General features: G+C 43.5%; 2 protein-coding genes across 7 annotated transcripts in view; both read right to left on the reverse strand.

Moving 5' to 3' along the window:
- LOC125465239 (proline rich transmembrane protein 1B) overlaps window positions 1–1,577 on the reverse strand; it is a 25,586-nt gene extending 24,009 nt beyond the window's left edge. For all 3 annotated transcript variants that reach the window (XM_048558517.2, XM_048558518.2, XM_048558516.2), the window contains exon 1: window positions 1,224–1,577. In XM_048558517.2, the coding sequence (XP_048414474.1) occupies window positions 1,224–1,233 (10 nt within the window). In that variant the 5' untranslated portion in view covers window positions 1,234–1,577. The remainder of the gene's footprint in view (window positions 1–1,223) is intronic.
- Window positions 1,578–17,609: 16,032 nt separating this feature from the next.
- On the reverse strand, window positions 17,610–60,338 carry pomt1 (protein-O-mannosyltransferase 1). 4 transcript variants are annotated; one of them, XM_048559018.2, is made up of 20 exons: window positions 60,267–60,338; window positions 57,137–57,275; window positions 51,952–52,058; window positions 48,825–48,875; window positions 46,034–46,180; window positions 44,906–45,017; window positions 44,742–44,807; window positions 42,699–42,792; window positions 40,196–40,351; window positions 36,912–37,042; window positions 34,408–34,503; window positions 33,923–34,015; window positions 32,469–32,565; window positions 30,954–31,046; window positions 28,572–28,692; window positions 26,035–26,132; window positions 22,516–22,629; window positions 21,360–21,486; window positions 18,955–19,132; window positions 17,610–18,766 (listed from the first exon to the last, which is right to left on the reverse strand). In XM_048559018.2, the coding sequence occupies exons 2-20, from the start codon at window positions 57,256–57,258 to the stop codon at window positions 18,592–18,594; spliced, it is 2,178 nt and encodes a 725-aa protein (XP_048414975.1). In that variant the 5' UTR covers window positions 57,259–57,275; window positions 60,267–60,338; the 3' UTR covers window positions 17,610–18,591. The 4 variants fall into 4 exon arrangements, with proteins under 4 accessions (XP_048414975.1, XP_048414976.1, XP_048414977.1 ...); XM_048559019.1 differs by lacking the exon at window positions 60,267–60,338 and adding an exon at window positions 57,387–57,490; XM_048559020.2 differs by lacking the exon at window positions 46,034–46,180.
- Between the last annotated feature and the right edge of the window lie 610 nt (window positions 60,339–60,948).

Genomic DNA, 60,948 nt, shown 5'->3' on the forward strand with positions numbered 1-60,948 from the left:
CAGTCTTTGTAGGAACAGCCCATCGCACTGTGAGGGAGGGAATTGCAGAATTTTGACCCAGCAACACTGAAGGAACAGCGATACATTTACAAGTCAGGATGGTGAGTGACTTGCAAGGGGAGCTTGCAGGAGTGTGCTGTTCCCATGTATCCGCTGCTCTTGTCCTTCTGGATGACAGAGGTCATGGGATTTGGAAAGTATTAACAGAGGGACATAGTTCAGGACTTGGCCTTCCTCCCAGTTAAATAAAAAAAAATATTGTCATTTTGTGTTTGTGGTGTTAAATTGAAAGGACACAATAATTTGGTAGAGGGATTGCGTTTCGGAGCCATGAGGTTATGGTGAAGCTGTACAAAACTCTGGTGCGGCCGCACTTGGAGTATTGCGTACAGTTCTGGTCACCGCATTATAAGAAGGACGTGGAAGCTTTGGAAAGGGGGCAGAGGAGATTTACTAGGATGTTGCCTGGTATGGAGGGAAGGTCTTACGAGGAAAGGCTGAGGGACCTGAGGCTGTTTTCGTTAGAGAGAAGAAGGTTAAGAGGTGACCTAATAGAGACATACAAGATGATCAGAGGATTAGATAGGGTGGACAGTGAGAGCCTTTTTCCTCGGATGGTGATGGCGAGCACAAGGGGACATAGCTTTAAATTGAGGGGTGAAAGATATAGGACAGATGTCAGAGGTAGTTTCTTTACTCAGAGAGTACTAAGGGAATGGAACGCTTTGCCTGCAACGGTAGTAGACTTGCCAAGTTTAAGGGCATTTAAATGGACATTGGGTAAACATATGGATAATAATGGAACAGTGTAGGTTAGATGGGCTTCAGATTGGTTTCACAGGTCGGCGCAACATCGAGGGGCGAAGGTAGTGTTCTATGTTCGATATGTTCTATAATAACAGGCTGACCCAGTTCTAAGTTGATAGCTGAGTCTCATGCACTGTGAACCAGCAGGCTCACAATGAATGCCATTTGTCTACCTCTAAGTAATGATATCCTTGCTATAAATTCCTCTAGTCTTTATCTCATCCCAAGGGAAAAGCTATTGAAAGGACACTGAATGGCTTCACAACACTGTGAGGTACCAGATCAGTGTATATACCCAGTAATTAATACTTTACTGACTAAACCTGCCAATGAAAAATAAAGATGAAAAACGCCAAACAAACAGACATTTACAATGTTCCAGACATCCTGCAACAAAAGCAAAACAACTGAAATACCTGATTCCATTCTTGTCGCCGTGTTTTTTGCTCTCTGTGTCTCCCTCCCTGGGCAGGTTTAACGTTCCTTGTGACCAAAGCAAAGCAGAGGAAAAGCAAGAAGCTGCTGGTGCTCCCCGTGCGATGGGATTAATCAGTCACAGAATTACTGTTTGCAGAGCAGTGTGCAAACAGGTTCACTCACATATATATATATGTGTATGTGTGTGTGTATGTATGTTTAAAAAAACACCCAGGGCCAGCTCCCCGCAGAGGGGCCGAGGGAGGGCTGGAGGCTACAGGCTGGGGAAGGTGATGTCTGGTACTGGTCAGTGTTGCGGTGCCTCACCCTGGCACAAAGTCCCTCTCCAGACACACACACACACACAAGTTGAATTATTCAGAAGAGATAAGCTTGTTATCTAAACACAGAGAGTACATCCACCTTTGAGCCAATGGTTACCATTCCAAATGCACTCTTTCTTCTCTCTCCCGGGGTGTGATGCACTGCAAACTTTTACACCACTTTTGCTGGAATCTATACAATTCGAATGTCATTCGATGTCGATGAATAATTTAAAGGCTCCCGATCATGAACAGAAAAGCACTTGCTTCAGGCTCTGTTGTGCACTGTTGGTCACGGAAGAGTCAGTGCTTGCATTTCTATAGCGTCCTTCACAACCTGGAGAGTCTGAGCTTTAAGGTGTGAGGGCAGGAGAAGTGGGAAATCTCACAAACTTTAAGAAGCGGGCGGACGAGCACTCGAAATGTCATAACATATAAGGCTTTGGGCCAAGTACTGGAAAGTGGGGCTTTTCCTACATAGGTCGGTACAGCCTCAGCGGGCCAAAGGGTCACTTCCATGCTGCATGATTCTATGGCTCAGGAAATCCCAAAGTCCAAGACAGCCATTGTAGCATTTTTTTTTGCTGTTTGCAAATTGACTTTTATAATGAAGGACTCAAAGCAGTCAATTTGCACAGAGCAAGCCCCAGCAAACGAACATAAATATAGTTGAAAATCAGAATGGTGTGTATCTGGCAGGTGGCGGTAATTAGGCCATAAAATGTAGGAATGGAGGAGGCCATTTGGCCCATTGAGCTTGTTCCGTCATTTGATAAGATCACGGCTGATTTAATAAGCCCCAACACTACTTTCCTACACTGTCCCCATAATACTCGCTTTACTTACTATCTCAGCCTTGACTATAGTTAACGCCCCAGCTTCGACAGCCCTACGCAGTAAAGAATTCCACAGATTCACTTCCCTCCGAGAGCAAAAAGTTCCTCCTCATTTTGTCTTAAAAGTGTGATCCCCTTATTCTGAAATTGCGCCGCTGATCCAAGACTCTCCCACGAGGAAAACAACTTCTTGGCACTCACTCTGTCAAGGCCCCAAAGAATCTTGTATGTTTCGATAAGGTCATCCTTTATTCTTCCAAACTGCAATGCGTATAGGCCCAATCTGATCAACATCTCTTGATTTGGCAGTCCTTTCATACCTGGGGTCAACCCAGTGAACCTTCTCTGGACTGCCTCCTATGCCAAATATATCTTTCCTTACATAGGGGCCCAACACCATTCAGTGCTCCAGCTGTGGTCTGACTTATATAGTTTTAGAAAGACCTCCTTATTTTTATATTCCATTCCCTTGGAAATAAAGGCCAACTTTCCATTTGCCTTCCCTATGGCCTGCTGACCTTGGATATTAAGTTTTTGAGATTTTTGCATGAGAGCTCCAAGGTCCCTCTGTTCTCTAGCTTTCCGCAGTCCTTTTCTATTTCAACAGTTACTGAGTTCCTGCATTCTTCCTGCCAAAGTGCATAACCTCACATTTTCCTACACTATATTCCATCTGCCATGCCATCCTCACCCACTTGCCTTGCCACCAATTTATGACGTCATCTGCAAACTTGGCGATGGTAAATTCATTTTCCTCATCCAAGTCATTTACATTGTAAGTCATTATGGTGCTCGCACTGTTAACAGTTACTCCACTAGCTATCCTGGTGAGATGTGAAACTGTGTCCTGTGGGCATTAGTTTAGGACATAATATTATCACCAGCTAACTATTCAGTTCAGATGATGCTGCCTGGCCTGCTGTGTTCATCCAGCTCTACACCATGTTATCTCAAATATTCAATGCATGTTAATTTTCAAGAGAGCAGGGATAGCTTCGTTGGTGTGGGAGAGACAACAGCGAGAAGTGTAGGCCGAGGTAAGAAACAAAAGAAGGAAGAGGGTAGTTAATGGGTCCCAGAACAGTTGCTGTGCTGTAGCATAGAGGATAAATCAACAGATGATGAGGACATATAAAAAAGCAGTGCACTATTCATGGGTGGCTTTAATCTTCGTGTAGGTTGGGAAAATCAAATTGTCAGACATAGGCAAGAGGATGATCATAGAGTGTAGAAGCAATTTACCAGGATGTTGCCAGGTATGGAAGGTTTGAGTTATCGACAAAGGTTGGATAGGCTGGGGTAGTAGGAACTGCAGGTGCTGGAGACTGAAATTTTCTGAAGAAGGGTCTAGGCCCGAAACGTCAGCCTTCCTGCTCCTCTGATGCTGCTTGACCTGCTGTGTTCATCCAGCTCTACACCATGTTATCTCTGGAGAGGCTGGGCCTCTTTTCACTGGAGTATAGGAGGTTGAGAGGTAACCTTATAGGAGTTTATAAAATAATGAGAGGTTAATAGTAGTCTTTTCCCTAGGATAGGGGATTTCAAGACTAGGATGCACATTTTTAAGGTGAGAGGAGAGAGATTCATAAAAGACGAGGGGCAAATTTTATGCACAGAGGGTGGTTCGTGTGAGGAGTGAACTTCCAGAGGAAGTGACGGATGTGCCTACAATTACAGCGTTTAAAAGATATTTGGATAAGTACATGAATAGGAAAGGTTTGGAGGGATCAGGAGCAGGCAGGTGGGACTAGATTAGTTTGGGATTATGTCCGACATGGACAGTTTGAACCGAAGTTCCCATGCTGTACCACTCTGTGACAGTTTACAAGAATCATATTCTGTGGATGCAACCAGAGATCAGTCTATGTTGAATCTGATTTTGAATGTGTGATGCAGAAGCTTTGATAAAATAACTTAAGGGTGAAAGATCCCATAGGAAATAGTGACCATAATTTGCAAGAATTTAGTATTCAAGGGAATTTTCAGGCTTTTCTTTAAATGGTACCAGTAAAGATGGTATTGTTGGAGGGAGACTGGTGTAAATGACAGATGCACCCAGACCTTGGATAGAAACCCAGTGAAGCATGGATACTGGTTAGCCAAGGATGAAGAGAAGCGGATAATGGGGACCATAAGTGGGTGAAGATCGGTTGGCTGCGCTGGAGGAGGCCCACAGCAACGCCAGGGGTGTGGGGATGCCTAATGACATAGAAGGTGGTATTTGGGCCCTAAAATTATTGAACTCAAAAGTTTCTCCAGTGAATTCCAGCATCTGTAGTTCTTGGTTTAATTTCCCTTCGTCTGACTGGTTAGAGGACATGTTCGTCAGTGATTCGTCTACGCGGACTGATGTAAATGGGAGTGTGGAGATCAGGTGAAAGGTGTTAAGTAACTGCAATGTACGTAATCAGACCCATTTGATGTTAATTATCAATGAATGTTCCGCACTCTGCAATTTGCTCCAAAATGCGTTAGAAAGTGAGCCTTTAAACTAAATGAAATGTGGCAGTGTTAATGGCCAGTTGCAAAGAGCCTTAGGTCATCTTGCACCCACAGCACTTAGGGTCTTCGGGGATCTCCTGAATGGGAGCATCTCTCTATTCCCATCACATCAGTTAGTGGCATTTATGAAATTTGTCTCATTCGGGTGACGAGGCAGCACTTATCGAAATCATTCACTATTCTTTGGTGAACGTAAAATACCGTGGATGCTGGGAATCTGAGATTGAAAAATAAAGTGCTGGAAAAACTCAGCAGCTCTGGCAGTGTCTGTGGAGCAGTAACAGAGTTAAACATTTCAAGCCATTAGGCTCAGTAGTTAGCACTGCAGCCTCACTGCACCAGGGACCTGTGTTCAATTTACCCTTGGGCAACTGTCTTGGATTGAGTCAGTGATAATGGGAACTGCAGATGCTGGAGAATCCAAGATAATAAAATGTGAGGCTGGATGAACACAGCAGGCCCAGCAGCATCTCAGGAGCACAAAAGCTGACATTTCGGGCCTAGACCCTTCATCAGAGAGGGGTGATGAAGGGACTGATGAAGGGTCTAGGCCCGAAATGTCAGCTTTTGTGCTGCTGACATGATGCTGGGCCTGCTGTGTTCATCCAACCTCACATTTTATTGTCTTGGATTGAGGATTGGCTGTCTGACAGAAGGCAGAGAGTTGTGATAAAAGGCTCTTCTTCGGAATGGCAAACGGTGACGAGTGGTGTCCCGCAGGGTTCAGTGTTGGGGCCACAGCTGTTCACGTTGTATATTAATGATCTGGATGAAGGGACCGGGGACATTTTGGCGAAGTTTGCCCATGATACGAAGATAGGTGGACAGGCAGGTAGTACTGAAGAGGTGGGGAAGCTGCGGAAAGATTTATACAGTTTAGGAGAGTGGTCCAGGAAATGGCTGATGAAATTCAATGTGAGTAAATGTGAGGTTTTGCACTTTGGAAAAAAGAATACAGGCATGGACTATTTTCTAAACGGTGAGAATCTTTGCAAATCAGAAGTGCAAAGGGATTTGGGAGTGTTGGTCCAGGATTCTCTGAAGGTTCACTTGCAGGTAGAGTCTGTAATTAAGAAAGCAAATGTAATGTTGTCGTTTATCTCAAGAGGGTTGGAATGTAAAAGCAGCGACATGCTTCTGAGGCTTTATAAGGCTCCAGTTAGGCCCCATTTAGAATACTGTGTCCAATTTTGGGCCCCACACCTCAGGAAGGACATACTAGCCCTGGAGCGTGTCCAGCGGAGATTCACACGGATGATCCCTGGAATGGTAGGTTTAATGTATGATGAACGGCTAAGGATCCTGGGTTTGTACTCATTAGAGTTTAGAAGGTTGAGGGGAGATCTAATAGAAACTTACAAGATAATGTGTGGTTTAGAAGGGGTGGACACTAGGAAGTTGTTTCCATTAGGCAGGGAGACTAGGACCCATGGGCACAGCCTTAAAATTAGAGGGGGTAAATTTAAAACGGAAATGAGACAACATTTCTTCAGCCAGAGAGCGGTGGGCTTGTGGAATTCATTGCCGCAGAGTGCGGTAGAGGCCGGGACGTTGGATGCCTTCAAGGCAGAGATCGACAAATTCTTGATCTCAAAAGAAATCAAGGGCTACGGGGAGAGTGCAGGGAAGTGGTGTTGAAATGCCCATCAGCCATGATTTAAGTGACGGAGTGGACTTGATGGGCTGAATGGCCTTACTTCCACTCCTATGTCTTATGGTCTGTGTGGAGTTTGCACATTCTCTCTGTGGGTTTCCTCCAGGTGCTCTGGTTTCCTCCCACAGTCCAAAGATGTGCAGGTTAGAGTGGATTGGCCATGCTAAATTGTCCCATAGTGCTCAGGGATGTGTAGATTAGGTGGGTTATGGGTGGATGGGTTTGGGTGGGATGTTCTGTGGGTCAGTGTGGACTTGTTGGGCCAAAGGGCCTGTTTCCACGCTGTAGGGATTCTGTGATTGGTCAGCAGCTCCATACGTTCAGGTTCCACCAACAGACCAGGGGGGTGATGAGATAGTAAGAAGTGCAGATGCTGGAGAATCTGAGATAACAAGATGTGGGACTGGATAAACACAGCAGGCCAAGCAGCATCAGAAGGGCCTAGGCCCGAAATGTCAGCCTTCCTGCTCCTCTGAAGCTACTTGGCCTGCTGTAGCTCTACACCTTGTTATCTCAGACCAGGAGGGTGTGCCATAGCATGGCCAGACAGCCTTATTATCCATCTGAAAATCCTTCCAATTCTCTAATGGAGAGAGGAGCTGAAGTTTCCTGTTCAGCCAGACATTTGGGGTAGCATTGCCGAAAAAGCTCCCTGTGATAAAGGACTCCACACGCAAGTTTGTGCTGTTTAATGCTACCATTTCTTTTATTTAGCCCATCATGATACAGTGATTGACTGAGGATTTGTGTGCTGCAATGGTATGCCACCACCTCTGAGATAGGAGGCCAGATTTCAGTTCCACCTGTTCCTGAACAGTATTAATAACATCTCTGGACAGGTTGGTTAGGAAAATCTCAAGTGACTGACTGAACAACTAGTGCAATGTATCAAGTGCATTGTAGAAATGAGTTGCACTGAGATCTTATGAACCCAGAGGGATGTGACTCTTAGAAATTCAGACTCAGCTTTGGAAGAACTTCGGGAAAGTAGGGCCAATCTGAAATGAGGAATAAAGGGGGCTAAAAGGTGTCATGAAATATCTTTAGCAAACAAGGCTAAGGAAAATCCCAAAGCCTTTTATTCATACATAAGGAGTAAAAGGGTAACTAGAGAAAGGGTTGGCCCACTCAAAGACACAGGAGGAAGGTTATTCGAGGAGTCAGAGAAAATGAGTGAGATTCTTAATGAGTACTTTGTGTCGGTATTCACTTGGGAGAGGGACATGACAGATGTTGACATTAGGGATTAGATGTTTGATTACTCCAGGTCAAGTCGGCATAAGGGGCGGGGGGAAGTGTTGGGTATTCCAAAAGGCATTAGAGTGGGCAAGTCCCCAGGTCCGGATGGGATCTATACCAGGTTATCGAGGGAAGCAATAGAGGAAATAGCCGGGGCCTTAACAGATATCTTTGCAGCATCCGTGAGCACGGGTGAGGTCCTGGAGGACTGGAGAATTGCTACTGTTGTCCCCTTGTTTAAGAAGGGTAGCAAGGATAATCCAGGTAATTATAGACCAGTGAGCCTGACGTCAGTGGTAGGGAAGCTGCTGGAGAAGATACTGAGGGATAGGATCTATTCCCATTTGGAAGAAAATGGGCTTATTAGTGATAGACAACATGGTTTTGTGCAGGGATGGTCTGTCTTACCAACTTAATAGAATTCTTTGAGGAAGTGACAAAGTTGATTGATGAGGGAAGGGCTGTGGATGTCATATACATGGACTTCAGTAAGGTGTTTGATAAGGTTCCCCATGGTAGGCTGATGGAGAAAGTGAAGTCGCATGGGGTCCAGGGTGTACTAGCTAGATGGATAGAGAACTGGCTGGGCAACAGGAGACAGAGAGCTGTAGTGGAAGGGAGTTTCTCAAAATGGAGAACTGGGATCCCTGTGGAACACCAGGGTCAATGTCGGGACTGCTGTTGTTGGTGATATACATAAATGGCCTGGAGGAAGGTGTAGGTGGTCTGATCAGCAAGTTTGCAGATGACACTAAGATTGGTGGAGTAGCAGATAGTGAAGGGGACTGTTGGAGAATGCAGCAGGATATAGATAGATTGGAGAGTTGGGCAGAGAAACGGCAGATGGAGTTCATTCCAGGCAAATGTGAGGTGATGCATTTTGGAAGATCCAATTCAAGAATGAACTATATGGTAAATGGAAAGGGTCTGTGGAAAATTGATGTACAGAGAGATCTGGGTGTTCAGGTCCAATGTGCCCTGAAGGTGGCAACGCAGGTCAATAGAGTGGTCAAAAAGGCATACAGCATGCTTTCCTTCATTGGACGGGGTATTGAGTACAAGAGTTGGCAGGTCATGTTACTATTGTATAGGACTTTGGTTTGCCCACATTTAGAGTACTGTGTAGAGTTCTGGTCGCCACAATACCAAAAGGATGTGGATGATTTGGAGAGGTTCACCAGGATGTTGCCTGGTATGGAGTACACTAGCTATGAAGAGAGGTTGAGTAGATTATGATTATTTATATTAGAAAGACAGAGATTGAGGGGGGACCTGATTGATGTCTACAAAATCATGGGAGGTACAGACAGGGTGGATAGCAAGAAGCTTTTTCCCCAGAGTGGGGGACTCAATTACTAGGGGTCATGAGTTCAAGGCGAGGGGGAAAAGTTCTTTACACAGAGGGTGGTGGATGCCTGCAACGCGTTGCCAGCGGAGGTGGTCGAGGTAGACACGATCGCAACATTTAAGATATATCTAGACAGACACATGAATGGGCAGGGAGCAGAGGGATGCAGACCCTTGGAGAATAGGTGACCGGTTTAAGACAGAAGCTCTGGATCGGCGCAGGCTTGGAGGGCCTGTTCCTGGGCTGTAATTTTCTTTGTTCTTTGTTTGATGCGATTTTTAAAAAAAAATCATGCTTTTTTGAGATTTAACCAAATAGTTGCTTCAGTAGAGAATCGTCAACAGCCACTCTGTTTTTTTTTTGCATCTGTGTGCCCAGCTACTGCTAACTCTCTTCAGACAAGTTGTTCTTTCTCAAGGGTGACCACTTAGTTCCAAACAAACACCTTTTCCTTGGGCTAACTGCTGCTTCAGGACCAATCATTAACTCCTGGCTCAGTTGTTCCTTGGTAACATGAACATTGTGAAGCGGTTGCTGTGGGAAAACTGCTGATTACTCCCAGCTGGCACTGACCAACGTCATTTAATTCTAACTGTTTTCTGTACATTAGCCAGGGTTTTATTCGAGCTGACATTGCAGTAACTCACCCTGGCTCCTCTCTCAGCACCTTCCAAATTCACCACCTTCAACATCTAAATACGGTGGCTCAGTGGTTCGCACTGCTGCCACACAGCGCCAGGGACCCAGGTTCGATTCCACCCTCGGGCAACCGTCTGTGCGGAGTTTGCACATTCTCCTTGTGTCTGTGTGGGTTTCCTCCCACAGTCCAAAGCTGTGCAGGTTAGGGTGGATTGGCCGTGCTAAATTGTTCATAGTGTTCAGGGATGTGTAGATTCGGGGGAAGCTCTGAGGGTCGGTGTGGACTTGCAGGGCTGGAGGGCCTGTTTCCACACCGTAGAGATTCTACAGGAACACCCCTATCGCAAGTTTCCCACCAAATCCCACCACACCCCGATTTCAAAAGAATTATATCACTGATCCTTCACTGTTACTGGGTCAAAATCCTGGAATTCTATCTACAGCTCACAGACTTCAAAGTAGCAGCTCACCACCACCTTCCCAAGGGGCTGTTAGGAGATGAGCAATAAATGCTGGGCCCAGTCAGTGACACCCACATCCCATGAGCGAATAAGTACAAAACAAATTATTGCTGGGATACGATGCTTGTTGCTGGGGTGAGGGATAGGCACATGACAACAACAACCTCACAATGAGGTGAAACATCTCTCAGCATTCACATTGCAAAGTCCATTAATAATCCTAAACTAAAACAGAAATTGCTGGAAAAGCTCAGCAGGTCTGACAGCATCCGTGGAGAGAAATGGGAAGGGTCACTCAACCTGAGACGTTAAGTCCGATTTCTCTCCACAGGTGCTGCCAGACCTGCTGAGCTTTTGCAGCAACTTCTATTTTTTGTTTCCGATTTCCAGAATCTGCAGTTTTACTTAAGAATCCTTTATGTCTCAATGAGGTCACCTCTCATTCTTGTAGACTTCAGTGAATGGAGTACTGACCTATTTAACCGTTGCTCATTTGACAATGCTTCCATACTCCACACACAACGTGTGGTAAAGTCAACATCCTTCCATCCACTTCATGGTCAAAGCTGCCCTTGATCTATTCCTTGACAGATGGCTGTCTTGTTTAGAGAAACTCAGAATACTGGCCAGCCAGGAGCTACGCATCATCAAACTTTCTGCATGTGGTATACGTTGCTGTGACCATGTGAAATTTGGCATTCTTGCACTTGTCCTGATGAGTGCAAGACAACATGTTTCGACAATCTGCCTCAATATGCAGTGGATGACTCAGTTAACCATCTTTTCGTTCCCTCCATTTCCAATACCCTTATGATAAATAAGCAAATGTTTTCAAAGGGAAGGGAAAACGACTTTTCTTTTGTTTTTTTTGACTGTTTGATTTTTCATTGTTGTGTAGCACTATAAGTGTCGATGAGTTTAAACAGGAGGCTCCAGAGAGTAGGCAAACCAAGATGCAGTTACTCAGAGATAACGGGAACTGCAGATGCTGGAGAATCCAACATAATAAAGTGTGTGAGAGATAATGGGAACTGCAGATGGTGGAGAATTCCAAGATAATAAAACGTGAGGCTGGACGAACACAGCAGGCCAAGCAGCATCTCAGGAGCACAAAAGCTGACGTTTCGGGCCTAGACCCTTCATCAGAGAGGGGGATGGGGAGAGGGAACTGGAATAAATAGGGAGAGAGGGGGAGGCGGACCGAAGATGGAGAGAAAAGAAGATAGGTGGGGAGGTAGGGAGGGGATAGGTCAGTCCAGGGAAGACGGACAGGTCAAGGAGGTGGGATGAGGTTAGTAGGTAGATGGGGGTGCAGCTTGGGGTGGGAGGAAGGGATGGGTGAGAGAAAGAACCGGTTAGGGAGGCAGAGACAGGTTGGGCTGGTTTTGGGATGCAGTGGGGGGAGGAGATGAACTGGGCTGGTTTTGGGATGCGGTGGGGGAAGGGGAGATTTTGAAGCTGGTGAAGTCCACATTGATACCATTGGGCTGCAGGGTTCCCAAGCGGAATGAGTTGCTGTTCCTGCAACCTTCGGGTGGCATCACTGTGGCACTGCAGGAGGCCCATGATGGACATGTCATCTAAAGGATGGGAGGGGGAGTTGAAACGGTTCACGACTGGGAGGTGCAGCCCAATGGTATCAATGTGGACTTCACCAGCTTCAAAATCTTCCCTCCCCCCACTGCATCCCAAAACCAGCCCAGCCTGTCTCTGCCTCCCTAACCTGTTCTTTCTCTCACCCATCCCTTCCTCCCACCTCAAGCCGCATCGCCATTTCCTACCTACTAACCTCATCCCACCTCCTTGACCTGTCTTCCTTCCCCGGACTGACCTATCCCCTCCCTACCTCCCCACCTATCTTCTTCTCTCTCCATCTTCGGTCCGCCTCCCCCTCTCTCCCTATTTATTCCAGAACCCTCACCCCATCCCCCTCTCTGATGAAGGGTCTAGGCCCGAAACGTCAGCTTTTGTGCAGTTATTCATCTGTATTGACTGCAGATAGTGAAGGAAAGCTCAAAGTGATTCACTCAAAAGTGTCCAAAATTCAGTTCACAGGACCACCTCATCTCCTAAATATTAAGTGACTCACCTGGTAATAAAATTAAGCAATTGATCAATGATAAGAAGCCTAGATTCTGGATCCTGTACCAGTATTTGATGGAATAACTTGCAAAGCACATCTAGGCACGCAGTGAGCAGATGAGTCAGAGCTGTCATTCCGCATAATTCAGGTCAAATCTCAGATACCAATTAAATACCCAATACCTTTCATTGTCATTAATGAAGACAACATACTTCATGAATTAACATCACTGTCACTGCAATAAAACCCTGGAACATCCTTACGCCCCAAAGGACAGCGAGGATTCAGGAAGGTAGTTCTCCAACATCTTCTCCTGGGTAATTAGGGATATGCAGTAAACACGGATCTAACCAGCAATGGCCACATCCCAATTAAAAAATTAAAAGAAACACTGACCAGTTGACGCTACAGTGCATTGGGGGACACACATACAAGCAGAATACTGCAGGGGGAGCCAGAAATATATAAGAACTGGAAAACCTCAACAGGTCTGGCAGTGTTTGTGGAAAAGGAAACACAGTTAACAATGCATAGAATCCCCACAGTGGGGAAGCAGGCCATTCAGTCCATCAGGTGCACATTGATCCTCTAAACAGCATCCCATCCAAACCCACCTTATTCCTGTAATCCCACATTTCCCATGGTTAACCCACTTAACCAGCACATCCCTGGGCACTACGGGACAATTTCCCATGGCCAATCCACCCCAAACTGCACATCTTTGGACTATGGGAGGAAACTCACGCAGGCTCGGAGAGAATGTGCAAACTCCACTCAGACAGTTGAGTGAGGCTGGAAGCAAACCCAGGTCCCTGGCGCTGTGAGGCAGCGCTAACTGGTGTTAACCAAAGAATCACTGGGCCACCCTGAATTTCAGGTCAATTCACTGGAACGGAGGGATGACAGAAAATGCAAGTATCTTTAAGACACTAGAAGGAGAGGAAACAGGGAGAATGAAAACGAACAAAACCAAATACTGCACAGGCTGATGATCTGAAATGAAAACAGAAACTCAGCAAGTCTGGCAGCATCACTGACAAGATTGCAACAAAGAAAACAAAACTATCAATTTATGTAAGTTACTGTTGTTGTGAAGTCAGGTAGGGTATTTGTGGATTGGGTGCCAGGATGTTAAAATTGGGTGTGTGTAAAAGGCTGGGTGGGGGGAGGGAAGCATTGCGTGGTCCCTTTAAAAGACTGCGTTTTGTTTTTATGCTTGGAGATGTGTGAGCAGCTTGAAAGTTTGCAAGTTGCAAGAGCACCTGAATTGAAACATTACACAAAGGCTATACGGTTAGCAGGGCAAGCACCAAGACAACAGGTTTTTGAATTTAGCCAATCAATCTGAACCAGGCACTTAGATACCAATAACCTATCAAATTTGAATCTGACGGTTTTGACAGTATGGGACCAATTCTATTGTAAAGAAATGTCATCAGGGGTATAAAAGAAGGGGGCAGTTGGAAAGTCAGCACAGCTAACTGCCATCTGCTAGCAATAACACTCTTACAGAAAGCACCATCTATTCACAATGGTGCCACGACACTCCTAGCTAAACTTCCTGACAGAAGAATCGACAGAGAAGAAACAGAACATTCCAGAAGATGTAACCTGGATATAATTTCGAGAGGCTAAATTCTATTGTTTTGTTATATAAGTGGCACTTGTATTTATTGGAACAGCACACCATTAGAATCTTGCGTTATTTGGGAACAGTTGGCAATTAGAATGGATTTGTTCAGTTGTTGATAGTTTAGGTAATTTGCCCACCATTAGAGTCAGTCAAATAAATTGTTACTTGTTGATTGTAAAGTGAGTGTCAGGGATTTATTTGATTTAATCACGAGATAGTGCTGAAAGTCAGGTTACAGCCCCTTTTAACAGATTACAGGGGGAGGTTCTCCTGTTGGGCGTTTCGGTTTTAGTTCTGGCGGGGGGGGAGGTCAACCTCCACTTTACAATTCTGTTGACATTTCAGAGTCATTCCCTATGTATAGCATAGTCGCTGTTGCCGAACTTTCAATATTACAACTACTAGTGATTCCAAACATTCAGACGTGTTCTCCAACTTCCTTGTCTTGGCTGCCTAACTTCACGGTCCATCTCCATGTCAAATTTCAGTGAAAGTGGCCACCAACGGTTCAGTATAGGAATTGCAGCCCTCCAATGCCTCACCTCCCACTCCAACAACATGTCTGTAACCTCCTCCCGCTCTACAATTCTCCATGTCTGTACTCATCCAATTCTGCCATTTGCTTATTGAGTTCAATCGCTCCACTATTGGTGGCAACAATCCAACTGCTGATACCCCATGCAGTCTGGAGTTCTCTCCCTGAAGCTCTCTTTTCTACCCCCTTCGCACCAGTGACCGGGAGACCAATCTCTAAAAGATGCAGAAAGATGCGGGGAAAATCTGTCAACACTTCATGAAGGCAGAATTTATGGCCAACACAAAAATTTGTAGCGTGGTAATTAATGAGGAGAGCCATAAATTGCAGGGGGATGTTAATGGACTGATCAGTTGGGCAGAGAAGTGGCGAATTCAACCCAGAAAAGTGTGAAGAATGCACTTATAGAGGGCTATCAAGGCAAAGGATTACAACGTACATGGCTGTGCCCTGGAAAGTACGTAAGATCAGAAGAGCCTTGATGTGCAGATCCACTGAGTCCTGAAGGTAGCAGGGCAGGCAGATAGGGTGGGTAAGGATGCAAATGGAATATCTGCCTTATTAGCTGAGGCACAGAGTGCTGGAGCTTTAAGTAACAGCGATACAAAACCCTGGTTCGGCCACATCTGGAGTATTGCGTTGAGTTCTGGTCACCTCATTTCAGCAAAGATGTGGAACTGTTGGAAAAAGGTGCAGAGGAGATTTATCAGGATGTTGCCTAGAATTGAGAGAAGGTCTTGAGAAAAGGTTGAGAGAGCTAGGATTTTTCTTTTTAGGACAAAGGATGAGAGGTGACTTGACAGAGGCGTACAAAATGATCAGAGGTACAGATAGAGTGGACAGCCAGAGATTTTTTCCTAGGGTGGAGGTAGCTATTACGACGGGACATAGTTTTAAAGTGAGTGGAGGTAGATATAGGGGAGAGGTAGGTTCTTTACTCAGAGCGGTTAGGGCGTGGAGTCGGCCTCATTGGGGCGTTTAAATGGCTATTAGATAAGCACATGGACAATAATATAACATAGGGGTGGAGGTTAGATAGCCATTAGGTTTAGGGTAAAAGCTTGGCACAACATTGTGGGCTGAAGGGCCAGTTCTGAGCCGTACTGTTCTATGTTCAATGCTCTAAACACTGGTTAGAGCACAAGTAGAGCACTGTGTGCCGTTATGGTCACTGCATTATGGAAAGGATGTGACTGCACGAGGGAAAGTGCAAAGGGCTAGTGAGTCTGGATATGAGGCCAGGTTGGAGAGGCTGGGGTTGCTTTCCTTGGAGCAGTGCAGGTTGAGTGGGGACTTGACAGACGTATAAAATTATAAGGAGCACAGATAGGGTGGGTAGGAAGGAACGTTTTCAAAAGCAGAGGGGTCAATAACCATGGGATAGATGGCTAAGAGGAGTGTTCAGGAGAATCATTTTTACTTAGAGGGTGGCTGGAGTCTGGAACTTGCTGCCTAAATAGGGGTTGAGTCAGAAACTCCACAGTACTTAGATACTCACTTGCATTGCTATAGCATCCAGGCCTATGGGCCAAGAACTGGGCAATGAGATTAGTGGTCAAATATTTGTTTACCAGTACACACATGATATGCTGAATGGTCTCCTTCTGTGCTGTAAATGTCTATGAGTCTAACTGTAAGATTTCTATTATGTTGCCACTTTTGAAACTGTTTTATCTCAAACCCTAAATTACAAGTAAACATGACTGCTACTCGGACTCTGATCAAGGAGGTATGTTTCTGAAGGAGTGTTCTCTGGGGCAAAAAGGATGCAGTGAGCAAAATTCAGAAAACAATTTTACCACAACAGTCACTGTGAATTTCAGGAAAATAGTCAATTTTAAATCAATATCTGATCACTTAAATGAGTAACTAGTTAAAAAAAAGACCAATAGAAAGTGCCAACCAGCACAGCTAACAAAATAAAGCTTTCCTGTGTTTTTGTATAAGAGGGAGAACTAGAGAAGATGCAGAATAAAGTGAAGGGAAGAGAGACAGGGAGAGAAAGGAGAGCAAGAGTGAGAGAGAGCACAAGAGACAGAGAAAGGACGGGGGGGTCAGAGGGAAGAGAGCAGGAGAGTGTGGGAGAGGAGGGGTGAAGAGAAAGACTAAGTACTGACTATCAGGGAGGGGGTTGGAGACCGGAGCTAAGCTAAGGAGTTGGATTCAGCAAATGGTGACCTTAGTTTGGCCAAATGCTTGAATTGGACTTAGTGAAACACACCTGAAAGTGGGTCACCTTCACCAGGGGTCTTCCTCCTCTCCCAGCATGTCTTATGGATAAGGTTTCTGTAGGGTGGAGGGTGGGAGGGTGTCTGGCTGAATTCTACCTAATCAATATCCCAGTCACTTGTTACACTCCCACACATCTCCCACTCCCCCGGCCACATACTCTTGGCCCACCTGCCTCTCACCAAACATCTAACGGCCATTCGGCCCAACCCTCAGCTACTTTCCCTGATGGGCCTGACAGTATTCACATTCCTCCCCAAAACAGTATCTTTCTGAAAGCCTCCCACAGTTTTCATGCAGCTGTCTCCCCAGCCCAGGTCCAGGCCTCAGGCAGAATGAAACCACTTCAGCTGTGCTGCTCAGTTCTTCGCCAACGCTATTCTGTTTCTCGCCAGCATCCGCTGCTAATTAGGTTCATTGGTGGGGAACTTATCAGAAACCTCTGACTGGAGATGCAGTTCCTGTAAAAACTTTCCAACTACAATTACCCATTTTTGGAATTACAGCTCAGCTCAGGACCCCTGAGCCAGTGCTTGCTTCAGGGAGACACTGCTCCTGGGTGGGCTGTATCAAAGCAAATAATAATGCATCCAAAAATTCTGGTATTTTGTTTTCACGTAAAGTGGAACTTAAGAGGCAAGGATGAAGTGAGCTGCTTTCTGTCAACTTAACATTACCTTTCCTTAGCTTGGCCATGTGATTTCTACTGGATTTGTAGAGCTGCTGGATGATAAAGGCAATACTTAGATTATGTTCATCTTAGACTAAATGTTTACTTTTTGATGGATGCTGAAGAGCTCACACCCATTTTTGTACAATACTGAGAGCTCCAATCTTTTCACTATATTTATTTATTCATGCCCAACCTCCAAGGACTGACTCAACATTCAAGGTTCATTAATCTTTACGCAACTCAGATTTTACTGTAACTGATCACATGCATGTTAAACAGAACTTTAATGGGCAGTCATAGTGAGTACAGTACAAAGACACAATCTATACGCATATTTAACAGTGATACGCAAGACATTTCACGTACACTATCTGTATTCCTGATTTTATTGCCTTCTGTGTAAACCTCTAATTAGAGCAAAGCAAGGCTAGGTTTGAAATTCTACACACTGGTTGCAATCGCATGTGGAACGGTCACTGCAAACCCGAAGTTCAAACTTAGTTCATTGGTCCAGTACAATAAAAAAAAACTCAATAAAGGCAATCAACTAATTCACAGAAACGTGGGTTGCAGTTTCTTTGGAACAGGATTGAAAGTAGTGTACACGTATTTTCAGATCAATGAATTGGATGGACCATGAATGCCAGTCTTAAAGAGGTTCCTTTGTGCTGAGGCAAGAATGGCAGTAGCAGTGTTAAACTCTCATTGAGAGCTCTTCTGCCATAAGGCACTAAAGCTAACACAACAAGGAGCTGCCAAAACTGATCACAATTTGGTTGTTAGAAGTAACTATAATACTTAAATGTCGTAACAATCTGGCTCATACTATAATGATATATACACTAGAATACTGTAATATCTTCAGGTATTAATATTTGCCTTACAAAACAGGAACAGGCATCTGCAGTCCTGGACATTCCTTTGTGCCCAGTATTAGCATTAGGCACCACAAGGTAAACACACATTACTATGTCTGATGCACAGTAGAGCTCTCCATACTTCATGGTAAAGCAGTATCCCATCTGCATCAGAAGGCTACTTCACAGCACCAATACAAGCAAATTATTAACTGTCAACAATCTTTCCTATTTGCCTGATGACAAAATTATCATAAGTTTATGTAAACTGTAATCTTTTAAAGTGCCTAGATTTCAAAGTTAGAGCTCAAACCTATCTTACAGTGAGTTTGCTGTCTTTTGCTTCAGATCGATGCTACCGCCTGCGTATGAGAATATCCCAGTTGTCTTTCCAGCGCAAGCCAGTTAACTCAGCTGCTGAAAGAGCTGGACACCCATAGGTGAGGGGACTAAAAGTCTGATACACCAAGTAGACGGAGGAGATCCATGCTAGGACCACGGCATTGAAGGTGTTTCTAGAGATAGAAGATCTGAAATTGGAACAGAAGTAGTTCAGTATTTTGTACAAGTTAATGCTAGATTAGATTCACAGATGTGCAGAAATGAAAAGATCTGTCTTGCTGCTAAGTAGTTCATTGAAAATGCAATGAACTCTTGGGAAGATACAGTTCACAGGATTAGTATACTTTTCTTCAGAATAGTTGTGCACTGTATATACCTGAGGATGTGATTGTGGATGTGCTCAAGAACGATGGGCAATAAAAGGATTTTGAAGGTGAGGCCAGGCAGGTAATGATACAGAAAGAGCGTTTTCTCCATCAAGAAAAATGGCACATAATTAACAGTCCATCCTCCAACACAGATGGCCCCAGCCAGAACGAAATGCTCCCAGGAATCTATTAGAGACAATAGGAACATTCAAATTATAACAGCAGTAGTAAGATACTAGGCACATCATATATTGAGTAGTTATTTATGAGATGATACTAATACTTTATCAATTGGAACCAGTACCAGTAAATCAAAACTTGGACGTTTCAACACAAATAGTTTTGAACAAGCTTCCTATGTAGGATACATATGAAATGCATTCAAACTACTTAAATGGAAATATGTAAGTAGTAAAAATAAGTGCCCTTTGAAAGATTGCTTGGTTGCATTCGGCACTCTCTTGCTTGTCCCACAAACTCCATTAAATAAACATTGTGATGGGAGAACACATGCATAATGTCTTCTTTCATCTGTGCACAAACGGTCAGTAGTCAAGTCAAGAAGCATCTACTATAAAATGATAAAGTCATAGAATCCTTACAGTGTGGAAATAGGCCCTTCAGCCCAATCAGTCCACACCAAACCTCAGAGTATTCCACCCAGACCCACCCCCTTGTGTAGCCCACCTACTCTACACATCCCCGAACGCTACAGGCAATTTAGCACGGCCAATCCTCCTAACTGGCACATTTTCGGACTGTGGGAGGAAACCCACATAGACACGGGGAGAATGGGCAAACTCCACACAATCAGTCCCGAGGCTGGAATCGAACTCAGGTCCCTGGCGCTGTGAGGCAGCGGTGCTAACCACTGAGCCACCGTGCCACCCCTGAATCATTACAGCTCACAACTCATTGCCCAAAGACCTAGACATTGACCTACACATACATCACAATTGTTGTAGATCGAACTGACAAGTTAACTGTAGCCTCCACTGGCATAGTCATACTGTAAAAACTACAGGGCAAAAACCAAAACAAGAAAATTCAGAGAATTTCAATATATGTCTGGAAATACAACAGCCCATCTGCTTTAGAGGTTGAAAAAAACAAGAAAAGGATGCTAATGCTCCTTAGTAACAAATTATTACACACAGGCTATTAAGAGTCAACCAAAGTGTGGAGGTAGAGTGACATGAGTCAGACTGAATGCTCCTGAGATGCTGCTTGGCCTGCTGTGTTCATCCAGCTCCACACTTTGTTATCTCAGATTGAATAGAGATGCTTAATTCCCTTCAGTCAGAGACATTTGTTTTAACTTCGAAACACCAGCATTCAGTTGCTTATTTCAGATTCAATGAACACACTTTTCCAACTTGCAATGGTGGCTTTAGAACTCAGGATCATTCAGTTGTTCATACAAAGTGACTGTTCTAAGCCAAACTAACGAAATGTTTTATACATTGAGGCAGATTGGTGCATGCAGTCCATTGTTTTTCAGTTGGGATACTGGAGCTACTCTAAAACAGGCACTTTCCTTGTCCTGCAACAAAATGGCTTAACAAAGCTGTAATTTTTTTTTCTTTATTCAATCATGGGATGGGGGCATCGCTGGCCAGGCAGCATTTATTGCACATCCCTAATTGTCCAGAGGACAATTACGACTCAACCACATTGCTGTGGGTCTGGAGTCACATGTAGGCCAGACCAGGTAAGGATGGCGGTTTCCTTCCCTAAAGGACACCAGTGAGCCAGATGGGTTTTTCCAACAATCAACAATGGATTCATGGTCATCATTAGACTTAGTTCCAGATATTTAGTGAATTCAAATTCTACCATCTGCCATGGCAGGATTTGAACTCAGGTCCCCAAAACATTATCTGGGTCTCTGGATTAACTGTCCAGTGATAATACCACTAGGCCATCGTGACAACTAAAATCCTAATAGGCATAACCAACAACGTGGCTGCTTCCCAGTCAGGCCGTACTGCAGTGTGCCAGACAACAGGCTCCCAAAGAGATGGTAAAGTGAGGCCCCATGTGCCACCACAAGTGGATTGCAAGCCACTGTTCAAAAGAACAAAGGGTCTCCCTCATGACCTGACCACCACTTATTCCTCAACATCACAAAACAGGTCACCTTCTGAGCATTATTGTTACTTGTGGGCCCTTGCTTGGCGAAAATTGGTTGTTGCCTCACTTACATTCTCACAGTGGCTATACTTCAAATGTACTTTGCAGCTGAAATGCAATTTTGGGATTTTTCTGAGGTCATGCAAAGTGCTGTGCAAGTTCTTTCATACTTACATGTTTGTAAGACCGATTGTATGCATCAAGTGTTGGAACAGCTAAAACATGTTTTGCATTTAATCTTAAATACACGTAATAAGAAACTGTTAACTGAGCCAGTTACCTTCTGAGATAGTGTAGATTCTCCTATGCTGCCTCAGCAGATGCCAGAGGAAAAGCACCAGATAAACAAGAAGTCCAGCAGTTGCAGATGACCACGTTATAATATTCCCAATCAGCTGGATTTGTGCCTGTGGAGCAAGTTTCAACATTCAAAAGGGAAAGAAGCCCTAACATTTCAACATAATGAGACTTTCCATGCCCCTGAAATTGTAGTTGATTTTTTTTTAAAGAGTAGAGTAAAAAGATATTTGCTGAATTATAATCTATTAATTCAAATCAAAGATACTTCCTAGATAACAAAGTGTAGGGCTGGATGAGCACAGCAGGCCAAGCAGCATCTTAGGAGCACAAAAGCTGACATTTCGGTAGGCCCGAAACGTCAGCTTTTGTGCTCCTAAGATGCTGCTTGGCCTGCTGTGTTCATCCAGCCCCATGCTTTGTTATCTTGGATTCTCCAGCATCTGCAGTTCCCACTATCTCAGATCACAAAGATACTTCCTGTTCTGTTGTATTTTAATCACTTCATTCCAACTAGCAGATAACAATTTTTTTCTTTTTTGCAAAGCAAAAGATGTAAAGTTAACTGGAGCGGATGAAACTGGACATCCAGTGATTTGGTATAAACGTGCCCTGGTCTAGCTATGGCAGGACTTGATTCTGCCATTTTCCTGCTGGTAAACTCCAGAGGTCAGTTAAATTATTAAGGAAATTACTAAGTGTAAACAAAGGCGCCTAGCCAATGGAATTCCTGATTATTGCCACCCTGCTGCTCACTGGACACACAGGAATACTGTCACACTTCACACACTACCAGAGTCCAAATTTCCTACCTTTTTGAGGTAGTTACGGGATGACATTGATGGCAGCGCATTGTTCTTCTCTATCTAGACATGGCATGCAATGTGAGCAGAACAACAATTTGCATCCACTTCAGTAGCAAATTCTCAAAGATTTCTTTTTGCTTCGAGTTTGAACCTGCTCTCCCAATATAAAGTGCTCACCAACAAGTCTGCACTGGTGTTCTACACCAGAATTCAGCAATTCTTCTCTTAACAGCAGAACTGGTAGGCAAATCCCAAAAAGTACAAATGAGAGTTGAAACATCAACTGCACATTTTTATAGCAATAACATAAATATTGCTAAATTTGATCATTACATTGGTGCTAGGATGGAGCCAATAGGCAATATTGGTGTCCATGTTTATCCATTCCAGAGGGGTCGAGCTGTACTTGTGTTCAGTCTCTTCACTCTTCAACATCATCATCTTCAGCTGAAGAAAACACAAGAAGCTCACATTACACTGAAGGTACAGCACAGAAATAAAGCGGTCTTTGCCCAAATTTATGCTTCACGTGAAGCTGTCCCACCCCTCTTCATCTCACTCAGTCAGTTTATCCGTCTCAATCTTTTCATCTTTACATTTTTATCGACTTCCCTTAAATAAATTCTTCACTGTTCACCTCAACCACATGCTGTGCTTGCAAGCTCCACGATCTAACTACTCCCTGGGTAAAGAAGTTTCTCCTGAATTCGCTGATGGATTCATGAACGTATACATTTTATTATCTTGTCAGGTCTTCCTTCATAACATCAACAAGTCTTTGAATTCAGTATAACTTTTTCAAGTTCTTTAACATTTGTATTTTCCTTTTTACCTTCTTCATCAAGGGACAACTGAGGGACAGGCAACCTACATAAAATCACCTGCCAATGGCTCCAGGGAAAGCTGCAAGAGCATTAGGGATGATTCACTCTCCCTGTGGGAAGGTAGCCATTATAGACTGTTAGCTGTGGCTCACTGCACAATACATTCACCTCTGCATCAGGGTTGGGGGTTCAAGCCTGATTCTACAGATGTGACCACAAAACCTAGACTGACAGTTAAGCGCAGTACTGAGGGAGGCAATGAATTTTGAATGAGGTGTGAAACAAACACCCTTTATCCCCCACTTAGGGCAGGCACTTTACTAAAGAACAGCAGGTAGGTTCTCTTCAGAGCATGGTTCAACATATATATCTCATCCAATATAATTAAGACAAATTATTTAGCCATTATAACATTGCTATTTATGGGAGTTTTCAGTGTGCAATTAGGTGCTGGTTGTCCTACAGTACCACAGTGGCTACATTTCAAAGTTCTCCAGGACTCCCTGGGAGTGTGATAGGTGTTATATTAATACAAGTCTTTATTTTTTTTCATACCGAGATTGCAAGGTTGGATTACAAACACACCAAGGGAATCAAATAAATGAACCTGTGATTTAGCAAATTACAAATAAGAACATTAGAGTTCCAATTCCCTTCGGAACCTGTATATTTTGTTGAGCTTATCATTTGCAGAAGATAGTTTACAAAAAAACTCTACATTTCAGAGCTTGTACGCATTCTGCATTTACGAAAGCAATGGTGAGGGATAACTGACTCACTGAGCTAAAACGTTACATTCCCTTCTGATGATCATTTTATTTAAACTCAATAATTCAAAGGTAGCAGTGCAGCCTTGTTTGGTCTGCAAATGCAGTTAACGTTTTTGAGCACATACCCTTTAGTAAATTGCTTGAGTTATTCTTGCCTGAAAGCAGCACCCAATGCTTCACTGGCTTTTACATTCTTTTTCTATTAATGAAAGCCCAGGGATAAACTGAGGTTTCTCAGCTGACTATTAGCCTGTTGGGGGTTCAGCATTTGTAGCGCAAGGTGGCTGAAAACAGAAAGAAAGGCAGTGGAATATGAACAATTTCAGCTGACACCAGTTCATTCTAGTCTCTGACGTACCAGGTCTCACCTTACCCCACAAATCCGAGTCGAAGCCTATCCAAAATGTTTCCAAGTCTCCTTCCTGCTCAGTGCTTTAAATATGAATTCCATCCCCTTCCTGATCAAGGTCTCAGCAGTATCAAAGAGAGATACAATCAGCAAACATTGGTTGCAAGGTTTCTAGTCTTTGCTACCTGAAAGGCACCCGCTGCCTTGAAGTGGGAATAGAACAATTTCAGACTGGGACTGAAACTGAAGGTGCTTGTATCTTGAAGGAACCTCAATTTTCTCTCATGCAAGAGGTGGCATCGAGCAGAAAGGAGGATTTGAAGCCACATTTGGCGCTCAAATCATGTGGATACCTCTGAAGCACAATGAGTTGGAAAAATGATTTTCAAAAGCACTTTAAGGACACTGCTTGAACATCAAGCCTTAATTGTTGACCTCATCTTAGTATGTATTAGCCAGAATCCTGAAATCCTTGCTTATCTCCTGGGTTCAAATTTTAAGTGGCATTTCATAGAATCCCTTCAGTGTGGAAGAGGCCATTCAGTCCAACAAGTCAACACCAACTCCTGAGGAGCATCCCAACCAGATCCATCCCCCTTCCCTATCTCTGTAATCCGTGCATTTCCCATGGCTAACGCATCCAATCTACATATCTCTGTAGAAACCGGAGCACCCGGAGGAAACCCACGCAGACACGGGGAGAACATGTAATCACCATACAGACAGTTGCCCAAGGCTAGAATTGCACCAGAGGCAGCTGGCACTGTGAGAACCACCGAGCTACCATGCTCCCTTATTTAAATAGTAATGAATCAATATTGGGAGATAAGGAAATGGGAAACAGAAGTTCCTTGCAACAAATCCCTCTGTTAAATGGCAGGGCAATGACAGTCCTTGCTCAACAAGGTCAGGTCAACCCAGGGCGACGTTGGGGCCTCAGTACACTTCTGAAGTGCCCCCTCTACAGACTGAGTGACAGGTCACTCACTTTAAACTGAACAAATGAAAAGGTGGTCACTTGTCTTCAGGAATTTACATTCATAAACCAAAATAAATTGGAAGATCTGAGCAAGGAGAGCATAAGTATGCTTTTGTAATAATCATGTTTGAGATAGAAGGAAGTAGGAGGAAAAAAGTATCAGGGACACCTATAACGCCCTTGACTAGTACTTGGCAAGTATTGGTGAGAAGTAGATAAGAAGTAATCTAATGCTAGTCAAATACAGACAATTTCTGGTTGCATGATGCAACTAAGTGGGAATAGAAGGATAATCCAAAATTAATTGCAGAGACTAAAGATCTATCATTCAAAGGTACAGTCCAAGTACTACTTTAAACTCTTATATAATTACATCTGAAAAAAAATGTCACCAGGTTTGGACTGCCTACTTATTAAAAGACTCGATTATACTTATTCAGGTGTCTGTTTTATATCTGAGGTAGAGCACTTGCCTCTGCATTAAGAAGCTCATGGGTTCAAGTTCCATTCCAGAGTCTGGAGCTCTTAATCTCAACTGACACTTTTGCATACCACAGAGGGAATGCTGTAGAGCCAGAGATGCCGTTTTTCTGGAGGTTTGCTAAACTGAGACCCTGCTGCTATCTTGGACAAACATGAAAGATCCAACAACACTCCACAGAGAACAGTAGAAGAGTAAATCCCAGTGTTTGTTAATATTTATCTCCAAAGCTTATCACTGTAATACAGTACCGTGACCACAGTTGTTTGTGTAATTCTACTGTGCACAAACTGGCTGCATTTCCTAAGCAAGAATGATTACATTCATGAGTACTTCATTGTTTGGAAAGCACTTTGGGACATCCTGAAGTTATGAAAGGTACAATTTATTTTCTGCATTCTACCTAACACATAACCAAGTGAACTTCATAACATTGATGACGCCATTACTTGTAATTCCAGGAATTTAGCCATAAAGCTGATATTCTTGCTGACATCCATCTGTGCTGGAGTCTGAAGTTCTAGCTCTCTCTCCTTTTGCTCCTCACCTCAGGGGGAAAAAAAGACATAATTAGTTTTTAAAACGGCACCATTGTGGAATGTAAAAGTATGCAGAAATGCCAGAAGCTTTCAGTGGAAAATCCCTTTCCATTTGAGAAGGGTAGGTCGTGCCTCACAAACCTTATTGAGTTCTTTGAGAAGGTGACCAAACAGGTAGATGAGAGTAAACCAGTTGATGTGGTGTATATGGATTTCAGCAAGGCGTTCGATAAGGTTCCCCACAGTAGGCTATTGTACAAAATGCGGAGGAATGGAATTGTGGGAGATATAGCAGTTTGGATTGGAAATTGGCTTGCTGAAAGAAGACAAAGGGTGGTAGTTGATGGGAAATGTTCATCCTGGAGGCCAGTTACTAGTGGTGTACCACAAGGGTCGGTGTTGGGTCCACCGCTGTTTGTCATTTTTTATAAATGACCTGGATGAGGGCGTAGAAGGATGGGTTAGTAAATTTGCAGATGACACGAAGGTCGGTGGAGTTGTGGATAGTGATGAAGGATGCTGTAGGTTGCAGAGAGACATAGATAAGCTGCAGAGCTGGGCTGAGAGGTGGCAAATGGAGTTTAATGCAGACAAATGTGAGGTGATGCACTTTGGTAGGAGTAACTGGAAGGCAAAGTACTGGGCTAATGGTAAGATTCTTAGTAGCGTAGATGAGCAGAGAGATCTCAGTGTCCATGTACACAGATCCTTGAAAGTTGCCACCCAGGTTGACAGGGCTGTTAAGAAGGCATACAGTGTTTTAGCTTTTATTAATAGAGGGATCGAGTTCCGGAACCAAGAGGTTATGCTGCAGCTGTACAAAACTCTGGTGCGGCCGCACTTGGAGTATTGCGTACAGTTCTGGTCACTGCATTATAAGAAGGATGTGGAAGCTTTGGAAAGGGTGCAGAGGAGATTTACTAGGATGTTGCCCGGTATGGAGGGAAGGTTTTACGAGGAAAGGCTGAGGGACTTGAGGCTGTTTTCATGAGAGAGAAGAAGGTTGAGAGGTGACTTAATTGAAACATATAAAATAATCAGAGGGTTAGATAGGGTGGATAGGGAGAGCCTTTTTCCTAGGATGGTGACGGTGAGCACGAGGGGGCATAGCTTTAAATTGAGGGGTGAAAGATATAGGACAGATGTCAGAGGTAGTTTCTTTACTCAGAGAGCAGTAAAGGAATGGAACGCTTTGCCTGCAACGGTTGTAGATTCGCCAACTTTAGGTACATTTAAGTCGTCATTGGATGACCATATGGACGTACATGGAATAGTGTAGGTTAGATGGGCTTGAGATCGGTATGACAGGTCGGCGCAACATCGAGGGCCGAAGGGCTTGTACTGTGCTGTAACGTTCTATGTCCATTTCAAAGCTCATATTCCCAACTGTTACAGATCAACATATTTCACTTCTATCACTTTTGTTGACTAATATTTTAGAAAATAGTACATTTTAGTCATTACAGGGCAATCAAATTTTCAAACAGCATCACAAAAAGTGAAAATGTATTTTGCATTTTGATTTATTTTTCAGAAATCTGAAGACTGGCTTTCCAATAAGCCACTCTAAATTTTAACAGACTAGCGTTTGTAGAAAACTACGTCTTGGGTATCAGTCTGTTTGTTTATACATGGGATCCATGTGCCTTTCAGATCCACTGACCTGGTTGAAAGGCAGTAGTGAGATGGGGAGAAAACAGAAACAAAAGGGACACTTCCTAGCTTCAAAAAGGCTTTTATGGCTTTGCTATGAATTAATTTCCTGCTGCTGTATGGATTTGTCTACACCTTCAGGAAATGGTAAGGATGTAGGGAGGATTTAAGGGAATGGTGCCTCCAAGGCACAATTGGTCTTAGAAGTCAAAATTCCTCTTGTTTACAAGGGCCTAACTTCTTAACAAATTTATGCAAACACCAAATCTTACTCATTTCAACAACAGCTTACATGTCATTATACAGGAATATTGAAAATAGGAGCAATAGTAGGCTATTGGGCCCTTCAAGCCTGCTCCACCTTCAATATGATCATGGCTAATCTATTTATACAGCACCAGCAACATGGCTAAAAGTCCGATAGGGGAGTGGTCAAACAACATTTCTCACTGAACCACATGAGGGAACATTTGGGCAGACAAAAGCTTGGCCAAAAAGATAGCATTCAAATCTGCTGAAAGGAGGAAATCCAGACATTAGGGCTCAAGAAGCTGATAGCATAGTGATTAATGCAACAGTGATTAAAACTGGGAATGCCCACTGAGCTAGAATGAAAAAAAATGTCATCTCAGAGGACTGTGGACTTGAACAGCCTACAGAGGTAGAGAAGGTTTGACCACACAGGCATTAGGAAACAAGGATGGGAATTTTAATATCCCTACCTCTGACAACTTGGACTCCTTTTCATACCCTCAACGTCAAGTCTGTTTTTAACAGTCAACAAACAGCCTTACTTTTCCCATAACGGTGTTCCTCCACATTCCATGCCATGTTCTGGTGATAAACCTGGGAGCTTTTATCTCCAACGATCTCCAGCTGACGATACCCCCAATCCGGCAAAGCTGCACCACTAAGCTACAAGGGAAATTTTGCAATAAAAATTACCGGACTGAGAAATTTGAAAGTGGGGAATAGTTTAAAATAACACTGATCATAAAAATATCAATAATTTTTTATGAGAAGCTGAAAGGTAAATAAAGGCAGTGCCTTCCCAAATTAACCCAACAGCATTTGGGCTTTTAACAGATATCAGAGATGTCAGCTTTCTTCATCCCTTTAAAGGAGAAATACACTATTAATTAAAACTTAGAGGTGAACCTTTAAACACTTGGTTTCCTAATGCAAAACCTGGAGCTTCACTCCAAACTCAATGTTGCTATACTGAGCTTATACAGGCATTATAAGCTTATAGTGAGCTTATAAAAGCATTTAAACCACGTAGAGAAATATCAACTTTCTCTACCACAATTCATCTGACTCCCCAATGCTGCAGTCAAGGTAATGAAGCTAGAGTGGAGGGTATGAAGAAGGAGCCAACTGAACACCCCACCCCCTTTCTCCCCCACCCTGAACCCTATGATACCAACCTGAAATAACACCATTCTTCAACATTAATGGACCAATTAACACAGATGTGCAGCCTCATTTTAAAGAGCAGCAATATTTACATTCTAAGTCTGATCAATCCTTGAGATTCTGAAATTCTTTTACCATTTCCATCAAGTAACATAAAACATTTCATCTCTAACTAACAGAAACGCCTGCCAATGTAGTTAATTCAGCCACATTAGGGGCATTTAAACAGTCCTTGGATAAGCATATGGATGATGATGGGATAGTGTAGGGGGATGGGCTCAGATTAGTTCACAGGTCGGCGCAACATTGAGGACCGAAGGGCCTGTTCTGCACTGTATTGTTCTATGTTCTAAACCTTGCTACATATATTCTACACATGATAACTACCATTTGTTCACCAAAAATGATGTGAATTAATCAATGCAACTAACAGAAAGTTGAGATCTTGCCATCAAATGCCTGAATTATAGATAATTTGAATCATGGACCATTAAATGAACAGTAGTATCTATGCCAATTGAAAATCTCTATATGCCCAGTGGTAGGTAGCCTTTAAATATGTTCAGAAGACACCAGGGAGCACTGAATGCAGCAGATCAGAAGTATTTTTAAAAACTGGACCATTTTTATAAAGTTAAAAGATATTATAAAGTCATGTGGTGAATAAGAAGACTTAGAAATTACAACTGTAAAGCAATAATTACAATCGCATTGTTAGGTTAGATTCCCTACAGTGTGGAAACAGGCCGTTCAGCCCAACAAGTCCACACCGCCCTTGGGAGCATCCCACCCAGGCCCATCCCCCTGTAACCCACAAACCTTTGAACACTACGGGCAATTTAGCATGGCCATTCCACATAACCCGCACATCTTTGGACTGTGGGAGGAAACCCACGCAGATACGGGGAGAATGCACAAACTCCGCACAGAGAGTTGCCTGAGGTTGGAATCGAACCCGGGTCCCTGGCGCTGTGAGGCTGCAGTGCTAACCACTGAGCCACCGTGCCACCCTGATACCAGATAATACCAGAAGTAAATCTTCAACAACTAGCCATTCTCATTCTAGTCAGTTCATTTTCCCAAACTATCTCAGATATTTTAAAAAAAGTTTGCTTCCTAATGTAATGAAATGTGTGAAGATTAATGTATATATTCACGTTAAGGTCAAAGGAACTGACAGAAATTTAGTCTGAACATCAAGTATTTGCTACAAGAACAGTACATGGTCAGAAAATACATCCACTACGAGAGGACAAAGGAAGCATACATTCAGAAAATAAGGTGTGAAGCTGGTTGAACACAACAGGCCAAGCAGCATCTCAGGAGCACAAAAGCTGACGTTTCGGGCCTAGACCCTTCATCAGAGCTCTGAAGAAGGGTCTAGCCCCGAAACGTCAGCTTTTGTGCTCCTGAGATGCTGCTTGGCCTGCTGTGTTCATCCAGCTTCACACTTTATTATCTTGGATTCTCCAGCATCTGCAGTTCCCATTATCTCTCATATATTCAGAAATAGATTTTTCAGGCTCATCAAGCAAATGACACAAGGGTGCAGATGTGCTAAACGCATCTGTATGAGGGCTATGAATGTTCTGAATCCTCTGGACACTCAACTCCTGGGAACATAATACAAGTTGCAGGAGCTCTGGATTAAATCTGTACTTGTGTGCAGACCCTGGTAATACATTTTAAACTGGTAAGAGTACATGTACTTTAAAAGCTACAAGGGACATGGAACATTAACAGCCCAAGTATCTCTCCACCTTTAATACTGCAGATGTGTTCACGTGCACAAGTTTCACTTCTGATAAAATGGTTTTCCACACTTCATTCTTAGTGTCACGATTAACAATTTCCTAAAACAAAAAAACACACAATAGGAAACACAGATTAGTAAACTCTAGCCTCGAGGTTATCGTGGTGATGGTGGCAGAAGTAAAAAACATGCGATATACAGAGAATAGCATTTAACATCCACTGCTATATCTTTCAGCGTGCTTAGAAAGCTGGCATCTCAGCAAGACTAAATAAATGATGCAACTGAAACTAATGATACCGGATCACAGTAACCAGCTTTAAACACAACACCATGTATTAGTCCTTGGGGAAATTAGTCACTGATTGCATGACCTGCAGGAAGACTAAATTTTGATGTCGTGTATGACTTACATTACAAAACTAGAAATTAAAGTGGGACCACTGGCATTTCATTAATTGTCAAAATGTTGTCAAGTTGACTTTAATAACTGTGGTGCTGGAGACTGTACAACAGAAATCTAACACCAAAACGCTATATTTTTTAAATTCAATCTCCCGGATCCTAATAATACCACGAAGACCTGATGCTCACTCTATCCTTTTTTCTGAATTATGACACCATTTACAGCACACCAGTAGGCCAATCAGCCCCACAAATATATGCTTACACTTAATGAGCCTCCTCTCAGCACATAACCCCATCCTCCTATTCTTTTCTTTCTCGTGTATTTATTAAGTTTACTCTTAAATGCATCAATTCTAGCTGTGTCAACCACTCCCTGTTGTAACAAGTTCCACATCGTAACTATTCGCTGATTAAAGAAGTTTCTGCTGTATTTCCAATTGGAATTATTAATGAATATTTTGTACTTACGGTCTCTAGTTTGGGTCTTCTCTACAAAAAAAATGATTTTCTCTCCACTTACCCGAGCATATCCTTTCATGACATTAAAGAGCTTGATCAAGCCTCCAGTCGGACTTACTTTTCATGGCCACCTCATTTCCTAAATCTTATCAGCTCTTCTCTTTTTAACGTTGCCACAAAACCAGAAGACTGTATACCTCCTAGCTCATTAGGGAGAGGGGGCTGGTAGGGGCTTATTCTGAAGGTTACCAAGCCTTGGGAGAGGGAAGAGTTAAGAATGGTAAACTCAGCTGATACGGAAATTGAATCCGTGCTGTTGGCATCACTCTGCATTGCCATCCAGCCAGCTGAGCTGACTGATCCCTTCTCTTTTACAGCATTGCTCAAAACCCTGCCTTTTCATCAATCATTGGTTATTTGTTTCATTATTTTGTGTGGCACGGTATCACTTGTTTTTTTGATAGTACTTTGGGGCATTTTACTGCGTTAAATGTGCTGTTATGAATGCAAGTTACTGCCATTGTTTTTAGGCACTGTACACTAACATTTCGGCAGTAGCCCTGAGGCCACTTTTTAAAATATCTGCAGGGGCCGTCCCTCACAAAGATTTGAAAAACACTAATCTAATATTTGACAAACTCCACTCAGTACTTACCACTTTCCACAGGTTCTGTGATGGCATCGAGATATTGTAATCAATGTAACAGGATATCTCCTGCCAATGAGGACTCATGGGAGCTGCAACATCATGCCTGAAGGCAACACAATGAATTGTCAAAAACAAATGCACTGATTATTATTTAACTTTCATTTTAAAGCAATATGAATTGAGGCGATTTAAAGGCTCAGTTGTTATCGCGACATTTCATAGCACAGTGTAGTTGATTCTAAAATAACACATGCATGAGATGCATTTTTAGCATCTTATTGTACAGTTCAATTAAGCTAATTCAGCTCTGGATTTAGGGATGAACACAGCCAAGCAAATGCAGTGCTGAAAAATATGAATGAAATATGAATATTAAAACTGACAGCTGCAAACTCCTTTTTACGTGTCACTTAAAGAAGATTCTTACAGTGATACAACAATTTCTCAACAACGAGTGCAGGAGTTTTATCCTCATATTCAGCCTAATTTACACACATATTGTGTCACCATAGTCTAACTATACCACAGGGCTACTTGCTCGTTAATGAGAGATGATCGGTGGTGGTTTACCCTGAGGCCGACCACACCTCAGGCAAAGGGTCAGATTGAAAAGGAGAGTTTTCATGGTAACCTCAACCAGAGATGGGAATTGTTATCTCACTGCTTCACAAACCAACTGTCCAGCCTACTCAGCTAAATGTGAAATCCCAATGCAACTGTATGACACAAATGATGGGGGTTACATAACAAATTAAATGGGGAACAAACAAAATAGAAATGATCAGGGATAGAAAATCGGCAGAGCTACAGGAGAAGAGCAGGGCAATGGGACAAATTGGAGAGGTCCTTTAAAGAGCTAGAACTGCCTTGATGAGCTAAAGGGCCATCATCAGTGATACAGCTATCTCCACCAAGTCTGACACATGCTTCACCAGAGACACCAAAGGAGAGACCCAACATCGGTTCTGTTTATCTGGTGAAGAGTCTATGTGCTGCTAAAAAGAAATGGGGAGTTGTTTTCTCCCACAAAATGGGTCTTTGAGTTTTAGATGCCAGAAATTAATGGCTGTGATTTCAAGCTCACTTCTGTTACAGGTCAGAGACGTGAAGAAATTTAGGTAAAGCATAACCTTAGCATACCATCATCTTGTTAAAAGAATTATGCTGAAACACAGCAAGTCCAACATCATCTAGAGGGGTGAAAGATGTTTTGGGGTTTATGTGTTTCTAACAGTTTCTACATTTACTTCAAACTTCCAGCTTTTGACTTGACTGGCTAAATATTCTGAATTAAGGTCCAATTTATACAAGAGGGCATAAGGTTTTCTGTTTAGAATTCATACTTGGGAACGAACAAACTCCATCATTCCACTGTCAAAACTGATCAACACAGTGTACAAACACAAGATAACGGGAAGTGCAAAATAACGCTAAGGTAATAGCAAGTGCTTTAAACATACGTGTTGAGGTAACGTGCTGTCATCCCATGGACAAGCTGCACAATATCACCGTGGCGAACTGGGCGAGGGGGGTTGCTGACAACAAGCTCTTGTCTGAAACAAGAAAACAGTCACATTATACAGTCCACACATTTTGGGTTAAATAATAGTAGGTTAAAGACCCCTCGAGAAGAATGCAGGATCAGGTTTAACTCCAGCCCCATCAACTCCCAACATTCAACTAGTGTGGGCCATTACGTGGGGTCCCTGCCTAGGGCTAATCTTGCACTGAGAAAAGTGAAACAGCCCTTCTGTTGCACACAATCATAGCTCCTGACCCATTTTCCTTTCATTCTCTGGATTGCAACTAATCCTCATGGCAGCAAATATGCAGCACCATCATATGATTCACCATCCAATCTCCAAACACAAGCAGAAGTTGCCATTTTGGAAAAATGTCTAAATCTCCTTAAACGCTGTCCATTTCCCAATCTGTTACCACATACTTGCCAGGGTCTTTTACAATCCACCAGTTGTTCACATCTTTAAAAGGATAGCAGGTTACCTGCTGCTGGTGGGAGCTACCTCTGCCACTGTCATACCTGCAAAAAAAAGTTACAGTTGAAGAATAGCACTTTTGACAGTGCAGCACTCCCAACAGTGCAGTATTCCCTTGTTATTGTACTGAAATGCTTTAAAGCCTCAGGTTAATCTTACATTCTTTGGGAAGGTGATATGGAAGACTGCACTATCTAATGGACAGGGTAAACACAATGGATCCAATCAGCTATTCCTGTTCTTCATTTCACATGCACCCAAAATGATGATGCCTGTAGCATTACCCACATTGAATCCTGTTCTCCCAAAACCTCTGTGCCTGTTGTGTCCTCTGTGTCTAGACCCTAAGGCCAGAGCGGAGGCCGGCGAGGGGGGGAAACGGAGACCCGGAGCAGAGGCTGGCGAGAGGGGGAAACGGAGACCCGGAGCAGAGGCTGGCGAGAGGGGGAATGGAGACCCGGAGCAGAGGCTGGCGAGAGGGGGAATGGAGACCTGGAGCAGAGGCTGGCGAGAGGGGGAATGGAGACCCGGAGCAGAGGCTGGCGAGAGGGGGAATGGAGACCCGGAGCAGAGGACGGTGAGGGGGGGGGAACAGAGACCCTGAGCGGAGGCTGGCGAGGGGGAATGAGGTCCTGGAGAAACTTTAGAGATAGTAAGAACTGCAAATGCTGGAGTCAGAGATAACAAGAGTGTGGAGCTGGAGGAACACCGGCACCTGGATTTTTTCCCTCCCAAACCCAATCTGCCTTCCATAGGGACCGCTCTCTCCACAACTGCCTCGTCTGCCCCACACTCCCCAACCAGCCCCACCACCTCCGGCACCTTTCCCTGCAACTGCAGGAAGTGCTACACCTGCCCCTACACCTCCCAACAAGGCACCATAAACACCTTTCACATTAGACAGATGTTCATTTGCACATCTGCTAATGTGGTTTACAGCATCCGCTGCTCCCAACGTGGCCTCCTCTACATTGGTGAGACCAAGCGGAAGCTCGGAGTACCTGCGCTCTGTTCACAACAAACGACAACTTCCAGCTGCGAACCACTTCAACTCCCTCCCCCACTCCCTGGGTGACATGTCCATCCTGGGCCTCCTCCAGTGTCTCAATGCCACCCAGAAACTGGAGGAGCAGCACCTTGTATTCCACCTTGGGACCCTACAACCCAATGGTCTCAATGCGGACTTTACCAATTTCAAAATCTCCCCAGACCTGCCTCATTCCATGACCAACCCTCCCCCTCATCCCCACCTCCTTGACCTGACACAACCTGTCTATCTTCTCGCTTCTATCTGCGCCTCCCACTTCATTGACCAATCCCCACCTCTCCCGACCTGCACTCACCTCTCACCATCCCACCTGCCTTCCCCAGCCTCACCCCTCATCTCAACTTATTTCTGAGCTCCCTACCCCCTCCCCCGTTTCTGCAGAAGAGTCCCGACCTGTAATGTCAGCTCTCCTGCCCCTCTGGTGCTGCTTGGCCTGCTGTGTTCCTTCAGCTCCACAGTGTGTTATATCAGAGAAACTTTACCATGGAACAGCTGAGAGTGAGCGTGGAGTGGAATGAAGGCTTGGAGCGGAACGGGGACAGTTGTTGGAATGGGGTGCGGGCAGTCAGACCATGTGGAAGCCTCTGCACTCAGCTACTGCAATGTATTGTTTATCTGTCATTGTAGTCATATTAACCAATTACTATTCTTTTCACGAGGACACATTCCTGTAAAGTAATACAACTAGGTGCTTGTACTTTAGATGGTGCCATAAGAGGCAACATTGTAAAACTTTTCACTGTACCCCATACATCTGTACTTGAATATTTGTGACGATAAAAGATGTTCTCAATTCTATTCTAAGTCCTGGATAACCCTGCACTAAACCTCTCTATCTTTATGTTTTGTCAAACCTCCTTTGTGCTCAATTTTGTTTGGTAACACTCTTACAAATCACATTGGAATGTTTTATTATATGAAATATTATTTAGAAATGAAATTGTGTCATTATAATTGTGGTCAAAAATATAACATTGCTGACAAGGTTCACAGCATATCGATGACAGGTTCCAGCTCTGCGCTGTTGCAGTAATTGTACATACAAACCACTGGGTACTATTTGTCCTAGAGTCTATAAGACCTTCCAAACCTGCAACTCCCCAGTGAACATAAGTGCACAGTGCACCCAGAAGCCATAAATATAATGACTTTTAAAACTTTGTTCATGGGTATGGGGCGTGTCTGGCTGGGTTCTCCCTAATTGCCCTGGAGAAGGTGGTAGTGAGCTGCCTTGTTGAACTGCTGCTGGCCTTGGTACATAAGAACAGCCAGAGTACTGATAGGGAGGAAAGTCCAGGATTAACCCAGCAACTATAAAGGAATGGCCAATATAGTGTAAAGTCAGGGTGATGCGTGGCTTGGAATGGAACATACAGATGGTTAATGTGTCACACGAATCTCTACCTGATGGGGTACATGTTCTTGTGGGAATGCAGCCAGCAGGGAACAGGTTTGCTCCAAACATTCCGCAGAGTAATCTGGGAACCATATGCTATTTCAAGAGGTTGACCTTGGGTGATCCTTGCAAGTCCACCCTATAAAGGAAATCAAGTACAATTTTCTCATCTACTTGGGAAATGACATTTGAATAAAACATATACTTGATTAATACTTATGCTCGTGAAGGTAAGGAATATCAACTATTTGGTGCAGATTGTTTCTGCATTCCTCCCTACCACAGTCTGGCCCAACCCTAACACTAACCCTATCGCAGGCCCAAGTTCTCTACTGGCATTCTTCTTTCCTGAAACTGCTTATAGTTCTACAGTTGATCTCAGATTCCTCACTACTGTGGTCCTTCTCATGCTAACCTTGATCAGGAACACTGGCAAACTGTTCAAACAAAGGCCTTTGGAACTCATCTCTTGTATAGGAGTTACCAACATGGCTTGGCATCAACTGCAGGAACTCGTCTCCCTCCTCCAGTAGGAGGAGGCAGTGAAGCCACCATCTATGGTGTTCTGACTTCTGGCTGACCAGAACTACTTATGGAAGATAATTATGAAAGATAAAGTAATGCCATTAACTAAATCACAGTAAGGTATCCTGTAGCTGAACAGAATCATTGACATATCAGTTCCCAATTGCACTATGGAAGGAGGTGGCCATTCTGCCCATTGTGTTTATGGTGGCTGAAAATTGAGCTATCCAGCTTAATCCACTTTCCAGCTCCTAGGCTCACAGTATGTTATAACACTTCATGTACATATCAAAATGTATCAAACAAAAATGTATTAAAGGTTTTTGCATCTACCTTTCGTGCAACAACCTCCAGATGCCACTATCCTTGGGGTGAAAAGATCTCTCAACTAGCCTTTCTACCAATTATTTGAAATTTAGACCTGCTTCCTTTTTTGGGGGTGGGGATGTTAATGTTTCCACTGTACTCCATTCAGTTCTCCCATAATTTTAGACATCTGAATTAAATGTCCCCTCAGCCTCCGCTGTCTAAAGGAAAACAACCCCAGTCTACCCTATTCTTCTGTCACAACTACCATGATCCATTCCTGCAAGATCCTCATGAATCTCCTCTGTACTCTCTTCATTGTAAAGACATCCTTCCTATAATGTGGTGACCAGAACTGTATATAAAACTCTGCAATGAAACAAGCATTTTATACAGTTCTACCATAACTTCCCTGATCTTATATTTTATGCCTTTGACAAATACGGAAAGCATAAAATAAAATGCTGCAATTATAACCTGGAACTCTTTCTGAGTTTCATTAGTCAACAAGAAAATTGGAAAAATGTTTGAGTTTAACCTTCCTTTTAGCATTGGGATCAACTAATCTTTGGTGTTGCTCAGTGCTTAATCAGACCTGATAATGTGAGTGCATCCTAGAGCTAAAGTGAACTGTGAATGTAAGGAGATGTACAGCTGGATGAACACAGCAGGCCAAGCAGCATCAGAGGAGTAGAAAGGCTGACTTTTCGGGCCTAGACTCTTCTTCAGAATTTGTGAAGGAGAGTCTAGGCCCGAAATGCCAGCCTTCCTGCTCCTCTGATGCTGCTTGGCCTGCTGTGTTCATCCAGCTCTACACCTGGTATCTCAGATTTTCCAGCATCTGCAGTTCCTGCTATCTCTGTGAATGTAAGGACACTTGAAAAATTCTTCAAGCAATCTGATCAATGTTTTTTTATCCTGTGAATTTCAAATCCTGCCAAGATTGAGTTTTGGAACCATTTTGCTTACATGGCATTCATCAATGAGAATGAAACACACAAGGCCAGTTTGATAAACAGAATTAACTGAACATTTTCTCATGAAATAGGAAAAAACATGCTCAGGATCATTAGTGGTGTCACGTCAGCCCACAATAACATTTCAAACTCACATGAATTCCCTTCTTTTCCTCCGGCCCCTATTACTGCTTCCAATCACCTGTGCTCTTCACTTCCTTTTAGTTATAGAGTTACACAGTATGGAAACAGACCCTTCGGTCCAATTCACCCACATCGACCAGACATTCCAATCTGACCTAATCCCATTTGCCTGCCAGCATTTGGCCCATAAGTCTCTAAACCCTTCCTATTCACGCACCCACCTGATGCCTTTTAAACATTCTAGTTGTGCCTGGTTTCACCACTTCCTCTGGCAGCTCGTCCCATACACGCACCACCCTCGGCATGAAAATGTTGTACCCTCAACAGCTTTTTAAATCTTTCCCTTCTCACCTTAAACCCGCGTCCTGTAGCTTTGGAATCCCCTACCCTGGAGAAAAGACCTTGGCTCTTCACCCTGTCCATGCCCCTCATGATTTTATAAACCATTTTAAGTCATCCTTCAGTCTCTGACGCTCCGGGGAAAATGGCTCCAGCCTATTCAGCCTCTCCCTGTAGCTCAAACCCTCCAGTCCCAACAACATCCTTGTATATCTTTTCTGGGCCCTCTCAAGTTTAACATCCTTCCTGCAGCAGGGAGACCAGAACTGAGCGCAGTATTCCAAAAGTGGTCTAACCAATGTCGGGACAGCTGCAACATGACATCCCAAATTCTATACTCAAAATGTTATGAACAATGAAGGGAAACGTGCCAAAGGCCGCCTTCATCACCCTGTCTACCTGTGATTCCACTTTCAAGGAACAATGCCCCTGCACCTGTAGGTCTCTTTTCTCAATAACACTCCCCAGGGCCCTATGATTAACTATGTAAGTTCTGCCCTACCAAAATGCAATATCTTACATTTATCTCAATTAAACTCCATCCAGTCTGGGTTCAGTGTTGTTGGGGGAAATTCTCCCTGTAAGTGCATGCATGGCTGCTCAGTAGCTGTGAAACTCTGCACACACTATCATCCTTCACTGTACACTTCCACTCTGGTTGAAATTTAACAGCTCAGACTACTCAGAAGTCTATGCAAAAGCAACAAAAATTAAAGGGATCACTGACGAAGGGGAATAGGTGGCAAAATGGAGTAATCAAATCAGTTGTGATTTTATCCAATCGAGGAGCACGTTCAAAGACCAAGTGGCCTATGTCTGTTCCTAATTCAGGAGGAGTCCATTCAGCTCATTGCTCTGCCATTCAATTAGATCATGTTGTTTATCCACTAATCCTACTATCCAGTGTTTGTAAACATGAATGCATGTTTTTTTTTAAGCTTCTCTTTCTGCTCCTTACCAGAAGCTTTAATGAAAATGTCAACTGATGCTCCGATACTGCTGCTCAGCATGTATGCTCTTACCTCCAGACTGGCTTGGAACGTACTTGTCATTATTTGATCATGTGGTCCAGAGCGGTATAACAAAGTTAGGTGGACGTAGAAGAATCCCAGATACAGGATTACTGGGAGGACTAACAGTGCACACACCCTCGCCAGCACATGGCAGAGTACTGTGACCTGCAAGTGGATTTTGAGGAAATTACGAAGCTTTAAATCTGATGACCATCCAAACCCCATCACAAAAATTAAGACAATTGTTGAAGTCAAATTACAAATAATGCAATCGGCTAGCCAGTTTTCTCAAATCTACAATGCAAAGACAGCAAACCTGCAGTTCCATTTTTAGGCTCACAGCCCTGCTTTAACTGCTCAATTCTAATTCTGGCGATAAGTAGACAACATTTATTAAAAGATATAACTGAGGGCTTGGAACACTTTTGGCTGGTTAAAATAAAACGGACACATCACGGGAATGGGAAGAATTCCATGACAGACTTATGAGAACAGTGGGTATTGGTTACAATATTGTAGAGTCTGAAAACACATTTGAACCCTGTCAATCAATGCAATCCCTCTGAACAGTGGACTGTCACAGTGGTAATATCATGAGATCGCAGTAATATTTAATCCTTTACCTCCATACTACACTTTAGTGGCTAGTTTGAATGAGTCTCAAAAAACAAACTCGCTCAACTCTTCTTCAGAAATCTGGAGACTCTTCTCCAGAAGCGAGGGGCAACTACAGTTGTAATCAGTATCTTAAGGAGACTTTTATCATCTGGAGGCCAAGATTTACAAGCAGTTACAACAGCCGTGTAATATGGATGCAGCTACAATTCTGAAGTAGCGCAGCATTTCCACTACAGGATGAGTAATCCAGAGGCCTGAGCTAAAAGATCTGGAGCCAGGAGTTTTAAATCCCACCACAACAGCTGAGGAGTTTAAATTGAGTTAAAATTAAAAAAAAATCTGGAATAAAAAGCTCCGCATCAGTAATTGAGACCATGAAACAGGTTGTTGTGAAAATCCATTGGTTTACTAATATTGTTCGGGGAAACCTGCTAATTTTATCCAGTCTGGCTGATGTGGCTCTAGACTTACAGCAATGTGGTTGACTCATAACTGCAGACTTAACCAGACACACAGTTGCCTAGGTAATAAAATGTGAGGCTAGGTGAACACAGCAGGCCCAGCAGCATCTCAGGAGCACAAAAGCTGACGTTTCGGGCCTAGACCCTTCATCAGAGAGGGGGACGGGGTGAGGGTTCTGGAATAAATAGGAAGAGAGGGGGAGGCGGACCAAAGATGGGGAGAAAAGAAGATAGGTGGAGAGGAGAGTATAGGTGCGGAGGTAGGGAGGGGATAGGTCAGTCCAGGGAAGACGGACAGGTCAAGGAGGTAGGATGAGGTTAGTAGGTAGGAGATGGAGGTGCGGCTTGTGGTGGGAGGAAGGGATGGGTGAGAGGAAGAACAGGTTAGGGAGGCAGAGACAGGCTCGGCTGGTTTTGGGATCCAGTGGGTGGAGGGGAAGAGCTGGGCTGGTTGTGTGGTGCAGTGGGGGGAGGGGACAAACTGGGCTGGTTTAGGGATGTGGTGGGGGAAAGGGGAGATTTTGAAGTTCGAGAAGTCCACATTGATACCATTGGGCTGCAGGGTTCCCAAGCGGAATATGAGTTGCTGTTCCTGCAACCTTCGGGTGGCATCATTGTGGCACTGCAGGAGGCCCATGATGGACACGTCATCTAAAAATTGGACAATTGCCTACGGATGGACAATAAAAGCCGGCCTTGACAATAAAGCCCACATCCTGTGGATGAGTTGGAGAGAATTGCTGAATGTGTCATTTAGATTACTTGTCTTTGGGGTGTACATACGCACTGACTTTAAATAATGGCCCCAGTCAGCAGCAAACACTACAACCGTTGTCCAGTTTCCCTGCAGGGTCTGTTGCTAGGGTAAATTAGTCAGAAATCTGTCACAGGATTGCAAAACAACCGTTCGTTACATTGCTTGCATGTGTTTCCAACTGTGGGAGGAACCAATTTGCAACCAAGTGCTCATTTGCAGAGAAACAAACATCTTTTCAGACAAGAGCACAAACAGCACTAACGTGCTCACATGGCTGTTTGTGGGACTACACGGTGCGTAAATTGGTTGCCGTATTTGAGCAGTGACAATGCAAAAGAGATGTATTTTGTTGTCTGTTAAGCACTTTGGGGCTTCCGGTAATTATGGAAGGAATTGCAACATTCTTTGCTTTCAACCTTTTAATCCCCGACAGGACATGCCTGCTGACAGCAATCAGACTCTGTGGCCTCAATAGAACATTACTTTAACAAATTACGAATGTTATCTTTGCATTTTTGACATATTACTCTTGTCCTTACCCTCTGAAATACTGCAGCAGTGCCAAGGCATCAGCCAGTAAAGATGTGTAATCAAGCTTCAAACTCATCAACCAGTTTACATCTCAGAAAAACTTTGTGTTCCAAGGTAAATTAACGTCAACATCACAGATACTTACATTGGATAATGATGTATCACCAATTATCTGCCAGGTATGTACTCCAGCAATAGCCAATAGAAGCAGATAAGTGAACAAGCCCATATATTTGACCCTGTCAACATAAAGTCAAATTCAACAACGGACCAGTCTTCAGAAAGTTTAAGCTTATTCTTTTAATCAAGCTAATAACAGAGAATCTAAGTTTTAAATCTGAACAAATAACTACACAAGATAGAAGATGTGGCAGTGCTCATGGTCCAGGACAGGTGATGTTTTGTTGAACTTTCTGAAGAATCAGGACTGAGTCAGAAATAAAAGCAGTGGTAGGTGCAGAAAGGGCCGTTAGTTCCGGACAAAGATTCAGGAGGTTGATTATGCACCAGGCATAGACAGGGTTAGAAAACAGCTGAAGAGGACAGGCTCAAAGAGTTTTTACTCATTTATGCATGGGACATGGGCATCACCGGTTGGGCCAAAATTTATTACTCATCCCTAATTGCCCTTGAAGGTGGTCTTGAGCTGCCTTCTTGAACCACTGTAGTCCATGCGTGGTAGGTGGACCCACAATGATAATTGGGAAGGAATTCCACATATTTGACCCAATACCACTGAAGAACAATGATATTGTGTTCAATTCTGGTCTCCCTGCTGTAGAAGAGATGTTGCGAAACTTAAAAGGGTTCAGAAAAGATTTACAAAGATTGCTGCCAGGGCTGGAGAGTTTGAGCTATAGGGAGACGTTGAATAGGCTGGGGCTTTTTTCCCTGGAGCGTTACAGGCTGAGGAGGTGACGCTATAGAAGTTTATAAAATCATAAGGGGCATGGATAGGGTAAATAGCCAAGATCTTTTCCCTAGGGTGGGGGAATCCAAAACTAGGCGGCAAGTAGGACTAGATTAATTTAGGATATCTGGTTGGCAAGGACAAATGGGACCAAAGGGCTTGTTTTTGTGCTGCACATCTCTACGACTATAGTTCCAAGTCAGGATAGTTTGTTGATTTGAGGGGAACTTGCAGGGGGTGGTGTTCCCATGTATCTGCTGCCCTCATCTTTCTAGATGGTAGTGGTTGTGGATTTGGAATGTGCTGCCTAGGACCAGAATTTCTGTAACACATCTTGAGGATGGTACACACTATTGCTACTGAGGATTGGTGGTGGAGGGATTGGATATTTACGTATGTCATGCCAGTCATGCTAGGATATTCCCATTCTAACACAGGAAGTTTTAGAAGTGAGCTAATAGAGGTTCTTAAGACAGTGAGAGGTTTAATGGGGTAGACAGAGAAAAACTATTTCTGCTGGTGAGTGGGTCTGTAATCCAAGGTTATAAATTTAAGGTCATTGGCTAAAGATTTAGAGGTGAGATTAAGAAAAATTTGTTCAGAGTCATCAGGATCAGGAACAATATAGCAACAGATCTGGTGAAAGTTGAATCCAGCAATAACGTTAAAATGGAGCTGGATTGATATTGGAGAGATGGGAAATTTACAGGGTAAAGGACATAAAGCAGGAGTGTGGAAACAAGCACTAGTCGCTCTTTCAAAAAGCCAGAAATGACAAAGCAAATAGCTTCCTTCTGAGCTGCAAGTCTTAGTATTCTATGAAAAGCTCAAGACTTTATAATAAGCAGGAAGAGAATGTTCAGGACTGGGAACCCAAGCTGAACCATCGATTCATTTTAAAAACAAAATCTCAGTGAGTACAGAGCCCAAGCGGAGGACCCATAAATGTCACCAAGGCTGAGAACTACCACTCACCACAGACATTGGTACTAATTTTATCACATTTCTGGTATTCTTAGGTCAACAATCCCCCAGGTTTACAAAAGGACAGTCCAAATCCCCATTTCTACTTCCTCACCTGATTCTTAAGCTGGTTAAAACAAGTATAAATTCCTACAGATGACCCAAATACAGTTTGAAACATTGCAATAATTCTATCTTTTCAGAGAGATTAGCTTCAACAACATTAATTTAGCTTTCATCTTCTCTTGCTCAGCCTGTCACAGTGCTGCTGATGAACTGCAGTTCCTAGTTTGAAAACTTTGTTAAGAAACTCACCCAATCGCCAGTGTACAAGCAGTTCCAGTGAGGATAAGCCAAAACCACCACCTCAGCGAGAACGAGCTGGAATAAACCAAAATCGATACGAATGAAGCATTAACTTTTTCATTGTATTCCTTCCAATTTTCACAACATGAAGACGCACGAATGCTTTGTCATACCTGTCTTTCTGCATATTGTAGAATTTCAGATAAGACAAAACTGCCAACAGGACAAAGAAAATGAGAATGGATTCCAGAAGCATAAACCTTGACTGGGTTATTAAGGAGTTTTCTGTTTCAAAGAAAAGAACACAGCATAACTACAACACTGAACTAATTAGAAATATTGCATAAGTGATTTATACCTGACACCAATGGTTATAAAAGCAGATACATAATGCAAGTTAGAGGAACAGTAAACCATTCGACTCCTCAAACTTGCTCCAACACTCATATTTGTTCTTATAATACTATTTTAAAAGAAGTAATCGAAATAGTTCAACAAACTTCTGCAGAATCACTTTGGATTCCTAGCTCCTCAAGATCGACTAAGGAGCAGGCACCATGGATAAAAATGAGGATTAAGGGATCAATTCATTAATAATTGCAAAGCTCCAGACACTAGTTAAGATTCTAAGGTAACAGTGACACGAGTTAATGAAGTGAAATGGGAATCGGAATTAAGTCAGGAATGCTGTCTTTATGTTACATTAGAATTACGTGATGTCATGTACGCTTTTGGACGCAATTTAAACAGGACTCCCCACACAACACTTGAGAACAAAGGACAAACATCTACAGCTTCTTACTCCTGTATCAGCCACTAAATTAGAATGCCAACATTCCACATGTATCTATGCTTGGTTTAAAAACAAAGTTGTGTGACAACTTAATTAGCAGAAAACTCTTTACAATTCATTTTTCTAATTGCAGCTTTGGTGTCTTCAGTGGGACAGCCCAGGATTCCTTTGGGCAGCTTTTACAACGTCTTCCTTCCCAGGACTGGCAACAAGATTAGTCCTTGGAGTCTCGTGCCCTGGGGTTCTGGTGGCCTGGCATAGATGGCTTACTTTGGCAGCCGCTTCCAGCTGGTATCCCAGCGGCTCAGCGTGGCTGTCTTGCAGTGATACTGTCTTTTGCAAACCCTGGAGCTGTGAATTTAACCAAGATGGGCCAAGTCTTAAATTTTCTTTTCTCTTTTCAATTCCTTGTTATTAATTTAGGTGCTGTGGTGGGCGACTTAAACACTTTTCATTATTGTTTAAAAAAATACAAGTGACAATAAATGACTATTCTGTTTGCTCTTACCGAACATAATAAGGAGAGCAGCAATAAGAGCTGAGAAGTGTGAATACTTGAGCTCTACTACGATCTGGTACACCAGCGAGATGCACAGTGCGCCAGCCAGAGCTGGGAGAAACCTCAGGTTCCAAACTGGGACATTCCCCGTGTATTCTAAGAAGGCAAGCATAAATATTGTCGTATTACAAGTGACAGAGAGGAAGATTACCTATTAAAGTAAACTATACCCACTCTGACTGACATTCATTTACAGCCGACAGAACTGCAGAAACCACAGCAGACTGCCAATTCTAAAGCTTTGGCAAAGATTCCACAGGAATTAAGCTGTCTCATTCTGACTGTCTTACTCCAGATGTTTTAAACAGGAGTTAGCAGAGTGATCATCAAGAGGAGGGAGAATTTGTATGTTATCAACTCAAGAGTCAGAGAAAGGTACTGGGGAAGAGCCAGGCAGTTTTGATTAACCAAAATCAACTTTAAACAAAAAGAGTAAGGAAAACCAAACTGAACTAAACAACAACTTGCATTAATATAGGACCATTAGTGCAATAAGATATCCCAAGATGCTTCACATAAGCATTTACTGAGTCATGTAAGGAGATTAGGAAGAGGTATCTTTGAATCAGTCTCTTCAAGGAGAAGTGGTAGAAAGGAAGAGGTTTAAGGTGGGAATGAGAGTATTTAGGGGCATGAAAGCTGAAGGCAATGCTGCCAGAGATTGCAAAGACTTTTGGAGATGGGAGGAATGGAGTTTGTGTTTGAAACTGAAGGCAATGAATTTGGGTCTTCCCACTGTTTAACTGGAAGAAAATACTGCTCATTTAACACAGGGTGTCAGACAAGCTGCTAAATCAGCAGCACTGGGGGCATTAGGTAAGGTGGGGCAGTGTGAGGTAGGGGCTGCATATGGAAGCGGGTGTGTTCAGATGATACTATTTAGGGGAAGAATACAGATATAGGCATGGATGTTTTTGGGAACCAGGGGTCAAGACAGCGAAGGAAAAGCCAATGCAGAGAATTGATGTCCTCGGTTAGAGGACTCGGCTTCTTTGACAGCATCTTCCAAAACAACAACCATCACCACCTAAAAGAACAACGGCAGCAAACATATCGGCACGTGGCAACCTGCAAGTTCACACACTATCCTGACTTGGAACAATGTCACCATTCCTCCATTACAGCTGAGTCAAAATCCTGGAACTCCTTTCCTAACAGCACTCTGGATGTCCCTGACACCCCCCAAACACTATGGCGCTGGAAGCAGCAGCCTATCATCACCTTCTCAAGTGGAATTAAGGATTTGCAATAGCCAGCGATGTCCACATTCCATGAACAAATAAAAAGACAGGTATAGAATCTGACCCTGATTTGGTACATTCACTATCAAGTCACACATTGGTTTTTGATTTCTACCCAACAGCTTTGTTCGGGATGTTATTATCAATCCACTAATTGTCTCTTGGTGGTTAACATTGAAATTACCTGTTACAGGTGAATTTCAGTTATGGGGATAAAATGAAGACCCTGGGACCATTCTCCTTGGAGAAGAGAAGGTTGACAGGAGATCTAAATGAAATATCCAGAATCATGAGGGCTTTGGACAGGCTAAATAGGGAAAAAAATATTCCCGCTCATGAAAGAATCAAAACTGAGGGGGCACAGATTTTAAAAATTTGTGTAAGAGGCAAAAGTAATATGGGAAGAAAGCTTCCCCAAGCAGCATGTGGTTAGGACCCAGAATGTGCTTCTGAAATGGTGGAGACAAGTTCAGTAGTGGCATTCAAAAGGGGTTTGGGCAGTTATTTAAAAAAGGAACGCGCAGGGTTATGGGCAAGAAAGCTGGAGAATTTAGAAGAGATGCTCATTTGAAGAGCTGGCACAGACACTACAGGCTAGTTTGATAAGGAATCAGATTTATCAGCTAACAACTAATTATTGAACAACTTCATTGTTATGTAAACATTATGTGCAGAAATCATTTTGGTCCTAGCACGTAAATTGCCGAGCTAATTGAACAGAATTTCACAATTTGCCAAAGTGGAGAATTTGACCGATGGTTTTTGGATTTCTAGTCTACTACTATAAGACTAGGCCCCCGTACCTTCTGTAAAGTGTAAAATCAACCATTTTCAAAGTAAAACATCCTAAAAATACATCCTAGTAGCTGCTGATAGATGTTTTCATTACGAACAAAAGTACCAGAAATCCAAACATTAAACCTATTTTAAACAATGTGCTTGAGACTCATTTCAACCCAGTTTCTGCTATCCATGTATCCAGTATTTTGTATTGACTGATACCCAGTAGAATTGTATTGACTGATACCCAGTAGAATTGCATTGACTGATACCCAGTAGAATTGCATTGACTGATACCCAGTAGAATTGCATTGACTGATACCCAGTAGAATTGCATTGACTGATACCCAGTAGAATTGTATTGACTGATACCCAGTAGAATTGCATTGACTGATACCCAGTAGAATTGCAACATTGGTAAAATACAGGAGGGCACCCACATGGTATTCCTTAAGTCAGTCATACTGCTAGAGAAAGGAGACCCCCCATGACTGTGTTACACCCGGTTGCCACAACAACTTCAAAAATCATTATCATTGTAATATATGACAGAACCCAAGATTTTATTCACAGTCAGTAGGTGGCAACGGATGATACCGATTTTTTTGTGAGACCTGCTGTTTCCAACTTCACTTGTGGAGGGCTACTTATCTTGGGCCATCACACCACAGCTTGCTTCCACAATAAACACAATAGTGAAAAGAACAGGTAGCTCTTACCTGCACCAATTCTGTTCCAAGCGAAGTTCCCATCAAAGCCACCAAAATAGGCTGCAAATGAAACGCCAAATATATGTACAGCTATTAGTACTTTCAAAGTCCCTTGGCAATTTTATACTTTTGAGACTAGACAGAAAAGCAAATCAAGTTTATTCCTATAATTAAAACAGTCACTGTTTCACCATGACTGAAGACAGTTCCAACAGCCAAACTGTAATTTAGACTTTGTTTTCTACTGCTTCTTCTCATTGTACCTCCTGTGCTGTGAGATATTATCGCTTCCATCACTTACCTGATTGTATATCACTTCCCTTCAATACTCTAAAAGGTGACAGAATGGTAGAAGCCCACTGGTACTCCAGGACATGACTGTCATTTGATTACTTGATAATGGCAGCCTAATCTTCCATGATGCCGAGATACCAGTTTTTGACTGGGGCGGACAAAGCCAGAAGTCACACGACACCAAATTATAGTTCAACAGATTTATTTGAAATCACAAGCTTTTGGAGCACCTGCCAAAGGAGCAGTGCTCTAAAAGCTCGTGATTTCAAATAAACCTGTTGAACTATAACCAGGTGTCGTGTAATTTATGACTTAATCTGTCATGCAATTTGATTTTCAGCAAGTGCCACTGGAAAGCAGTTAAGAACGAGAACACTGGCACATTTAGTCTCTACCAGGTCATTCAGCTTGAAGGACGACTGAGACACGCCAATTTCACCTGCCAATTTCTAACCTTCCAATCCTCTCTGAAGTCTCCAAATATTTCATCACCTCTCCCTTTAGAATACCTTTGTTTGGCTTACACGGAATCCATAGCATGCAGACTGCTTCAGTAAAAATCACTTAACAGCACCTTGTGATTGCAGCAATAGTACTCCATAAAGCCAGTTAATGAAGGATAGAACTGGATTCAATCTTTACATACCTTTTTATAACCATTTGTAACTATTACTCACCACAAGCATACACCTAGCTTAATAATCATTGTTCAACTGTCTCTGTTTATAAGGTCGTGGGGGCATTGAAAAGGAAAAACAAGGGGCCACTGTTAAATTTAAGATGTTTTCAATGATCAGGCTATTCCAGCACTTTTTAAAGCACTTTTATTGCGATAAAAGCAGAAGAAGGTGAAATCTTAACATGGCTTTGCTGTATAAACAACAGCCCATTTGGAAATGTGCAAAGAACAGAAGCACCCAGGTCAAGAAAATGGTTCACACCCTTTACAAGAGGCCTAACATAAAATAAAACAAGCCGTGGATGCTGGAAATCAAAAGTAAACACAGAAACTGCCGGAAAAAGATTTAGCAGGTCTAGCAGCACCTGCGAACAGAGAGCAGAATTAATGTTTCAGATCCAGTTACCCTTCATCAGAACTGCATGTAGCTGGAAAAGGTTAGTATTTTTACACTTTACCCACACTTAGTCAACCTAATCTACTGTATTTGCCGCTCACAATGTGGTCTCCTCTACATAGGGAAAACGAAGCATCGACTGGGTAACCACTTTGCAGAATACTCGTGTGTACAGAAATGATCCTGAGCTTCCAAAGCCTACCACATCAACACATCACTGTGCTCCCTGGCGAACATCTCTCTCTCGCGCTTACTGTAATACATCAATGAAGCTCAGCACAAGTTGGAAGAACACCTCATGTTCCGCTTGGGAATGCTATAGCCTTTTGGACTTAATATCAAGTTCATTAATTTTAGGGGCTGAATACCCTCTCCCATGTCCCCCATACACCAGTAATTTGTCAACATATGGTCTGCTACAACAAACAGTCCATTGTCAGCTGTTAATGGTCCCCATTGGCAGCTATTCATTTTCCCAGGCTGACTTTTACCCATTCCTTTGCCTGTCCAACTGTTGTTTTCTCTCTCTGAACTCCATCTCCACCTGTTAGTTACTCCTCTCCCACCCTATCTTTAGCAATTTTAACCAACCTTTTCCTAGCTACAATCAGTTTTAAAGAAGGGTCACTGCACTTGAAACGTTAACTCTGGTTTCTCTCAGCAGATGCTGTCAGACCAGCTGACCTTTTCTATCAATTTCGGTTTCGGCTTATAACGGGCTAGTTATTAGCCACAAATATCACATAAATGAAAACGACTGGCCTACATACTAAAAAGGCATTATATAGCTTGCAAAACTGAGACAAATTCTAGAAAGTTTACAAGCAGAGTAAACAGTTGAAATGCTCAGCCTAGAATTAGATAGGCACTGTTTACTGGCAGGGGAGACAATGGCCTAGTGCTATTATCGCTGGACTGTTAATCCAGACACCCAGGTAATGTTCTGGGAGCTTGGGTTCGAATCCTGCCACGGCAGATGGTGGAATTTGAATTCAGTAAATACCTGGAATTAAGAGTCTAATGATGACCATGAATCGAATGCTGATTGTTGGAAAAACCCATCTGGTTCACTAATGTCCTTTAGTGAAGGAAACTGCCATCCTTACCTGGTCTGGCCTGCCCGTGACTCCAGACCCACAGCAATGTGATTGACTTTTAACTACCCTCTGGGCACATAGGGATGGGCAATAAATGGTGGCCTAGCCAGTGACACCCTCATTCCATGAATGAATTAAAAAAAACTCCAACACTTAGAAATGTGATGTGACGTTGTCCTGGGTCAGAACATATTCCCAACATAGCTGGAGCCTGCGAACCAGGCATGCCATTTTGTCAGAAAACATATCATGGAAGAGTTTTTAGTCAACATAGCTAAGCTTGTTATTAGAAAGATGACTTGTGAGCGAACCCTAAGTAAGTCGCTGTCACTGATATAATAATAGTAGATAATAATACCAGAAGTAAATCTTCAACAACTACCCATTCTCATCCTAGTCACTTCATTTTCTCAAAGTATCTCAGACATTAAAAAAAAGTTTTCCTCCTATACAGCCGGGAGGATACAAGACATGAAGAAAAGTACAAATGAGAATGTACATTTACAAATATTCCTGTCCTTAGCTTTCCAGTGTTATTGGTATCAGCAAGGTATTATTCCCCAAGATGATGCAAAGTTCTATTTCTTTTTAATAAAATGGCTGATAATAAAAACATTGGTGAATTCAGTCATTGTCCAAAACCTCTCTTTAAAAGCTGCCGTTTCTTACCTCCAGCGGCCAGAATCATGTGACCAAGAGGAGGTCCGCTGTCGTCAATAAAAAACATTTGTTTCATGTACAAGGAGACAAACTGTCCATAATAAACTTCATCGAACCTATGAAGAGGTTTTAGATATCACAATCAATCAGAATTTAATGAACAGGAATAAAACTGAACTGGGTGCATCAACCAGCTTATCTGAGGAATCTATGTCATAAGATTACTTAATAACAGGCTGTAAAGTTGTAAATAATGGGTCTAAAAGAGAGATTTGATTGATATCTTTGAACAGCTGCTGTAGTTATTTGGCACAGATTTCTCAAATTAGACAGGATTCAAAATTCCTATGTCTACAAAAAGTTTGACCACCAAGTCAGCTATCATGTTTTGTATATTCAGCTGGACTCTCTTGGCAGTGTGCTTTCACTGTCTTCTCCAAAAACTGTTCTAAACTCCTGGAGTTAAGCAAGCTTTTTCTGCAAAACAGATAAAGAAAGGACGAGGCGAGTAGGGCCACCTGTCATGATCCACTGGGGTAGTATACTGGAAATCAAACCCAACTACTCCCGGCTTCTTCATAATAGTTGAAGTTTTCAAAATATGCAAAATTCCCAAGTTATCTGATATTCAGGTACAGACTGCTGGAAAGCACAGATCAGACTTCTGTTCTCAACAAGAAATCACTATTTATCGTAGATTATTAGATGCTAGCTATATGTGAACAATTAATTTAAGTGCACTCTACAAATTTGTAGATGATACAAAGTTAAACAGGAATGTGCACCTAAGGAAGATGCAAAAAGTTTTCAGTAGGATTTGGATAGATTCAGTGATTGGGCAAAGCATAGAAGGTGGAATACAAGGTAGAAAAATGAGAGATTATCCACTTTATAGGACGTACAAATGTGCAGAATATTTCTTAAGTGGTGAGATATTGCAAAGTGTTGACATGCATAAGGACTAGATGTCCTTGTCAATAAGTCACTGAAGGCTATCATGCAGGTGCAGCAAGTTATCAAGGAGGCCACTGGAATATTAGCTTTTATTGCAAGACAATTTCAGCGTAGGAGTAGTGAAGTCTGACTTCAATTTTACAGGGGTTTAGTTAGGTCACACCTAGAGTACTGCATGCTGTTTTGATCCCTTTATCTCAGGAAAAACATTACTGTCACAGAGGGAGTACAACACAGGTTCTCGAAACTTGTTCCCGCAATAATGGGACTTTCCTATCAAGGGAGATTAAGCAAACTGGTCCCACATTCTCTAGACATTCAACAAGGTTGAGAGGTGATTGCATTGAAACTTAAAATACGTAAGGCACAGATACAGCACGTACACTTAACCTGTTTCCCTGGGTTGAGGAGTCTAGAATGGGAGAAAACAAGAGGGATGCTATTTAAGACTAAGATATTTCTGTACTGTGTGACTATGAGGAATTTGTTTTCACTCATGAATCTTTGGAATTCTCTACCAAAAAGGGCTGTTTTTAAGAGAGCAGCTGAAATATTTCTGATTATGCCTGGTGTTAAGAGTTTAGGCAACAATATGGGTAAAAGGCATTGTTGAGTTTGATCATCCATGAATATATCAAGATGCAGGCTTCATGAGCTGAATGGCCCACCCCTGTTCCTACAATCATTATAAAAGAGTAAGATGGAAAGAAGGCCTAAAGTGAAAATCATGAAGCTACTTACAGTCCAGATAATCAAGTGATTCCTGATGGACTACCTGTCCAGGCTATATGCACAACTTCATCTTAAGAGGCCACCACTTAGAATCAGAGAATCCCTACAGTGTGGAAAGGAGGCTGTTTGGCCCACTGACTCCATACCACCCCTCCAAAGAACCTACCCCACACAGAGTCTACTCTGCCTACCCAATCCCTGTAACCCTGCATTTCCTTTGATTAACCCCCCTACCAAATCACTGGACACGATGGGCAATTTCCCATGGCCAATCCACCAAACCTGTACTTCTTTGGACTGAGAGGAAGCCCATGCAGACACGGGAAGAATGTGCAAACTCCACACAGTCACCAGAGGGTGGAATCGAATCTGGGTCCCTGGTGCTGTGAGGCAGTAGTGCTAGCCACTGAGTCACCGTGCCTACTTACCTAATTACAAATAAACCACACAGGTAAGGCAAAGCAAGTACCCTGAATATGGTATTTTGAGGGGGTTTCATATCATTGGTTATATGCCTTTTACAATTCATTTGATTTGAGTTTCTGATCTATAGGTTTTTGCATTTAACTTTGTTGTGGACCTTATGATCTTGAGGTCAACAAATTGTTAAAAATGCACAGTACTGCTTCTTAATATCCTACTCCAGTGTATTAAGTTATAATCTTTTTCCAATGTTCTGTCAGCAACCTCAGCTTCCCATCATTGACTTTCCTTAACAATGATGTTACCCAGGACTGTCATTGACATCAAAGATTAGATCTTTAAGCACTAAACCAATTCTGCCAACAATAGCTATTCTGCATGAACCATCTCTATATCCTTAAAGAAATTTCGAGGGCCAGATGAAAATTATCCTGGGATATTGAGGGAGGAAATTGCATTGGCAATAATTTTCAATTCCTCTCTGGCCATAGGAGTGGCGCTAGACTGGAGAACAAGCACTGTTATTCAAGAAGGGAGCAAGGGATTAAACCAGGAAACTACAGGCCAGTCAGTCTAACCTCAATGGTAGATAAACTATTGGAAACTATTCTAAGGGACAGAATGAATCTGCACATAAGGAGGCAGAGGTTGATCAAGGCAAGTTAGCATGGTTTTGTTAAGGGAGGTCATGGTTGTGAAGAATGATCACCGAAACCGAAACGTCAACTCTGGTTTCTCTCAACTGATACTGCCAGACCTACTGAATTTTTCCAGCAATTTCTATTTTTGTTCAACTCAAGCAACTTGACTGAATTTTTCAATGAGGTGGTCTGATGTGTATATGAGGGCAATGCATTCGCTGCAGTCTGATTTGACTTCAACAAGACTTTCAATAAGATCTTGCATGGAATACTGACAGTGAAGGTAAAAGCCCATGGCATTTAAGGACATTTGGCTAATTGGATCCACAATTGGATGAATGGCAGGAAGCAGAAGGTGGTGGTCAAGGGGTGCTTTGTGACTGAAAGCATCTATCCAGCAGGGTTCTGCATGGATCGGTGTTGGTATACATAAAAGATTCAGAGTTAGACATTAGAGGGATTGATCACTAAGTTTGCAGATGATACATAAATTGGTGGGTGGCAAAGAGTGGGGAGGATAGACTTAACTTACAGGAGGATATAGAAGTTTGGCCAGATGGGCTGATCAACAGGAAATAGAATTCAATCCAGGAAAGTGTGATGTATGCAGATGGGCAAATAAAGATAAAGGAATACATGATGTACAATAGGACTATGGAAGGTTCTGAGGATCAGAGGAACATTGATGTGCGTGCCCATCGGTCCCTTAAAGTAACAGGAAAAGTTGGTTAAGAAAGCACACGGTACACTTATCTTCATGAGCCAAGGTACACAGTTTCAGAGCAGGGAGGTTTTGCTGGAACTGTATAAAGCATTGATTAGACCACAGATATTGTGTGGACCTCTGGAATCCATGTCATCGGAAGGTTGTGAGCGCATAGGAAAGGGTGCAGACAAGATTTACCAGGAAGTTGCCTGGGCTGAAGAATTTTAGCCATGCAGAGAGATTGGACAGAAACTTCAGGGAGCACTCAAAGACCAGAGGGCAGAGATTTAAACTAAGGGGTAGGAGGTACATAGGGGATGTGAGGAAAACCTTTTTTCACTAAGAGTGTGTTAGGAATCTGGAACTCATGCCTGCAAGGATGGTAGTGGCAAAAATCCTGATAACATCTAACTAGGTTAGTTTGCAGTTGACACCAAAATTGATGGTGTAATGGACGGCGAAGGAGGTTATCTCAGAGTACAATGGGACCTTCATCAGATAGGCTGAGGAGTGGCAGATGGAATTTAATTTATATAAATGTGAGGTGTTGCATTTTGGTAGGGCAAACCAGGGCAGGGCTTATAAAATTAATAGTAGGGTCGAGGGGAGCTGTTGACAAACAAAGAGACCTTGGGGTGCAGATCTACAATTCCTTGAAGGTGCAGTCATAGATAGATAGGGTACTTAAGGAGGCATTTGGTACACTTGCCTTGATTGGTCAGTGCATGAGTATAGGAGTTTGGAGGTCATGCTGCAGCTATACAGGACATTTGTTAGGCCACTTTTGGAATACTGTGTTTAGTTTTGGTCTCCCTGCTACAGGAAAGATATTGTTAAACTTGGAAGAGTGCAGACAAGATTTACAAGGATGTTGCCAGGGTTTGAGCTATAGGGAGAGACTGAATAGGCTGGGGTTATATCCCTGGGGCATCGGAGGTTGAGGGGTGATCTTACGGAGGTTTATAAGATCATGAGGCATAGATAGGGTAAAGAGACAGGGTCTTTTCCCTGGGGTGGGGGAGTCCAAAACTAAGGAGCATAGGTTTAAGGTGAGAGGGGAAAGATTTAGTAGTGACCGAAGGGGCAACTTTTTCACACAGAGGGTGGTGTGTGTATGGAATGAGCTGCCAGAGGAAGTGGTGGAGGCTGGTACAATTACAACATTTAAAAGGCACCTGGATGGGTATATAAATAGATAGCACAGTGTGGAGCTAGAGGAATGCAGCAGGCCAGGGAGCATCAGTGGAGCAGGAAAGCCATCCCGAAATGTCAGCTTTCCTGCTCCTCTGATGCTGCCTGGCCTGCTGTGTTCCTCCAGCATCGGCAGTTCTTATTATCTCTGAGGTATATGAATAGGGAGGGTTTAGAGGGATCTTGGTCAAATGCTGGCAAATGGGACTAGACTAATTTAGGATATCTCATTGGCATGGATGAGTTGGACCAAAGGGTCTGTTTCCGTGCTGGACAACTCTATGATTCTAAATATTTAGATGTACACTTACAACGCCAATGCGTGTAAGTCTACGCACGAAATGCTGGAAAATAGGGTTAGACTAATTTGGTGGTTGTTTTTTTTTTCACCTGCACAGACTCAATGAGCTGAAGGACCTTGTTCTGTGCTGTAGGTCTCTATGATTATACAACCTCACAGTGGAAAAGCAACAAACAGCAAATGGATCTGATAAATAGGCGATAACTGCAAAAAGAACGACATTTTAAACCAACAAGATTTACTTACACTACAGCTCTGGGGTACGACAGTCCCCACAATCTACTTCCAATTGCCAGGGCAGTAAGAATGGTTAAAACCACATCAATGTGCACAGTGACAATAATCGGCAATTTCAGCAATCCCAGCATTTTGCCAATTGGTGGAGCTGGAAGAAAGAGGAGATATTGTAAAGGTGACCCAAACAAGATCTCTAGTTTATGTTCAGTTGGATAAAGTAATGGAAAGAAAAGACATAGCAGCATGGTGATAGTGTTACCTGAGCAGTAATCAGGAAAGTATTGGGCTAAGGTTCCAGGGATGGGAGGTCAAATCCCACTGAGACAGTCAGAGCAATTTAAATTCCAATAATTTGATATACCTGGAATAAAATGCGATCCTCATCAATACTGCTCACAGAAGTACCACATCAAAGTAAAAAGCCATTTGGGTAATTTATGCACTTTCTGGATGGAAATCTGCCAACCTGCCTGATAATCAGATCCAAAGTAATATGGCTGGCTCTTATCTTCCCCTCTGAAATGACGAGGGAAATTCTCCATTCAATCAAACCGTTACAGGAGGTACACAGGGTGTATCTCACTAGCTGGCCTGCACCAGTTCAAGTAGATGGACAGCTACTATCCTCTCAAGGGCAATAAATGCAAGTCTCACATCTGGCAAATGTGGCAGAGTGAAGCCACTTTCTGACAGGAGAGGTTCAATGCAGCAAGGCCACTTACCCAGGGTATGCACTGCTACACTTGCAATGATCAGGAACTTGAGCCTTACTCTCATTATACAAAATACATACAAAAGTGAGGACATTTGCTAATGATTGCTGCAACGACATATGTATAACTTATGTAATGAAGGATTAATGTGAAAATGGAGGTAAATATATATAAGTATGTGTTACCATATATACATATATATGGGCGGTAACCAAGCAACAGAAGTTTATTCAGTTCAATTCATGGCAACTGGTTACTTCAGTAGAAATGAGTTCTAGTTTATGAAGTTTCTGAGCCAGAAGAGTGTTTGGGAATAGAAATCTTTTAAGTTATTAGGAGTGAAAAGGTCAATGCCATCTTGATTGAGAGGGCTCATTTCAGTAGACACAGAAAAGATTTGTAAAATTGCCTCCACAGTTCAAGAAAGAGAAACTGAACAGCATCAGTTAAGTGACGATTTAAAAAGCTGAGAAGGAAGCGGTATTTCTGTTGAACTGAATCTCTGTAACTGACAATGTTGGGATGGCAAAACTTTGTTATAATGTGTGTGTTAAGATCTAACAGCAGCATGACGTATGAGAGTATATCCATCGATCTTATATATATATAGGCAAATACTGATTTGATTTTGTTTTGTGTAACAATTTTACAGTTGTTAAGAGAATTTCTACAGCCTTGTGTAAAATGTGAAGGTGAAAGTGGCAAATGGTGTGTTGGCTTTCATAGTGAGAGGACTCAAGCATAAGTGCATTGCTGCAATTGTAAGGATCTTGCTGCAACCACACCTGGAATGTTGTGTACAGTTTTGGTCTCCTCATCAGAGGAAGGATCTTCTGGGTATTGAATGATTGTAATGAAGACACAGCTGACAGGTTGCTGGGACAACATTTGAAGAGAGGCTGCGTTGGTTAGGATTATGTTCACTGGTGCTTGCACCTCATAAGTGCCAGGTAACGGCCACTTCCAACAAGAGAAAAATCCAACACTGGCCCTTGATTTTCAAATACATTACCATCATAAAGTCCTCCACCATCAATTTTCTAGGAATTACCAGAAATTGAACAAACTTGCGACAGAAACACAGAGGCTAGAAACCTTGCGGTAAGAAAGTGACCTCCTGACTCCCCAAAGCATGACCACCATCTATAAGGCACAAGACAGGAGAGCGATGGAATGCTCCTCACTCACCCAGATGGGGGTACAGCTCCAACAACACTCAATATGGGACAGCATGACAGCCATATGTTCAAAGAGGCACAGACTGACACTAACACCCTCTGAGGAGCAGCATGATCTGTATATGCCTCCCTGAGAAAGGGGTATGATGCACCCCACCCAACAAAGAGTGAGAGAGAGGGGATATGACCACCACCCCACAGAGACAGGGGGTGTGGCACCCTCCCAACAGGGACCGAGTTACAACCCCCAGCCCCCACAGAGGGAGGGGGGGGCGTATGACCTAGACCACCCACAGAGGGAGAGGGGGCTGGGTTTGTGGCCCCCGGCCCCCACAGAGGGAGAGGGGGCTGGGCTTGTGGTCCCCGGCCCCCACAGAGGGAGAGGGGGCTGGGCTTGTGGCCCCCGGCCCCCACAGAGGGAGAGGGGGCTGGGCTTGTGGCCCCCGGCCCCCACAGAGGGAGAGGGGGCTGGGCTTGTGGCCCCCGGCCCCCACAGAGGGAGAGGGGGCTGGGCTTGTGGCCCCCGGCCCCCACAGAGGGAGAGGGGGCTGGGCTTGTGGCCCCCGGCCCCCACAGAGGGAGAGGGGGCTGGGCTTGTGGCCCCCGGCCCCCACAGAGGGAGAGGGGGCTGGGCTTGTGGCCCCCGGCCCCCACAGAGGGAGAGGGGGCTGGGCTTGTGGCCCCCGGCCCCCACAGAGGGAGAGGGGGCTGGGCTTGTGGTCCCCGGCCCCCACAGAGGGAGAGGGGGCTGGGCTTGTGGTCCCCGGCCCCCACAGAGGGAGAGGGGGCTGGGCTTGTGGCCCCTGGCCCCCACAGAGGGAGAGGGGGGCTTACGGCCCCCGGCCCCCAGAGAGGGAGCGAGGGGGCCTTACAACCCACAGAGGGAGAGGGGGCTGGGCTTATGGCCCCCAGCCCCCACAGAGGGAGAGGGGGCTGGGCTTGTGGCCCCCGGCCCCCAGAGAGGGAGCGAGGGGGCCTTACAACCCACAGAGGGAGAGGGGGCTGGGCTTATGGTCCCCAGCCCCCACAGAGGGAGAGAGGGGGGCTTACGGCCCCCACAGAGGGAGGGGGGGGGCTTACGGCCCCCACAGAGGGAGGGGGGGGGGCTTACGGCCCCCACAGAGATGGGGGGGTTTGATCCCTCCAGTCCCCACAGAGGGAGAGAGGGTTATGACCCCACCCCACGGGGAGACAGAGAGAGGGTGATAACCGCCCCGTAGGGGTTAAACGCGGACCGGGTGCTTTTACCTCAGCTCCGGCAGGCGGCCGCGCACTCTCGGTTCCGGCCGGCGGAATGGGGCGGGGCTACGTGCTGAGATCAGCAAAGGCGTAAGACCACTGTAACCCCGCCCCTTGGCAACCACGTCCCCAAGGTAACCTCACTCCATGGCAACCGTGTCCCCATAATAATCCCGCCCCATGGTTACCGTGTCCTCAAGGTAACCCCGTCCCATGGCAACCGTGTCCCCATGACAACCCTGCTGCACAGTAACCGTGAGCCAATGGTAAATGAGGCCTACGGGCACCGTGACCTATGGTAACCCCAGTTCAAGAAAATCATCCATCCATTTTAAAGGGTGATGGTAATTGTGGTTTGTGGGAATGGGTTTAAGTGAAATGCATGGGTGGCTCAGTGGTTAACACTGCAGCCTCGTAGCACCAGGGACCCGGGTTCGATTCCAGCCTCAGGCGACTGTCTGTGTGGAGTTTGCACAGTCTCCCAGTGTCTGCGTGGGTTTCCTCCCACAGTCCAAAGATGGGCAGGTCAGGGTGGACTGGCCGGGCTAAATTGCCTGTAGTGTTCAGGGGTGTGTAGCTGAGGTGGGTTATAGGGGGAATGCACCGAGGTTTGGTGTGGACTTGTTGGGCCGAAGGGCCTGCTTCCACACTGTAAATAAATATGTTAATTTTGCTGAAGGGATGCTGCAGG

Source organism: Stegostoma tigrinum, chromosome 29 (genome assembly GCF_030684315.1).
Source record: "Stegostoma tigrinum isolate sSteTig4 chromosome 29, sSteTig4.hap1, whole genome shotgun sequence".
NCBI lineage: Eukaryota > Metazoa > Chordata > Chondrichthyes > Orectolobiformes > Stegostomatidae > Stegostoma > Stegostoma tigrinum.

What these genes read in the sequence shown, in the direction of transcription:
- pomt1 (XM_048559018.2), bottom strand. Translation starts at nt 57,258, where the DNA reads ATGCTGGGATTGCTGAAATTGCCGATTATTGTCACTGTGCACATTGAT. An exon ending in GTGATACATCATTATCCAAT is followed by an intron (nt 40,352 to 42,698) that starts GTAAGTATCTGT and finishes ATCCACTTGCAG; the next exon opens with GTCACAGTACTCTGCCATGT. An exon ending in AAGAACATGTACCCCATCAG is followed by an intron (nt 34,504 to 36,911) that starts GTAGAGATTCGT and finishes TTTTTTTTGCAG; the next exon opens with GTATGACAGTGGCAGAGGTA.